The 64767-nt window shown below is 38.5% G+C and overlaps 5 protein-coding genes, 1 long non-coding RNA gene and 1 other non-coding gene across 7 annotated transcripts; 4 read left to right on the top strand and 3 right to left on the bottom strand.

The window, feature by feature from the left end:
• Positions 1 to 5323: 5323 nt before the first annotated feature.
• Positions 5324 to 6718, top strand: LOC140179973 (uncharacterized). The gene has a single exon (XM_072220343.1). It carries the CDS (start codon positions 5324 to 5326, stop codon positions 6716 to 6718), a length of 1395 nt encoding a protein of 464 aa, XP_072076444.1.
• Positions 6719 to 7047: 329 nt separating this feature from the next.
• Positions 7048 to 7494, top strand: LOC140179972 (secreted RxLR effector protein 78-like). The gene has a single exon (XM_072220342.1). The coding sequence runs from the start codon at positions 7048 to 7050 to the stop codon at positions 7492 to 7494; it is 447 nt and encodes a 148-aa protein (XP_072076443.1).
• Positions 7495 to 20159: 12665 nt separating this feature from the next.
• Positions 20160 to 23143, bottom strand: LOC112758487 (uncharacterized). Its single transcript, XR_011873780.1, has 5 exons — positions 22953 to 23143; positions 22284 to 22328; positions 21935 to 22154; positions 20826 to 21844; positions 20160 to 20702 (listed from the first exon to the last, which is right to left on the bottom strand). It is a non-coding gene; the product is annotated as an uncharacterized lncRNA (long non-coding RNA).
• A 7022-nt stretch (positions 23144 to 30165) lies between these two features.
• Positions 30166 to 35293, bottom strand: LOC140179971 (uncharacterized). The gene is made up of 5 exons (XM_072220341.1): positions 34891 to 35293; positions 33020 to 34806; positions 32411 to 32758; positions 31636 to 31977; positions 30166 to 31401 (listed from the first exon to the last, which is right to left on the bottom strand). The coding sequence occupies exons 1-5, from the start codon at positions 35291 to 35293 to the stop codon at positions 30166 to 30168; spliced, it is 4116 nt and encodes a 1371-aa protein (XP_072076442.1).
• A 5686-nt stretch (positions 35294 to 40979) lies between these two features.
• Positions 40980 to 41846, top strand: LOC112756589 (uncharacterized). Its single transcript, XM_025805209.1, has one exon. The coding sequence runs from the start codon at positions 40980 to 40982 to the stop codon at positions 41844 to 41846; it is 867 nt and encodes a 288-aa protein (XP_025660994.1).
• A 12574-nt stretch (positions 41847 to 54420) lies between these two features.
• Positions 54421 to 54528, top strand: LOC112760864 (small nucleolar RNA R71). Its single transcript, XR_003181282.1, has one exon. It is a non-coding gene; the product is annotated as a small nucleolar RNA R71 (small nucleolar RNA).
• An 8857-nt stretch (positions 54529 to 63385) lies between these two features.
• On the bottom strand, positions 63386 to 64351 carry LOC112756587 (uncharacterized). Its single transcript, XM_025805206.1, has one exon. The coding sequence runs from the start codon at positions 64349 to 64351 to the stop codon at positions 63386 to 63388; it is 966 nt and encodes a 321-aa protein (XP_025660991.1).
• Between the last annotated feature and the right edge of the window lie 416 nt (positions 64352 to 64767).

Here is a 64767-nt window from a genome sequence, read left to right as displayed (position 1 = left end):
AGCTGCATTCTTCATTTCCAACCTTTTTTGCACAGTGGTCTCTTTTCACACAGTGGTCTCTCATCGTCTCCCTGTCTCTCTCACACACATTGTGTAAGCTGCATTTTTCATTTCCAACCATTTTTTGCAGTGGTCTCTCATCGTCTCCCTCTTTCACACACACTGTGTAAGCTGTATTCTTCATTTCCAACTATTTTTTCGCAGAGTGGTCCCTCGTCGTCTCCTTCACTCTCTCACACACACTGTGTAAGCTGCATTTTTCATTTCCAACCATTTTTCGCACAGTGGTCTCTTATTGTCTCCCACTCTCTTACACACACTTTGTAAGCTGCATTCTTCATCTCCAACCATGTTTTGCACCCTCTTTCTCTCACATACATTCTGTAAGCTGCATTCTTCATTTTCAACCATTTTTTGGGCAATAGTCTCTCATCGTCTCCCTCTCTCTCTCTCACACATACTGTGTAAGCTGCATTTTTTATTTCCAACCATTTTTCGCACAGTGGTCTCTCATAGTCTCTCTTTCTCTCGTGTACACACTGTGTAAGGTACATTTTTCATTTCGAACCATTTTTCGCGCAGTGGTCTTTCATCGTCTCTCTTTCACCTACACACTATGTAAGCTGCATTCTTCATTTACAACTATTTTTTTTTTTTGCACAGTGGTCTCTCATCCTCTCCCTCTCTCTCAACACACGATGTGTAAGTTGCATTCTTCATTTTCAACTATTTTTCGAACAGTGGTCTCTCATTATCTCCCTCACACACACACACACACACACACACACACACACACACACACACACACACACATACACACACACACACACACACACACTGTGTAAGATGCATTTTTTATTTCCAACCATTTTTTGCACAGTGGTCTCTTATCGTCTCCCTCTCTCTCTCTCACACACTGTGTAAGCTGCATTCTTCATTTCCAACAATTTTTCGCACAGTGGTCTCTTTTCACATAGTGGTCTCTCATCATCTCCTTCTCTCACACACACACATACACTGTGTAAGCTGCATTTTTTATTTCCAACCATTTTTCGCAGTGTGGTCTCTCGTCGTCTACCTCTCTCTCACACACACTGTGTAAGCTGCATTTTTCATTTCCAACCATTTTTCGCACAGTGGTCTCTTATCGTCTCACTCTCTCTCTCTCTCACACATTGTGTAAGCTGCAATCTTCATTTCTAACTATTTTTTGCACCCTCTCTCTCACACACACTGTGTAAGCTGCATTTTTCATTTTCAACAATTTTTTGATCAATGGTCTCTCATCGTCTCCCTCTCTCTCTCTTTCTCTCTTACACACACTGTGTAAGTTGCATTTTTCATTTCCAACTATTTTTTGCACAGTGGTCTCTCATCGTCTCCCTTTCTCTCACACACACACTGTGTAAGCTGTATTCTTCATTTCCAACCATTTTTCATACAGTAGTCTCTCATTGTCTCCCTCTCTCACACACACACAATGTGTAAGCTCCATTTTTCATTTCGAACCATTTTTTGCACAGTGATCTCTCATCGTCTCTCTCATACACACGGTGTAAGTTGCATTCTTCATTTTCAATCATTTTTCGTACAGTGGTCTCTCATCGTCTCCCTTTCTCTCTCTCACACACACACTGTGTAAGCTGCATTTTTCATTTCCAACCATTTTTTGCACAGTGGTCTCTCATCCTCTCCCTCTCTCTCTCTCTCACACACACCGTGTAAGCCGCATTCTTCATTTCCAACTATTTTTCGCACAGTGGTCTCTAATCGTCACCCTCTCTCTGTCTCTCTCACACACACACCGTGTAAGTTGTATTTTTTATTTTCAACCATTTTTCGCACAACGGTCTCTCATCGTCTCCCTCTCTTTCTCACACACACACACTGTGTAAGCTGTATTTTTTATTTCTAAAGATTAATAAAGTGAGTGACTATGAAACTGACGTTTTTTATTGTACAATGCATAAATTTAAAAAATATTTTCTTATTATTAAAATTTGATAATTTTATGAATGACTATATCTTTTTAAAAAGTAAAAAAATTTAGAGCTTTGATTTTTTTTACATTTTCTAAATTATTTATTTAAATATTGTCAAAAAAATTTATATTTGATAGATAACTCATTTACTAAATATGAAGTTTTTTTATTACTTAAAAAAATATAATATTTATGAATTATTTTTGTTGTATTTTTAAATTTTTTAAAGACTGTTTTGTTGATAATATTTTTGAAAATATATTTTAGAGTAAAATTATTAACATCATATTATATTTTTTACTTCAATCAATATTTTTTATATGATACAATATTATTTTTTTAAATAATTTATTTTGGCATAAGGATAAGAACTAAAACTATTTTTTTTCCTTTGATTCCAGGATCAATCTGAAAATGAAGTAGTTCATTCATCTCTCGAATCGTCACATCACTCTTATCACACAGCAACCTCAAACCAACTACCGATATGTTAAAATTTTTTAGAATATTAGAACGGATTAGTTTAAGGTCTGGTTCGTCAGTCAGTTTGATCTAGTTTTAACAACTGTATTCTAAGGCATATCATCACAAATATAGATAATTTTTTATATCCACACCATAGTCACTCTCTAAAAGATATTAAATATTTTTAGTGGTAAATATTAATTTATTTCGTAAATACGAAAGAGAATAGTAATAGTCCTTTCCTTTCTAAATACCATGGAATAACACTTTTAATTTCTTTTTTCAATTTTAGTTTTAATTTATTATTGCTTTTCTGTATTTTAAGTTAATTAGTTTGGTCATATTTATTTGAAAGTACCAAAAATAAGAATAAGAACTAAAACTATTATATTTTTTATTTCATTTGATTTCAGGATGATGTAGTTTATTTATCTTCTATTATCATTAGATTATCATAAGTTCATAATTTGGATGCCAGATATTGTTCTATTATTGAAGATTGCTACAGTAACTTTTTAGAAGGAATACTTACTATAACTATCCAACTTTTATATTTAAACTAGAACAGGGATTTTAGAAGGAATACTTACTATAACTATCCAACTTTTATATTTTAAACTAGAACAGGGATCTGTGTTACGTACGGGCATGAATAAAATAACCACATGCAATTATTCTCTATGCAAAGCTAATTGATGAATATAAATGATATAGCTTTAAATAAAAAAATTATATTCTATGGCATAACAATCACTGAATCATATAGTGCCTGAATTACTTTCACCATTAAAATATAAAGAGTATGGAATCATAAAACATTATTAAAAACCTGTCTGAAGATAACAAAGTATAATATTACTTCCTAGACAGTCTTTTCTTGGATTTAATTTTAGACAGAGCAAATGTAATAATAAATTAAATAGTATTTACATTATTTGTTAGATTAACAATAGTTTATTAAGGAGATGATATATCATATATAATACAATAATAAAAAGAATAATATATTCATAAACAAATATATGCAACCATGAAACACATAATGTAAGTTATGTTCATAGTTAATTACTATAATAGAAAGAAAATTGTAAAAAAAAAATAGAAACTAAAAAATTTATCACAAAATAAACAAGGGTCACTCTCCGGTACAGATGCAAGTTGATACAGATATATAGAAATTTTTTTTGCTTCACTACCAGATCGACACGTGGCTTTGGCAAATGCAAGTTGGTACAGGTGTTGGCAGGGCTTGTCGGGTGTGGATGGTAGCTATGGTTGAGCCAAGGCTGTCTATGTAAATTTTAGCTGTTGGACATCTGGAGTGGGCTTTGGCAGCAATAAATTAGATATCCCAACAGATGAATTGGACCTCAAATATTTTACATTTTGTTAACGGGATAGAAAAAATAATTAAAAATCCATGTTTCACAGTAACAATAGAGCCTCAATACTTTTGTTGAGGGAAACATGCTTAGATCTTTTCTGAGGGTCAGAGTGGAGATAAACATTCAAGCACCATTAAAAACTGGATTTTGGTTTAAAAGGAATGATGGAAGCCATTCATGGGCTGAATTCAAATACGAAAAACTGTGTGATTATTGTTATAAGTGTGGGAGGATTGGACATGACAAAAGAGCATGTGAGGAGGAGCTACTGAGATCATTAGTAAACCCAGAAATCCCTAGATATGGGCCTGAACTCACAACTCCAGGGCTGAGATCAATAGAGAATGAGGCAAGAAAGGCAGGGATAAGGAGGAGGAAGGAGGAACAGAACAACTGGGTGGAGGAGCTATGGGAGGCGCGTGAAAGAAGCTGACAAGGTAGGGAGTGGCTGAAAAGACAAGCACAGAAAGACAGAGGGGAGTCAGGCCTAAGAAGTGTGAGAAGCTCTCAAGCTAGTGCCTCTGCCAAATCTTGGGACAGATTAGCAAATCCACAAGAACAAATGGGGGAGAGACAAGTGGCAATACAAGAAGTGCAAGATCAAGATAAAGGGGCTGATGATTATGGAGTGAACGGTGAGAAGCACAATAATATCTTTGGTTCAAAAGATGATGGGACAGCAAATCACAAAAAAGGAAAGAAGGAAGAGGCTACCCCACAAAACCAGCAGGCCAGTGAGTCAGTATCAATGGGAAACGTGAAGGAGGCCAAAGGAAAAGAAAAGGCAGAATACAATGTGGAGGATAGCAGCAGGATTCCTAGGAAGCATAATGAAAAAAGTGGGCCAAGCATAAGAAGAACAGTCATTACAAAAAGAGGAGCATGGGCTTTCACTAACCAGAGGCCCAATAGAAATGGACAACAGGTTAAAAGTGGGCCAATTGAAGAAGAAAGGAACCTTACCATTAGAGAATTATTGAAGGAGTTCAACAAGAACATGGCTGAAGAAAAAAGGAAGAAAATCACAGAAGAAGAAGTAGAAGAGGAGGTCCACAATAGAAACAAAATGGACATAGATGGATTAATGAGACAATACAAAATAAATGAAAGAGAGTCAGAACAGAGAGGCAAGCAGATAGTTACAGAGAGCGAAGGAGGCTTCTATTATGTAGAACTAGAAGAAGAAGAGAAAATAGAGCAGAAAAACAGCAAAGCAATAGTAGTGGCCAGAGAATATGAAACAGAACTTGTTCAAAGAATGGAGGAAAAATTACAGCTTAAAAGAGGAAGAGAAGAGAACCCACTGGAGCAGACTGCAGGATTTGGGATGGAAGAAGAGGAAGCCAAGCAGATGTGGAGGGCCAATAAGAAGAACAAATGGAGCAGAAAAGCAACAGAAGGAGGAGCTCATGGGGAAGGACCACAGATCAGACATGACTTAGAAGACTCAATGGCTGAGGAGGCGAGCCTACACATGCCCCCAACTCAACCATGAGCATAATAAGCTGGAACTGCCGCGGGGTAGCGGCTCCCGCGACAGTTTCTGAACTGCACAGCATGTGCAAGCAACTGAAGCCTGCAATAGTGTTTCTAATGGAGACTAGAGCTAGAGAAAGTACTATTAAGAAGTTAAAAAGAAGATTACATTTTGAGCATGTATTTCACATAGAACCCCGGGGGCTGTCCGGAGGGCTATGCCTTTTATGGAATGAAATATATAATATTAATATTTACTTCTGGAGTGATAACCATATAAAAGCCCGTATTGATGACAGAAAAGGAAAAATATGGGAGTGCAATTTCATATACGGAAACCCATGTTTTGGAAGGAGAAAAGAGCAATGGAGAGCTATCACAGTGAACAACAACAACAAAGGGGAACCACAACTATTCATTGGGGATTTCAATGACATTTTAAGCCAAGAAGAGAAAATAGGCCTACATCCAAAGCCACAAAGTCGGGTAAGGGAATTCAGGAAGTTTGTAGATATGAACTATCTTATGGACTTAGATATTAAAGGAGGAAGATTCACATGGTTCGGAAATCCGAGGAATGGATTTATCACAAGGGAGAGGATAGATAGGGCATTAGTCAATTGGGAATGGAGAGTCTTATATCAACAGGCATCACTCAAAGCTTTGCCGGCTATTAGTTCTGATCATTGCCCATTAGTGTTGGACATAAATCAGGTTCAAAAGATAGAGAAGAGCTTCAAATTTGAGGCATTTTGGACCGATCATGAGGAGTGCGAGAATATAGTAAGAAAGGGATGGGAAAAGGAAGACGTCCAAGGATGCGCCTGGAAAGGAATTACAACAAGAATGAAAAATTGCAAAGAGGAGCTTAGGAAGTGGAGCAGGAGGACAATAAAACGAGCAAACAAAGAAATTCACAAGCTGAAGGAGGAACTCAAGAAGCTACAAGATTCAGATTTAACACAAGAGAAGCAAGAGAGAACACAGCAGATAAAAGAGAATATAGCTGCATTATGGAAACAGGAGGAAAAATATTGGGGGCAAAGAGCCAGGTTGAAGTGGCTGAAATGGGGAGACAAGAACACAGCTTTTTTCCATGCCACAACCATTCAAAGAAGAGGAAGGAACCGAATCGAAAAGCTTAGAAATGAGGCGGGCTCATGGATAGAGGATAGAAAAGAAATTATGAAGCTCATCGAGGAACGATTTGACGCGTTGTTTACATCAAGCAACAACAGGAATTGTGAATCAGTCATAAGAAATATTCCAGTAAGAGTCACGGAAAGCATGAATAGGGAGCTGATCTCAGAGGTCACAGAAGAGGAAATCCGGAAAGCAGTTTTTAGCATGGGCAGCCTCAAGGCTCCTGGACCAGATGGCCTGAATGGACTATTTTATCAAAAACACTAGGAGATAATCAAGAAGGAAGTATGTGCAGTAGTCAGGGAATTTTTTTGGAATGGGTTCTTGCCAGAAGAGATTAGCGAAACCATAGTAGTCTAATTCCAAAGGTCAAGGATCTGGAAGATCTCAATCAATTAAGGCCAATAAGTTGCTGCAACTTTATTTACAAAATCATAACTAGGGTCATAGTGTTGAGGCTGAAAGGGCTCCTCCAGGAGATAGTGTCCCCAACCCAGAGTGCTTTTGTGGGAGGAAGACTCATACAAGATAATGTTGTTATTGTTCAAGAAGTTTATCATAGCCTAAACAAAAAAGGAAGAGAGGGATCGCAAAATATGGCAATCAAGTTGGACATGAACAAGGCATATGACAGGCTTGAATGGAATTTCCTTGAAAAGGTGCTCATAAAACTCGGGTTCGCTGAAAAATGGGTTGAGTTGGTAATGAAATGTGTAAGGAGTGCAAGTTATAGGGTAAAGGTTAATGGAGAGCTATCGAAGAGGATCAAGCCTCAGAGGGGCCTTAGACAAGGGGATCCATTATCCCCATACCTTTTCATTTTAGCAGCTGAGGTATTCACGATCCTAATGCAGGACGCAAAGGTGAAAGGCAATATAACAGGTCTTAAAATAGCCCCAACAGCTCCAGCACTTACTCACTTGTTGTTTGCAGACGATTGTATCATATTCGCGAAAGCGAATGAGGAGGAGATATTTCAGATTATAACCGTGCTAAATAAATACACAGAGGCATCCAGACAAAGGATCAATATGAACAAGTGACAAACCCCAATTTGACGGTTTATCTTGTATTGAATTTAGGGGATTTTATCACCTTTTACCCACATTTATTCAATGAAATAGCATGGTTTTATAACTTCTCCCTTAATTGTGCTTAAGAGTGAAAACATGCTTTTTAGGACTCAAAACAGCTAAATTTAATTCACCTTGATTCTATTAGATGCCTTGATATGTTTGTTAAGTGATTTAAGGTTTAGGAGGCAAAGATTGGATCAAGGGAATGAAGAAAGAAAGCATGAAAAGTTGGAGAACTCATGAAGAAATGGAAGAACCGGAAAGCTGTCAAGCCGACCTCTTCGCACTTAATCGGCCATAACTTGAGCTACAGAGGTCCAAATGATGCGGTTCCAGTTGGGTTGAAAAGCTAACATCCGGGGCTTCGAAACGATATAAGATTTTCTATGGTTGAACCGCGCATGGTGACGCGTACGCGCATAGTACGTGCACGCGCCGTTGCTGCCACCTGGTTCACTTAAAACAAAATGTGGCCAGCGATTTTAGAAGCCTTGTGGGTCCAATCCAACTCATTTCTGATGCTATTTAAGCCAAGGATTAAAGGGGAATCAAGATACTTTTCATACTTTAGAAGTTAGTTACCATTAGTTTAGTTTTTAGCTTAGTTTAGTAGTGAGAGTTAGTTTCTAGAGAGAGAAGCTCTCACTTCTCTCTAGAATTAGGATTAGGTTTAGTTCAATAACCTTAGATCTAGATTTTAATTCATGCTTTCATCTCCTTCTACCTCTCAATTCCTTGTTGTTACATTCATTCTTCTTCTATTCTTTTGTTGTAATTTCCTTTATGTTGTTCTTATGTTTTGTTGTAGATCTACTTTTGCTCCTTCTATTTTCTTTCAATTCAATTAGAGGTAATTCATAATAATGGTGTTCCTTTTGATTGTGGTTGTTAATTCCTTGCCATAATTGTTGTTAGATTCTATTTTTGTTATCAATTTACTTTGCTTTTCTTTTATGCCTTCCAAGTGTTTGATGAAATGCTTGGTTGGATTTTAGTATAGATTTTGTTCCTCTTGGCTATGGTAGAGTAATTAGTGACGCTTGAGTTATCTAATGTCTTTGTTGATTGATAATTAGAGGTTGCTAATTGATTTAGATACCACTAAAGCTAGTCTTTCCCTTGGGAGTTGGCTAGGACTTGTGGAATCAAGTTGATTCATCCACTTGACTTTCCTCCATTATTAGAGGTTAACTAAGTGGTAGCAATGGACAATTGTGGTCACAATTGAGGAGGATAACTAGGATAGGACTTCTAATTCTCACAACCTCGCCAAGTACTTTTTAGTTGTTAGTTTATTTTCATTGTCATTTACATTTCATGTCTCTTATCCCAAAACCCCAAAATACAATCCATAACCAATAACAAGACACTTCATTGTAATTCCTAGGGAGAACGACCCGAGGTTTAAATACTTCGGTTTATAGAATTTAGGGGTTTGTTACTTGTGACAAACAAATTTTTGCATGAAAGGATTATTGTTGGTTTAGAAGCTATACTTTACAACGAGATTTCATTTGTGAATTTCTAAACCGTCAAAAATCCGATCGTCAACAAGTCAGGCATTTCCTTTGGAAGCCAAGTATCGATACAAACGAAGGTAAATATAGAAGAGATTTTAGGAATGAAAACATGGGACACGCCAGGAAAATACTTGAGGTTACCATCAATGTGGGGAAGATCTCACAACAAGGCTCTAGCATGGATTGAAGAGAAGATCATGAATAAACTAGAAGGATGGAAGGAAAAGTTGCTGAATCAAGCATGCAAAGAAACACTAATAAAGGCTGTAATTCAGGCAATGCCATCATATATCATGAACGTCTTAAAGTTCCCTAAGAGTTTTTGCAGGAGAATTTGTGCAAAGGTAGCAAGATTCTGGTGGGCAGCATCGGGGAAGGAACGGGGCATCCATTGGAAGAGATGGGACAACATTACTGAGAGTAAGAGAGATGGGGGACTGGGGTTCAAGGACCTGGAAAAGCAAAATACTGCCTACCTTGCAAAACAAGCATGGAGGGCATTGAAGAACCCGAATGCAATCTGGGTACAAATCCTGAAATCGATTTACTTTCCGGGCAGCAACTTTTGGACAGCGAAGGGTAGAAAGGGCGCGTCATGGGTCTGGAAAAGCATACTACATGGAAGAGAGCTACTAAAGGAAAACGCAAAATAGAGCATAGGAGACGGTTCCAACGTCAGCATTTGGAAAGATAATTGGATTGCTGGAAGGAGCGGGCCTCTGAATACAAACAGCACAGATGATGCGAGGGTAAAGGATCTCATTGTAAGTGGGGAAGGGTGGAATAAAAGGAAGATTGAAAGCAAATTCTCCCAAGAAATCTGCAAAGAGATTCTCAGCACCCCAGTCAGTGTAATGAACAGAGAGGATAACCTGTATTGGCCATGGAGGGAAGATGGAAACTACTCAATAAGAACCGGATATTATGCTGCAAGGAGAGTTGGGCAGGGCATGAAATTTGGAAATCCATCAACAAGTGAAGATAAAAAAGAGATATGGAAGGAGGTGTGGAGAATGGAAGTCCCACAGAAGATTAGAATGTTTCTATGGAAAGCATGTCATGATATATTACCAGTAGGCTCTAACTTATACAAAAGAAAAATGGCATCAGATCCAATCTGTCAAATATGTTTAAAAAGTTCAGAGACAGTAGAACATGCACTATTACTATGCGATTGGGCCAGGGCAACATGGTTCGGAGCGGAATGCCAATGGACCCCAACAAATGAGACAGTTACCTCAATCGGGAATTGGATGGTCGAATGCATAAAGAAATTGAGAGCAGGTGGTGGAGGGGACCAGGAGAGGAGAATCAGCAAACTAGGATTTCTCATGTGGGAGATATGGAAAACGAGGAACAACAAGCTATTTCAACAACAGGAGGTAAATCCTAGATGGACAATTTGTAGGGCAACAGCACTAGAGGCAACATACTGGAAACTAGCAGATAAACAGCAGACACAGAAAACAGAAGTAAATAGGAGCAAAACTAACCTGCTGAAATGGAGACCTCCCCCTGAGAACTGGTTGAAAGCAAATGTTGACGCAGCCTTCAAGAAGGATACTGGAAGAGGTGCAATATCTGTGGTAATCAGAGATAATAAGGGGAGGATCATATTAGGTTTCTCAGGAAAAATTCAGACCAAATCAAGTATTGTTGCAGAAGCTCAGGCTATAAGGCAAGCATTGATCATAGTGAACAATCTACAAATAGGCAGAACTCTAATAGAATCTGACAATTTAAAGCTAGTTCAAGCAATTAAATCTAACACAGCTTTAGGTGAGGCGTTGGCCATAATCCAAGACATTCATATTTTAATGGAAAGCCTACCTGAGAAGGGAATAACTTGGACCCCCAGGAACGGAAATCGGCTAGCTCATGCAGTGGCCAAAGCAGCAGAAACAGACACATTACAAGCAAATTGGAGCATCAAACCACCTGTAGACATACAAAGCATCATTACAAGAGAGGCTCAGATGTGAAACAACAATTACAAAAGAACAAAAAGAAGATTGTAATAAGGCAGATTGGAGGTGCTCGAACCAGGCAACGAGAGAGGAAGGTTACGGATTCATCCAGATCATCAATGATTTGAGACAGAAGATCAGCATGCAACCCAAGACGATTCTAGTTCACAGATGGTGCTGCGGGATTCGGAGGCAGAGGGGGGCAGTGTGGTTTCAGGGGCTGCGAGCTATGGAGGTCGCAGAATCCAAGTCCTTGGTACGATGGGCTGCGAACTACGGAGGCTGCAGAATCCGAGTTCTGGGCAAGGGAGAAAGTGGGTCGGAGAGGGCTCTCCCTGCTCCGAACCTTTGTCAGGAAGAAGGTGGGACGAATCTGTGCTAGACGGCGAGGGAAGGCGATGTTGGGGAGGCACGGGTACTGCTGAGGAAACTAGGTGGTGGGGGAACCCGTCGTCGTCCTTAATGCGGTGGCGCCAGCACCATGCATGGGTCGCCAGCTAGGTGCAGAGAAGACCCTCCATAATCTTCTTACTCTCGCGGCAAAGAAGACAGGAAAGGCTTGAACCAGGTCACAATACAGGAAAGGCAGTTTTATCCAGATCCTAAATGATCTGAGACAGAAGATTTGCATGCAACCCGAGGCGATGCTGTTGCAGAGTGGGCGCTGCGGGATCGAGAGGCAGAGGAGAACCAGGGCGGATTCAGCGGCGGCGACCTATGAAAGCCACGGATGCCAAGTTCTGGGCAAAGGGAGGGTAGTGTCGCTGATATCCAGACTGAGGCTTCGAAGGAAATTTGGCGTGGGATTCTCTCACTGCTCTGAATTGTGAGGGGTAGTAGTGTATTCGAGTTTGGCTAGATGGGGTAGGAGGGCGCTGTCGAGAGATCCGGCTACGACTTCGGTGACAAGACAGATTGACGGCGGCCAAGTTTTCGAAAGTGCTCAGTGTTCTCCCTCCGGCGGCGTTAGCAACCATGCAGGGGTCAGATTAGTTCGCCGGCTAGCTGAAGAGGAAGTACCAAGGCGCAGCACAGGCTGATTCGAATCTCTCACTCTGGCGGCAAGGGTGACATACACCCATGGATAACGGGTCGGTTCGGAGGCATGTATCTCTGTTCTGGACCCGGGCTTTCTGTTGACCCGGGTCCCCGTCCAAAAAAAAAAAAAAAAAAAGAAGGAAAGAAACCCATTTTGTTAATGCTTTGGGCAATTTATTTAACTTGAAAATATCTTTTTTGTCTAAGTTGACTTCAAGTTAATTTAGGTAGATATATATTAAAATTGTATCATTGGATAATGAAAAATGATACCATTGACCAAAAAAAAAATGATACTATACTAATAAGATAAGTCTTATTAATTTGTTTCGTTGAAAAAAAATAAAAATAATATATTGCCTAGAATTATCACTGAATATATTTTTAAAATTGAATTGTATGTAAAATAATTTTTTTGAACAAAAAAAAGTCTTTAAATGCATAGAACAGTAAATAGGACCTTTTTAATACTATTATAAACTAATTTTTTTTTTTGGTGATTATTATAAACAGAAAATTATATAGTACAGATCTAAATTTGTACAGATTTAAAGATTTGCTTACTTAAACCACACTTTCTAAAGCCACACTTTTCACTTAAAACCGTAGCTCTTCACAAAGAAAAGCGTCACCTAATGGAAAAAAGTAAATTAGAAGATTTAAGAGAAGAAATAATTAAGTTATCAAAATTAATAGATCAAAAATTAATGATTTTAACTAATGTTAACTGTAATGACACCGAATTCTTAAAATCAATACAAAATGATTTTTCTCAAAATCTTTATTTTACTATAAGCTTTATTGAAGGACTTCAAAAACCTGAAAAAACTTATTTTTCACACGGAATTTCTAAGAAATGTTATCATGGAAATGATTCCCCACATCTTTATCATACTTTTAACCCACAATTAAATTCTATAGTAGATATGCTTGAAGAAATACTAGTATCCATAAAATTTCAAAGAAATAAGGAAAAAGAAAATCCAAAAGAAGAAAAATTTCAAAATATAATCAACATAACAGATTTAAAAGTAAAACCACCACTAAAATTATGAATATTGAAGAAAAATTAGAAGAAGTTACAATACTTTTTAAACAATTAAAAATGGCTCAAGAAAATAATATTATGGAACAGGGTTTTCAGGTAGAAGAAGAATTAGTAAATTCTGAAAATATAGAAAATGAAGAACACATCCTAGATTATTCAAGTGACAAAGAACCAGCAATTCCAATACAAGTAAAAAATGAAGCTGGAACATCTAGGGATAATCAATCTCAATTTAAATGGGAAACAGGTTTTGATAATTATGCTTTTAAAAAAGGGTTTATAAATAAAGATTCAAAATATACAAAAATACCATCAAAATACGTTCCTAAAATCCAGGAAATGGAAGGAGAAAGAATGCTCGATTTAGACTGTAAAACGAATGAAAAAGAAATTTTCGAAAACTGGTTGAATTCCTTCTTATTAGAAGCCTTTACTAATCCAAAACTTAATGAATTATCTGGAAGAGACATTTGGAATTACATAGGGTTTCATACTAAAGGAGCTATAAGAGATTATATGACATCAATAGAAAACCAAATAATAGAAGAATTAGCAACAAAAACAACAGCTTATGATAAGATATTATATATAATGATGATTCTATATAAAAAAATTTTTGGAAAAAAATATTATAGATCATAAACAAGAAGTCTATAATAAAGAATATCAAGAAGCAAAAAACTATTTAGCTAACATTCACATATATGATCTATGTAATGTGGAGTCTTATATATGTGAATATAGAATACATTATTACAAATTAAAAGAAGAAGATAAAAATCATTATCTTAGTATGTATATAACAAAACTTCCATATCCTGCTAACGAATTTATTATGGGAAGATTTATAAGAGAAATAAATAGAGGAACAATTGAAAATAATTTTGGTGGAGCAACCTCTGCAATAAGAGAGGAAATAAAAGAACGTTGTATGCAAGAAGCAACTCAAAAAAGATTTGCAAATATAATTAGAATTTGCTGTCAGGATAATGAAGAGATACCTCAAAAATATGGTCTTAATAAAAATTTTCAAAGAAAAAGAAAATATCAATTTAGAAAAAGAAAATACTATCCAAATTGGAGAAAAAAGAGGTATTTTAGAAAAAGAAATAACAATAAAAATAAGAGACAAAAAAGTGATTATTGCCCAAATAAAAAAGAAAATTGTAAGTGTTGGTATTGCCAAGAAGAAGGACACTATGCAAATGAATGTCCGAAAAAGAAGGATAAAAAGGATCTTACTAAACAAATAGAAATTGCTAAGTCTTGTTTCATGGAACCTTTAGAAGAATCTGATGATAACTTAGACTATATTTTTGAATATGTCTCGGAAACAGACTCAGAGACTGAGTAATAATGCTACATTTATTACTATAAAAATAACAGAAAAATTTATAAATGCTTTCATAGATTCTGGAGCAACACAATGCTTTGCTAGTTCAAATATAAAACTTGATTGGAAAAAATTAAAGAAACCATTAAGAGTTAGAATAGCTGACAAATCAATACATAAAATTGACCAAAAAGCAGAGATGGTTGAAATCTTTATTCAAAATTATAGGTTCATTGTTCCATCTATATACATGTTAGATTCTGGAATGGATTTTATCATAGGAAATAACTTTTTAAAGCTATATCATCCATTCATTCAAGAACTAACATATATAGTTTTAAAAGCTCCACACGATTCTTCAATAAATCAAAAATCAAAACGTATAAAAATACCAACTACTACTATAGATAAGATCTTAAAATTTAAAATATTTTCTATATTAGAGACATGTTATTTAAATTTATACTTTCAAATAAATATCCCAAAAAATAATCTTGAAATAAAGATAGAAGAACTTTTGGATGAAATTTGTGCTGAAAATCCTTTAGATATTAAAAATACAAATAACGAATTAGTAAGCATTAAATTAAAAGATCTGACAAAAGAGATAAATGTTCCAAATAAAATCTCTTATTCCGCAAGAGATAGAGAAGAGTTTTCATTAGAATGTAGAGATCTTTTGGAAAAAGGAATTATAAGATTAAGTAAAAGTCCTCATGCGGCTCCAGCTTTTTATGTCGAAAACAATAATGAAATTAAAAGGGGAAAACGAAGAATGGTTATTAACTATAAGAAGATGAATGAAGCAACTATTGGTGATGCTCATAAACTTCCAAGAAAAGATTCTATTTTAGAAAAAATCAAAGGAGCAACTTGGTTTTCATCTCTTGATGCAAAATCAGGATATTGGCAACTTCGTTTAGACGAAGAAACAAAGAAATTAACTGCTTTTACTTGTCCAACAAAAGAATCAACAAGTGTGTTGCTCTATGAATGGAATGTATTGCCATTCGGATTAAAACAAGCCCCAGGTATTTATCAAAGATTTATGGAAGAAAATCTAAAAGAGTTAAATGAATTTGTTTTAGTGTACATTGATGATATACTAATTTTTACAAAACAGGATAGAGAAGATCATCTTCAAAAATTATTAATAGTTTTAGAAAGATGTAAAGAAAAAGGATTAGTTCTTAGCAAAACAAGAAATAGAGTTTCTTGGATTAATTCTATCCACTCAAGGAAAGCTAAAACTTCAGCCAAATGTCCTAGAAAAGGTAAATTTATTTCCTAATAAAATAGAAGATAGAAAACAATTACAAAGATTTTTAGGGTGTATAAATTATATTTCTGATCAAGGATTCTTAAAGAATATAACAGAATACACTAAAAGCTTATTTCCAAAAATAAGTACTAAAAAAGAATGGAAATGGGATGAAAAAGATAGTATGCAAATTCAAAAGATTAAAGAATTATGTGAAAAACTTCCAGAACTTTATATTCCAGAAGAAAATGACTACTTAATAGTAGAAACAGATGCTTCAGACATAACCTGGTCAGGATGTCTAAAAGCTAAGAAAGCTATAAAAAGTTTGGAGCAAGGAAAAGAATCACTAGATTCTAAAAATTCCCCAAAGGAATTACTTTGCAGGTATATTTCAGGGACTTTTACTCCAACAGAACAGAGATATACCACTCATGAAAAGGAAACTCTAGCAGCAATTAAATCTCTTAAGAAATGGAAAATTGATTTACTACCCAGAGAATTTACATTAAGGACAGATTCAAGCTACCTAACAGGTTTCATACGATATAATTTAAAAGTTGATTATAATCATGGACGACTGGTAAGATGGCAATTATTTTTGTTACAATATCCAATAAAAATTGAATATATTAAGGGTGACAAAAATATTATTGCAGATACATTAACAAGAGAATGGAGTTCGTCTACAACGCATTAGATCAAGAAATTCAGAAATACGAACAAGAACTCGAAAAATGCAAGCATTGTCAGCAAATAAGGACACAGATCCAATCCCTCAAGAAGGCCATCGAAGCAATGAAATCAACACAACAACCAAAACCATCAGAGCTCAGCCAGCTAAGCGTGGTGGACAAATCAGGTGAAGAAAAAATTCCAGAAAATAAAACAATTGCTGAAATTATCAAAAAAATCACCCAAGATAAAAAATATTATGTAATTTATAATGGCCCCATGAAAGGAGTATATGATGCCTGGGAAAAAGCAGCACCATTTACACATCAATCAAGGATAATTCATAAAGGAGGGTTTTTAACACTGGAAGAAGCAAAGGAATCTTTCAGGGAATATGAAGCTCTTCATCCAGAGCAAACCCTAAAAAGAGTAGATAAAGCTCCAATTCAAACCCAGAGAACAGGGATAATAAGAAACATTCCTACAAGGGCTGAAATCAAAGAAAAGAAAAGGGTCTGTAGATCAAATCTCAGAGAAACCCTTAATATAGTCCTGAACTGGACTGAAGAAAAAAGAGCAATTTTGGGATATTATCCTATTGCCAAAGAACAGCTAACAAAGCTGGTTATATTTCCAGATGCATCCCCATCGGACACCTATCAGTTTTTCCAGTATGGATTAATTGATACAATTTTAATTTTTAATGATCTAAAGATTATTAGTGAGTTTCCTGCAGGATTCGTTGATGCAGTGAAGAGATTTAAAAATATGATTGACAACGTAAATCCAAGGGATATATCCCTAAAATTTACGAACAGTCAACCTATTTTTAATGAAGAAGAAGAATGCTTGGTTCCAGCACACCAAGTAATATTCATGTTCGTCTTCCCAGGAAATTTTCAACCAATTGATCAAGTTCAAGATTTAACAATCTACGGTCATGAAGGAAGGCTAGCCAGCACACTAGCAAGGGTCTTCGAAAGAACTCAAAAGATAACAAGGGAATCTCACACAAGAATTAATTATAAAAGCAGAAATACTTTGCTTGTGTCTAGTAAAAGGAATGAAATTGAAGAAAGAGAGATGAGACTCTTAGTGGAGTTTGAATCAGCATTCTACAACTTATCTGGACTCTTAGAAAAGCTCCCTGAAGGGATAAAGAGGAATCTCTGCTATTTGATAAAAGACAGAGAAGACCACAAGTGCCAGCTATGCGTCTCAGAGTTATCTGAAGAAAGCAATAATAAAACGGAATCAACCCACATGATAAAGGAAGAAGACAACGCATCTGAAGGTCACATAATGAAAGAGGAAGACAACACATCTGAAGCATCTCTCAACATTATTGCATAATGACGTAAGCGCTTAGGTCATAGACACCAACAATGTAGCTGGTGCAAGATAATAAACAATGACGTAAGCAATGACGTCATAAGAAGGGTAAGGATGGGAATTGTCCATCAGACCCAACCATTATAAATAGGTTGCTTAGGCAATTGTAGAAGGCATCAGAAAATAGAAAGCAGGAGGCTAAGAGTACTCATATGCTAGGAGAGCAAGGAGGAAGCAGCCGAGGCGATTCTATAGTCTGAAGAAGAATTCCCTTAGGGAAAAATAGTTCTAAACTCCCCTCTGGAGTTAGTATCTACAATCTCCCCTCTGGAGATAAAAACCCCTTATGTAAAATATACTAAATAAAGGAAGTTTTTCTCCAGAAAGGTACATCTTCATTCTAGTCTTTCAATTATGAATTATTTAGAAAGTTTAGAATTAACAGAAGAATCTGATTATTATAGATTAACTGCTTTATTAGATAATGAAAAGCAGGCTGTTCTAAAAACAGAATTAAACCTCAAATCAAATGAAAATTTCAATAAACAAAATCTTTTAAAAGAAGTTTTTAATAGAAAAAATATAATATACTATGGAAAAATTCAACTTGAAGCCCCTATAAAAATAAAATCTGCCAATGGAGAACTTGAAATAGCTTTTATAAATAATGAAGAATTGAGTAAACAGATTGAGAAAATTAAGGATCAACAAAAAAGATCTAAAATTGGATGGATTCATATTAGTACTATACAAGTCTTAATCAAATCTACATATATGAAAGGAATTAATTCACCAATAAGTTTAGCAATCTGTGACAAAAGAATTACTGATGACCCAATAGATCAAATAATCGGAATTGTTCATGGAAATTTGGCAAACGTAAATGTTAAATTTAATGCCCATCTTGGATATGCTATACCTTTATCAACTGAAAATCTTGGGAGATCTATAAGTTTGGCTTATAAATTTCATAGAAAGAATCTAATGGAACAAGATGATGAACCATTTTCAATTACATATGCAGTAAATTATGCTTTAACAAATAGCCATCATAGTATAATATTTAAAAACAGAGAAAGAATTTATGTCGATGAATTATTTTAGAAAATTGTAAAAACAGAAATACCAAAATATAAAGCTATTGAAAACTCAGTTCTATTATTAAAAGAACCATCAGAAAAATTGGTTTCATCAAATTTTCAAATAAGAGAATCTAAAATTAATAGCCCTTTAAGTTTATCTAAGTTAAAGATTAAAGAAGAAAATTCTGAAATAAAAGAATTAACAAAAAAGGTCGAAAAATTAAATGAAACCCTAAATACTAAATTATGACAATAAATAAAGAAGAAATATATGTAACTTATCAAGATAAGAAACAAGAGCTCTTTGAAAGAAAAAATCGTTTGAATTATTTGCAATTTTCTGAAATAAATCAAAGCGCATTTGAAGCTCTAAAAACAATTTATGAGAAGTTAAAAAGAGAAGTTGAAGAGTTAGAAAAATTAATAGAATCTCTAGAAAATAGTGATGAAGCGATGATAGAATTTGCAGAAATTCTAAAATAAATAATGAAGCATGCAAAGATTGAAAGACCAGAAAATAAAATAAAAAGAAAAAGAGCGAAAAATTTAAAAAGAAGGAGTATAAAAGGGAATTAAATAATCTTCAAATCGAAATTGATGACCTTATAATAAAAAGGATAGAAATAAGAATAAATATAAACAAGTTGGAGTTAAACTTAAAAAATTTATAAATGCCTGGAAAATCATATTATGACTTAAAAGAATTAAAGCTGTTGAAAGAAAAAATGGAGAATGAGGCTGAAAAATTAAAAAGATATTTAGAAACAACAGAAAGTGTAGAACTAAAAGAAGTTGTTGAAGATTTGAGAAAATATATTCAAGAAAAAGACAAACAGATAAAAAATTTTATAAACAATAATCCATGCAAAAAAGACTATTATAAACTAAAACAAGATTGAAAAACTATAAAAATCAGAATTATAAATGCTAGTAAAAGTAACATTTTCAATTCTATACAAATTATAAACTTATTCGAAGTAAAATATGAAGAGTAAAAATTGGTATCAGAGCCAAGTTAACGATTAAGGGTAACACTTTTTCTTTAAACAACACTTTTAGTGACACGCTTTTCAGCCACAAAAAGACAAAAATTTGTACACCCACATCCGTACACTATAAGGCCCCATTATAAACTAAATTTAATTTCTCAAATGAACACCACTATAATAATAATAATAAAATATATGCAGGTGTAAAGTGTAATATTACTTATATTTGAATTTTATGGATTATAAACTCATTTCAAAGTATAGGTAGTAAATTTATTGTGTTAACTTTTTAAGAATAATATAAAATTTTACAATAAATAAATTCTATTTAATCAAAGAAATAAAGTTATTAAAATCTTTTTTCAATTATTTAATTAATGATAAATCTAAGGAAAAGAAACTAATCGCATTCTGCATAGTAACAACAACAACAAACATAATCATTACTCATTAGTGAATGAAATTATACACGCATAAAACTCAATAGAGCAAAAACCATGGTGGTCGACGATTCTACTTCTGATTGTGTTGAATTGGAGTAGAACATTGAAACCCTCGGCTTCGGCAGCAGGTTCGGCAGCGAAGGTGGAGGCAGTCTTTCTTGGCTTGGTTAACGCAGTCTCTGCAATTTGTGCCGCTTCCTAGACTCGATCCAGACGAAGAAGACCAGATCACGGTGAACCCGATCCGATTCGACTCATCAGAGAAAGACACCGAAACGTCGTCGCTTGGGTTTGTGGTGGTGTTTCTCTCACTAGATGGACCCAAACCGAAGGAGTAGTAGCTTGGTTGATGATGATCAGGCCATATCTCGAACCCTCGGTTGGTGGCGGTGCTGTTGGATGTAGATCTCTTCGTTTTTCAATAGCAATTGGATGTTGTTGTTGTTTTCTTCTTGATCTTCTTCTTTTTGTTTGCTATGATGTGGACCTAGAAAAACGAAGAAGATAACATCCATAGGAAGAAGCTTACAAGATGTATAAGTCCAATTATATTAAACAAGTCCACCACTGATGACCAAAAATATAAAACTAAAACAAAGTCCCAACCCACCTCTCTAAATCTAGTTGAGGATCTGTAACATTTCTTCAACTACTAAGGCAGACAAGGTTTTAGAGCTCTTGCCAAACTTTTCCTGCCTCTAATATATTGCACACTTGTCAACAAATTTTTGCATCTGTATACATAAATATGTACTATATAATTAGCCAATAAATAATTCATCTCATCAAATGTTTATTATTCTATTATAATAATTTATTTGATTCTCTGGATAAAGAGTTAAAAATTATCAATTACATATACACAATTTCATCACATTTATTATTAACATTATGACTATACCTTTTTTATGTTTGAGAAACAACTAAAATATTTTTTTTCCTCTTTTACATCAATTCTAAAATTATTCTTTTAAATTTTAAAATTCGTTTCTCTTAATCTCCAATACCAATCAACTTATTCTTTTCATTTTAACAATGAAATATAAGTTTTGACAGTAAATCACATATCCCAAAAATAAAATAATCGCGAGGCAATGGTACAAATTCTTTCTTTGATTCTTCAAATTTAAAAACAGAATAAACATATAAGTGAAAAATTCTATCAAGAAGAGGACTAAATAAAAAAGAATTAGTTAGTAAACTTAGATTGCCAAACATTTCTTTCAATAGTATCCTAAGAAGATTTAGTACTCCTAAGTATAACAATTAAACCTTATCCAGTTATCCATAAGAATTATAAATATTGTTTGACAAAGTTATAAATTAAATCTCTTTCAAAGTTAAAAATAAATAAAGTTGCGGAGAAATAAAAAGTAATAGAGTTGAGGATTCTAAATTTTTGAATGAAAAAATTACTAAAGAATTTGTTCAAACATAAATGGTAATTACGGAACCCTACTAAACTTCAAATTTTATGATCTTCACACATAAAAGTAAGCAGAAAATTAAGATGATCAAACTATATTGTCAATCAACTCTCAAAACTATATGAAGATTGATGATGAATGAAATTATTTCCTCCCACTCCAAGGCCTCTTCCTTCACCATAGCTGCTACTTCCCTCATTCTCTATAAAAAATAAGAACATTTCAAACTCATTAACAAACAATAACAACTACTGTCAGAATCTATTTCAAATAAATTACAAAGCTCCATCACCTCTTTATCATCATAATCGTCATTTACCACAGATTTTGACTTATTAGAATCTCCACTCTCATTCTAAAACATTAAGAGCTCAACCATAAGATTAGTATGAATCACAAGAGAGAATCAAAATATTGAGTTAAAGCAATTATCAATCCTTTATTGTAGGCCCTTATATCCTCCTCAGATGCTAGTTTGTTCTCTAGCATTTGCTTGATATGAAGTTTTTTTCCTGAAAGATGATAATATAATGAATTAGAGAGTAAATCGTAAAACAACAACAACAAAAATTCGAAATAATTGTTATCCGAAGAAAGAAGAATAATAAAAGAGAATCAGAGAACATGTTTGCTTTGCTCACAGCAAAGAACATGGACTTCCACCTAGCACCACCAGCTTTTCCAACCTAATCAGATTTCAAAGAAACATAAGCTAAGAAGAAAAACGATAACAAAAATAAATAGAGAACAAACAAATTTAATCCGAAGAGCTTGATTACATGGTATAAAAAATAGGAAGAGCTTGATTTTATATATATATCATTGGATTTAATGAGTGCATCAAGAATTCAGAACAAAGAATATCTGTATCGTGTTCTAGTCCTTCGACCCTCCATTCTTGATTATCCTAAACAAAATCCAAATGAAATCTCTTCTTGTTTTAACAATAATCACGTGAAAGAACACAACTTAAACATTATTTGAGAAGAGCAGAAATCAGAGAACGGAACCAAGGAATGAGTCGATCAAAAAGTTGTATAAGCAAAGGAAGCAGAAAAATAGAGAATCGTTGTTCGAGAATTTTAAGACCGAATTATACTGAACCAAATCCACCTGTTATACATAAACCTTCTGGGTGTGAAAATTTCAAAGAGACATGTGAGGGAATCAAAACTATCTGGTATAGGAATCTGTCTCAAAACTAATTCGAACAAAAAAATAAAAATAATAAATAAAGCTCAAAACATACTCCATTAACTATCACCAACTTAAAAGAGAGATCTAAAGAAAAGGAGTTAGTATATATGTACCAATTTGTTTCTTCCGTGGTTGAGCCTTCTGCAGAACTGAAACTCAAGGTTTGGTTCTGTATTTTTGTGCGAAATCAAAAGGAAAAAGAAACTTATGAAATGGAAAGGGATGAAATGGAAAATGAAAAAATGGGAATTGGGAAAGAGCAAGAGTGAGGAGAAGAATTGAAAAAACAAAAGAGAAAAAAAAATTCATCTTTCATAATTTTATAAGAGGTTAAAATGAATATCTTCTTTTCAATTTTAATTTTGAATTCAAAATTTAAATTTTAAATAACTGAAAGTTAGCAGTATAAAACAGATAAAAAATTTATTATATAAGTAGCATTTTCCTTATTAAAAATAGAAAATAATGTGGTCGATGCTATTGGTTGTGGTTTTTTATAAAGTTTATTTAAAAATTTATTTACAAATTATATTCATAACTAATTTTCACATTAAGCTAGCAATCCTATTATGGTTGTTATGTAGACTTCACCCTTAAAAGCCGGCGTTAATGGGCAACACTAAACCCGTTTGGAAAGCTTCAAAAGTATTTTTTTTTTAGCTTTTGATTTATGAAAAGTAGTAGTATTAATGTTTGGTGCAAATTTCAAAACCAAATTGCGGCTTTCTAAGAAGCTATTTAAAAGCTTATAGAGAAGTTTAAAAAAAATGACTTCTCTCATAATACTACTACTTTTTAGTTTTTACTACATTTTTATAAAATAAACACTTTTAGAACTAAAAATCTAAACACAAAATAGCTTATTTATACTTTTAATATAGTCATTTATTGTTTAAGATATTTTATCAAAAAGAACTTAATTGAGTTGTTTACTCAAATTGAACAATCTTACAGTATTCAACATATTTTTTATAATAAAAGTAAATTGAATTAAATAAATTTTTTGTATGATCTCATATTATATATATTTACCAATATATTTTTTTTCATTATTATTTCTCAACATTGCATCAAATAGAAAAAAAATCTTCATATTCTCACCAACATTATAATTGCCTGGGCAAATAAAAAAAATTAATCAAAATTTATTTTATTAGGCTCTTTTAGGATTTGAATCCTTTAAAAATTTTTAATATTTTTCTAGACTATACATAATTTTATCAAAATAATCTTATTTTTCATGGGTATATATAATGGTATAAGATAAATTTCATTTTGAGTAAACTACCATTTGTACCCACGAAAGTTGAAAACGCTGACATATCTACCCATAGAAAAAAGAAATTACCATTTGTACCCATGAAAAATGATTTTTACAAGCAAAATTTTTCAAACCCTAAAAAATTATCTAAAAACCCCAAAATACCCTTATCTTCACCACCACACCACCTCCTTCACCCAAACCCCTTTCTAACCCTAACCCTCTTCACCCAGCCACCACCCCTCTTTTTCTTTCTAACACACTCTCATCATTACTTTCCACTCAATCTCCACCGCTGCTCCAATGGCTCCTTGCCACACCCTCCTCTCTTTCATCCTCACAGTCACAGCAACACTTGCTGCCGCTTCCTCGGAGAAGAAAAGCACCTTCATGGTGCAAGTACACCATGAAGTCAAGTCCTCCATCTTCCCAACCCACAAGCATTGGTACACTCCCCACTAACCACTCCATCATCCTCATCTACTCATCACCTTACCACCACCACCACCACCACCACTAACCCCAAATTGCCTCTGTTTCTGTTCTTGCAACCTCCAGTGTCAGTGTCAGTGACCACCCCTCTTTCTCTCCTTCCCTGTCTCGCTCTTGCCAAACAGAGGACCTTCGCACCCACCCCGCCCCTGCTTTGCCGCCGCTAGCAACCCTAGAGTCGCAATGCCCCTTCTCCTCTTTTCACCGCCGACCACCCTCACCTACCGGGGCTACCTTCTCCTCATCACCGAACCAGTGCCCCTGACGGGCCACCGCGCCAGCCACCACCACCGCGGTCCCCTTTGCAAACCAAATTCGCGGTGAGCTCTCTCTCTCTCTCTTTTTTTCTCTTTCACCATTTTTCTTTTCTTCCATAAAAAGTGAATCCAAATACATGAGACTTCTGTGTTTGATTGTTCGGATTTGATCCTCTCTCCTCACTCTCTTCTCACCTTGGATCTGTATTTTTTTTCGCCTTATTTCTATTAACTTTCTCCATGACACCCTTTTCAATGTTTTGTTCCCTCAAACAGCTTCAGATTCAGCTGAAACCAAGATCCAATTTTGACTCTCACCCATCGTCATCCATTTCAAATTTCTCTCTGGGGTGATTTTGATTCCTCCAAAGGTGAAGATTATGGTGATGAAGGAGTGACAATGAGGTGGTTTGTGGCAGAGGTGGTTTGTGGCAGAGAAATGGAGGTTAGATCGGAGAGTGTTCATGTGATGCGAAGAGAGAGATGGGGATGATGGTAGCAGTGGTAATGATAAGGGTATTTTGGGGTTTTTAGATAATTTTTTAGGGTTTGGATAATTTTGCTTGTAAAAATCATTTTTCATAGATACAAATGGTAATTTCCTTTTTCTATGGGTAGATATGTCAGCGTTTTCAACTTTCGTGGGTACAAATGGTAGTTTACTCTTTCATTTTTATTATGAGTATCTTTACTAATTTTGAATATTTGTAAACAAAGATAATAATTTATCCATAAACAAAAACCAATTGCAACAAATCCATACACATTCTTCAACAACTTTTCCTATTATTTTACACCCACCTACACGCATATTCCCTATTCTATAGCTTCAGTAACCCGCCCTCAATTTTCTTTGTTGGCGCATATTCATTTATCCAAATTGCTACCCATTGCACCACTTCTTGGCACAACTGGTACTTCCTTGAAAATCGAAGCAAGCATAACAACCCTATTTAACATGTATTTTGGTGAACCTCGGATTAGTTTATATATATATATATATATTTTGTACTTGTTATAGTATTTAATTTTAGTTTAGGTTAGTTTATATTTTTTACTTGTTATGATATTTAATTTAATATATTTTTAATTTAATTAAAGGATTGGATTTTATATTAGACTTGATATATATATGTCGAGATGGAGTGCAAGGAAACTACCCCTAAATGCATAACTACTTTGTAACAACCATATCACTCTTAACCTTTTTTTTTTATTATTATTGCATACAGTACCTTGTACCTATTATAGTAGATTTAAGTTATTCTCATTAAGTTGTTTCATTTATTTCATGCATTATATATATGAACATAAAAGGAGTAAACTTGATTTTTGTTTATTTTTATTTAGTCTTGTATTAACTCATGTTAATTTTTTTTTTAAAAGAAAAAATTTAAAATTTAAAAAGTTTATATAATAATTAAATTTAAAAATAAAATCAAATTCAAGTAATTTGATTTGAAGTTTGAATTACTTCCTAAACAGAAACAGCCTAACAAGTAACAACCCTATTTAACATATTTTTTTAAATTTTATATTTATAGGTTTACGATTAGATTTTCTCTCGAATACATTTTTTTTAAGTTAAGAATTAAATTCGAAGTCGCGACTTCTAGGTGAGTATGAAAATATTATACCATTTGAGGTAAAGTGATTTCTTTCTATCCAATTTTTTTTTTATTTTGATTTACTTCATTGTTTTTATTTTAATATTTGGCATTTGTATATATCCTTGATCTAAGATTAGTCCGATCTTATTCTTATTTGATTAATGAAAACAGAAAATAATGTGGCCGATGTTATTGTTTGTAATTTTTTTAAAAAATTATTTAAAAGATTCTTTACAAATTATATACGTAAATTCGTAACTGATTTTCACATTCAACTAATGTGATTGTTATAAAATCAATAAACTCCTCTTGAAAGCATCAACTTTACTTGCTTCAATCATCAGGTGCCTGCCTTCTCCCAACAATCATTGTCACGTGAGAGTGATGGAAAAAATAATCAAATTTCTCTTCCAATGCTTCTTTGCACGACGAGTGAGGTAAGCTATATTTTGTTTCTCTATGGAGTAACACAAAACAACACCAAAAATTTTTCGTTTCTCTCCCTCTAAATTATTTTATATTTAATTGTCAGGAAATCCCAAATACGAAGGTCTTGTTTTGCCCGTCTTCCGGTCGATATAATTACTGACATCTTTGTTAGACTTCCTGATCTTGCCTGGGAAATAGGTCGGCTTCAACTCCTCGAGATCAGCCGAGCTATATGCTATGAGGTTAAACGTCTGCTCCTCTGGGTCCGAGTTCCTTATGTTCGTTGTAGATGTGAGAGTGCGAGCAATACAAAGGGGGTGGAGTGTACCTGCAAAGGCACTCCAATGCTTAAGTCAGTTATGATGTCCAGTTCAGAATTGTTTCTTAAAAAATACACTTTACCTTTCTTTTATAGATATATGTTCGTCCGTTACATTCTAGGTGATAAAATTGATTTCGTAACCGATTTTACCTTTCCGTTTGGGACGTCGGTTATGATAATATTAATGCCACCGAGTTATAGCTCATAAGGGCCGAGCAATAACGGCAAATGGCGAGTTATGGTGATGGACAGTAATAGTTATGAGGCCGAGTTATAGCTCGTATTAATGGTGACCATATCACAGCCCCCAAGCTTAGCCTGAAGAAAGTTTTTTAATGAAGCAGGTTGAGCTTTTATAATGAGTTATAACTCGGTAAAGTGGTTACTGAGTGAGCCCCCAGTTCAACGTACTTCATTAAAGTAACTTCCCATCTGCGCCACGTGGGAAATTGTGTGCGCTTTTTATTCAGGAGAGAGAAGGAGTGGGTGCTTCATTAATGTGTTGATGGTTTCCAATGCCTCTTTCGTCGTTTGGTGTGACTGAGGCAGGTTTGATATTTGGAACGTTTTTGGTTGCGATTAATTTTTTCTGCTGATTGGAATTTTGGGCGTTTTTGATTTTCTGCTTCTTGTCTGGAGGATGAGCAAGAGAGGTATGGTCACGCTTGTGTTCTTCTAATTCGTTTCTTCTCTCATCTTCTTTGTATTTCTTGGTTGCATGTTTGTTTACTGTTTCTGATGGGATTTGAGAAGGAGAAGAAAGGTGAAATAGACTGGTCTTATGACTGGGTTGGGGATGACGTGAGGTCTCGGGTGTCATTGTTCTGTGATGAAGCTGCTGTTAAGGAGGTGGATGCTAGTAGGGTGGTGAGGCAGGATTCTGGGATTGGGGTTGAGTTACTGCCCTGTAGTGTTAATGATAGGGTTTATCACCGGGGCAGTGGTTTTGAATTTTTCTATATGCACAGCTGCGTTCTTGAGGAGTTGAGAGTTAGATTACCTTTCACTGATTTCGAATGTCAGGTCTTGAGGCAGTTAAACTGCGCTCCGTCGCAGCTTCATCCAAATGGGTGGGCGTTTCTCCGTTCGTTTGAAATTTTAATGGAGTTTCTGGAAGTTGTGCCTTCTGTTGATCTTTTCTTTTCTTTATTTCAAGCCAAAGGGGTGTGGAAAGGTGGTTGGATAAACTTCAATAGCACCCCTGGTTTTGGCATTTTCAAATTGTACAAATCTTCTTTTAAAGATTTTAAAGAGATGTATTTAAAGGTTAGGGCTTTGGAAAAAGATTTTCCATTTTTCGTGGATGAAAATCTGGCTGAGAGGTTCCCGTTGTATTGGTGCTCGGAACCTCAGAATATCCTCGGTCCTGAGGTTATCTCCCCGAGGAATGTTTGTGTGATTGAGTTTCTTGTTGAAAATATCGGTCGGGGAGACCTGATTTCAATGTATGAGCTTCTGAAGTGGGAAGAGGATAAAGATGCTGTAGTAGCCTATTTGGGTTAGTTATAGGGTTTTTCCTAAGGTGTTTATTGCTTCTTGTCGTATTTCTGATGTGTTTGTTGTTTTCGCAGGTGGTAAATATCCTGGTGTTTCAGTTGCGTCTCTGAGGACGCGCTTCAAGAATAAGAATCTGGAGAAGGAGGTATCGTCGTCTAATGCTGAGAAAGTTGCTGGTGTTGGTGAGGTTACTCAGCCTCGTCAAGGTCGGAGGAAGGTGATTGCGAAGAAGAGAAAGAAGTCCGACCTTGTTGATTTGTCAGATGATTCTGATGATAAGGAAATAGGGGTTCCTCTGGAAGAGATACAGGCCTTTATGGGCAATCAAAAAAGGCTTCATAAAATTTCGGAACAAAGTGAGGCATTTTCGGTGTGGGGAAAGGAGTATCCGTATATGGCTGTGGTGGACGAGTATTGCCAGTCGTCGGCTGATGTTACTCTTGCAAAGGAAGTCGGGGACATGGCTATTGGGAAGTATATGCAGGTAATGACTTTTAATGGTTTTTCCTTACTCTTCCTCTGGGAGTCTTATGGATTGTGGTGTTATTTCTTTCTTCAAGTTGTTGGCCTTCGTCTTGCAAGTCTTGGGCGTAGCCAAGAGTTGAAAAATAAGAGGGTTGTTGCAGAGAAAGGAGAGGTTTCTGTTTTGAAGGAGGAGTTAGTGAAGAGTAAGAGTGTTGCTGCTGAGCTTCAAGGCCGTTTGACTGAGACCGAGAAGTTGTTGAAGGAGACTAAAGAAAGTTATGCTAGAGATGTGGAAGATTTGAAGAAAAGGAAAGTGATTTGGTGAACATACAAACTCGTTTGATTGAGGTTACTGCTCAATTTAAGGAGATGGAGAAGAAAAAGGCGGATGAGATATTAGATTCGTTTGTTGAAGGTTTTGAAAGGGTGAGGTTGCAGGTTAAGTTTTTGGTTCCAGATGCCGATCTCTCTGGCATGGATCCTGGAAAGATAGTTCGAGATGGTCAACTGATCGAAGATGATGGCGATGCAGAAGATGAAGCCGATAATGTTTAATGTGTTTTGTTAGAAACGTATTTGAATTTATTTTGCATATGTGATAGTTGGTTTGTTTTGTTTGAACTTTGTTGAATTTGACTTGTTTGAATTTTGAATGTGGTGCTTTTTATAAAAGCTGTTTGTTATTCGTCGGAAAGTGTTCCGAGCTTATTGGTATTTTTGTTGGTGTTGTTATCTGATAATGGCAGGTTGTAGCTTAGACGTGTATTGGGCTTTGTCTGAGCTGTATTGATAGAATTATATTTGATTGACAATATTAGTTGTATAGTTATCTGATAAAGAAGATAATATTTGTCTCCTACATATTCGGAGTTTTTATGAACCTTTTGAATACAAAGGTGCAGGTAGGCTAGCCTCGTTAAAACCTCTCCAAGCAAAACCCTTTGGGATAAAATCTTGGTAGTAGGAAAAAGAGTACAAGCCTGTCCCTGTCTTTTAACTATAAAATTTCTTTAAGGAGGACACATTCCATGTATTAGGCATGAGTTTACCATCTAGTGATTCTAGCTTGTATGCTCCTTGACCGAGTACTTTTGATATTCGGTATGGGCCGTCCCAATTGGCTACGAGCTTTCCATGTGTTGGTGGTTTCCGAGCAGTTTCGGTTTTGCGGAGGACTAAGTCTCCTTTGACGAATGATCTGCTTCTGACTGACTTGTTGTACTGTCGAGCAATTGCTTGCTGTGCTGCGCGTTGCTTCAAGGCGGCGATGTCTCTGATTTCTTCGATGATGTCTAGCTCGGATCTCCGAGCTTCGTCTTGGTTGTTGATGCAAGTTCGGATTGAGTTCTGGGAGATCTCCAGGGGGATCATGGCTTCCGATCCGTATACCAGCCTGAATGGCGTTTCTTTTGTTGATGTTTGTGGGGTGGTGTTGTATCCCCAAAGGACTTCAGGTATTAGTTCGGCCCAGAGTCCTTTGGCGTCATCTAGTTTCTTCTTTAGTGCATGCAGGATGACCTTATTTGCGGCCTCAGCTAGTCCGTTCGTTTGAGGGTGTTCAACAGAGGCGAAGTGTTGGTTTATTTTGAGATTCTGCAAGAAAGATTGAAACTTTTGGTCGGCAAACTGGCGACCGTTGTCAGTTGTGATATGTTGAGGTATGCCGAAACGGCAAATAATGTTTTTCCAAATGAAGGAAATCATTTGTTGAGATGTTATTCTTGCTAAAGGTTGGGCTTCCACCCATTTAGAGAAATAATCAATGCCGACAATAAGAAATTTTACCTGGCCCGGTGCCGTAGGGAACGGCCCGAGTATATCCAAACTCCATTGGTTAAATGGCCAGCTGATTTCTGAATGATGCATTTGCTCGGCAGGTATGTGTATCAGTGGTGCGTGTCTTTGGCAATTCTGGCATGACCTGATTTTTTGTTGGCTGTCCTGTTTCAACGTCGGCCAGAAGAATCCAGCTCGGAGGATCTTTGATGCTAGGCTCTGAGCTCCTGTATGTGTGCCACAGATTCCTTCATGTGTTTCTGCTAATGCTATGTCAGCTTCTGACTTGTTGAGGCATTTGAGTAGGGGGCGAGTATATCCTCGTCGATACAATGTTCCGTTGAGTATTGTGAAGGAAGATGCTTGCCGTCGGAACCTTTTATCGTTCTCTACCCCTTCTGGTATATTACCTATTTGTAAATAGTGTATAAAGTTGTCCCTCCAATCTTTTAGCTGTGTAACACTTAACACATTTGTCAGAGTAACAGTGGGTGATGTTATTGTGAACTGTTGCAGTGTGGATAACTCGGATTGTGTACTGCCGAGTTTAGATAAGATATCTGCCCTTTGATTTTGTTCACGTGGTATATGTTCTATTTCAAATTTGACAAATTTTTTTGATAATTTTTTTACTAATAGCAGGTATTTAGAGAGTAGAGGATCTTTTACTTGAAAAAGGTCGTTTACCTGCTGTACTACTAGCAAATAATCACAATATACCTTGATCGTCGAGATTTGGAGATCTAAACAGAGTCGGAGTCCAGCGAGCAGTGCTTCATACTCGGATTGGTTATTGCTGGCTTTGAAGGCTAAGTGTATTGAGTGTTCAAGTATGAATCCGTCCTCGGCTTCCAGACGAATTCCTGCTCCACAGCCCCCATTATTGGAAGATCCGTCTACATATAAGATCCATTGTTTTGTATGATCTTCCTCGGATGGTGTAGTAAACTCGGCGATGAAATCTGCTAGAAATTGTGACTTGATCGGTCCCCTGGATTGGTATCTGATATCAAATTCAGACAGTTCGATCTGCCCATTTTATGAGTCGTCCTGCGATTTCTGGTTTGTGTAACACTTGTCTCAGTGGGTGATCTGTTCTGACGTAGATAACGTGGCTCTGGAAGTAAGGTCGGAGACGTCTTGCCGAGAATATTAGTGCCAGTGCGAGCTTCTCAATCCTTGGGTAATTGAGTTCGGCATGTTGGAGAGTCTTAATGACAAAGTATATCGGATGCTGGACTTTGTTTCTTTCTGATACAAGGGCCGAACTTATCGCCCAATCAGTAACTGACAGATATAGAAATAAGTTTTCCCCTTGTAGGGGTTTTTGTAAAATTGGCGGTTGTGAGAGAGTTGTTTTTAATTTGGAAAAGGCTCTCTCACAATCGTCGTTCCATTCAAAATTTTTTTTCTTTTTAATTGTTTGGAAAAAAGGAATAGAAGTTGAAGCTAAACAGGGAACAAATCTGGAAAGGGCGGCAAGGCGTCCTGTGAGACGCTGAACTTCTTTTACTGTTTTAGGGCTGGCCATGTCCAGCACTGCTCGGCATTTGTCTGGGTTTGCCTCTATTCCCCTGCATGTTAGTAAAAAACCTAGAAACTTACCCCCTTGAACGGCGAAGGCACATTTCTCGGGGTTGAGGCGCATGTTGTACTGGCGGATCTGGCCGAATATTTCTGTGAGGTCGCTGATGTGATTATGTCCGGTTTTCATTTTGGCGACCATATCATCGACATAAACTTCGATATTCCTGCCGATTTGTTTAGCGAACACTTTATCCATAAGGCGTTGGTAAGTTGCACCTGCGTTCTTTAATCCAAATGGCATAACTTTATAACAATAGTTACCGAAATCAGTGATAAAAGCTGTTTTATCTTGATCAGAGGGGTGCATTAGTATTTGATTATACCCTGAATACGCATCCATAAAACTTAAAGTAGCATAGCCTGATGCATTGTCTACTAAAGAGTCTATGGATGGTAGGGGGTAAGAATCCTTTGGGCATGCTTTGTTTAGATCGGTGAAATCGACGCACATGCGCCACTTACCGTTTTGTTTTCTTACCATTACCACATTGGCTAGCCATGTAGTGAATCTGATCTCCTTGATAAATTCGGCGTTGATGAGCTTTTGTGTTTCTTCTAGTGATGCTCTCCTCTTTTCCTCGCCGAGTTTTCGTTTCTTCTGCTGTACTGGTCGGACTGCCGAGTTTATTGCCAGTTTATGACTGATAATGTGTGGATCGATTCCGGGCATGTCTGATGGTGTCCATGCGAAAAGGTCGGCATGTTCTTGCAGGAAGGTTGTTATTGCCTGCAACTCAGATGCATTGAGTGAGGTACCTACATATGTGAATTTATTAGGGTTATTGTTGAAATACACTTTTTGTAGGTCATCAGAGGGTTTTGGGCGATCGAGGAAATCAGCTCTTGGGTCCAGTTCGGCTAGTGTGTGCTCCTTTTGGTTCAGGCCGACGTTGTTAACTTGTTGCGTGGAGCGGTTTTGGAATTTCATGCTGATGTTGTAACATTGTCGTGCCTCTTTGTGGTCGCCATGAATTGTTCCAACCTGGTTTTCCTGCAGAGGAAACTTTACACAGAGATGAACTGTAGATACAATGGCGCCGAACTTATTTAAAAAAGGTCGGCCGAGAATAATGTTATATGGGTTGAAACAATCGACTACTAAATATTGAATATCATTAGTTTTTGAAAGAGGTTGCTCACCCAGTGTGGTTTGTAACCACACTGATCCGAGTATTGGAACTCGTTCTCCCGAGAAGCCGACCAAGTCTCCTCCTGTTGACTGTAGCACGTTGTCGCTGAGCTTCATCTTTTGAAATGTGGAATAAAACAGAACATCGACACTGCTCCCGGGATCCAAGAGTACTTTTTTCACTAATAGATCCCATATCTGAAGGGTGATTACCACAGGGTCGTCCAAATTTTGTATATTGGAGTTAAAGTCGGCCTGTGTGAAAGTGACTTCTGGTTGTGGGTTAGTGATTGCTACATCTTGTTTCGGTCCTTCTACCGAGCATATTGCTCTGAACGACCTTTTCCTTGCCGAGTTTGTGTATCCCCCACCTGCATATCCTCCTGAAATACAATTGATTATACCTCGTGGTCTTTCGTATTGGCTTGAAGATGCCTTCTCTTTTTCTCGGTGTTGTTCAAAGAGGTCGTTTGTTGTGGAACTGGGGCCGCGTTTTTGGATGTGACCACCGATGTATTTGTCTAGGTGACCTTGTCTTGCTAGTCGTTCTAAGAGATCTTTGGCGACCACACAATCATCGGTATTGTGGCCGTGTTTCTGGTGGAAAGCGCAGTACTTTGACTTGTCCACGTTCTTTGCATCCTGGTATGTGCCGGCCTTTCTTGGAGGCTTAATTAGTTTGGAGTTCAAGATCTCCTTGATTATGTCTTCCCTCTTAGTGTTAAACTGCGTATAAGAATCAAATCGAGGTGTTAGTTTAAAACTTTTCTTAACGATTGAGTTCTTATCTTCTTCACGGAAGTGTGACTTGTCAGACTTCCGAGCTTGTCTGAGCTCCTCGATGTCAATTTGTCCTTTTGCTTTCTCTCGAAATTCTGCTAGGATCTTTGGTTTTGCTACCGCGATCGTCTCCTGGAACTTCCCGGGTCGGAGGCCGCTTTTAATTGCGTGCAGATGGACCTCGGGGTGGAGATCTGGTATGCTGATCGCGACCTTGGTAAAGCGAGTCATATATTCCTTTAAGCTTTCGTTTGGTCCTTGCTTGATAGTGTTCAGGTAATCAGAATCGTGCAAGTATATTGCAGATCCAGCGAAATGTTCTTCAAATAACTTCGCCAACTGATGAAAGCGCGAAATGGAACCTGCAGGCAAAGCACACAACCAATCAAGTGCAGGACCGTCTAAATAATTCAGAAAACAACGACATAAAACTGTATCTGATGCACCATTGACGATCATTATTGATCGGAATTTCTTTAGGAACTTCCTCGGGTCTCCGAGTCCATCATAAGGCGTGAGAGTCAACGGCAGAGTGAACCTCTTCGGTAGTTCGAAGTTCATTACTTCTTCTATAAAGGGGCCTACAGGGTCCTCGGACTCTTCTTTCTCGTCTTCGGGCTGCTGCCCTTCGTGTCGAGCAGTTTCTGAAACATGAGTCGGTTGGGATTGATGTTCCTCGTCTTCCGCCTGTTGGCGATGAGTATCGTTGTGCTCAATCCGAGCATGATTTAGCTCAGCAATTTGAGCAGCCATTATTTGGTTCTCGTCAGCCATTCGCTGATTGGCTTGTTGTAGCTCAGCTACCATTCGCATGAGTTCGGACAGTGAAGGAGGCGGTACATCAGCCATGGATGCGGATGGAAGTGATGGGACCAAAAGAAAAAATATGATTTCCTCGGCCCCACGGTGGGCGCCAATTGATCTTGCCTGGGAAATAGGTCGGCTTCAACTCCTCGAGATCAGCCGAGCTATATGCTATGAGGTTAAACGTCCGCTCCTCTGGATCCGAGTTCCTTATGTTCGTTGTAGATGTGAGAGTGCGAGCAATACAAAGGGGGTGGAGTGTACCTGCAAAGGCACTCCAATGCTTAAGTCAGTTATGATGTCCAGTTCAGAATTGTTTCTTAAAAAATACACTTTACCTTTCTTTTATAGATATATGTTCGTCCGTTACATTCTAGGTGATAAAATTGATTTCGTAATCGATTTTACCTTTCCGTTTGGGACGTCGGTTATGATAATATTAATGCCACCGAGTTATAGCTCATAAGGGCCGAGCAATAACGGCAAATGGCGAGTTATGGTGATGGACAGTAACGGTTATGAGGCCGAGTTATAGCTCGTATTAATGGTGACCATATCAGTTTATATTTTTACCTGTTGTAATATTAGTTTAGGTTAGCTTATGGTTTTACTTGTTATGATATTTAATTTAAGAGGAGTGCTAGGGACCAGCACTTTTGTTAAATTCTGGCTAGTACTTAACCATCAAAATGAAATTGAATGATTCCACACCATTAGATGCAATCTCACACCATTAAAAATATCATTGATGGCTAATTAATGGCTAAAAACCATAAAATCAGCTGGTCTCCTAGACTTTCTCTTAATTTAATTTGATATATTTTTAGTTTTGTTAAAGGATTAGATTTTATATTATGAGTTTATGATTAGATTTTTTTTCCGACCTAAAATGAAATCTACAAATACTACTTATTAACCTATTGTAGTATTTGTGACAAAGTATAAAATGTATAAATAAAATTAAATGAGTTATTTTTTAATGAGATAAAGTGATTTTTTTTATTCGAATTTATTTTATTTTTATTTTGACTTAATTTATTTTTTTATTTTGGTATTTTGAATTGTATATATTCTAGACTTAAGGTTAGTCCAATCTTATTCTCAAGATAGATTTAATTATTGAAAATAGAAAATAATGTCGTGGATGCTATTGTTAGTTTTTTTAAAAAATTTATTTACAAATTATATAAATCCCATTCAGATATTTTTGTTCGGTAGAATTAGGGACGTCAATAGGGCGGGGCGGGAGTGGGAGCGGGGACCTCCCCATCTCCGTCCCGATCCCCGCCATAGGGGGATAATCGTCCCATCTCCATTCTCCGCGTTCTCTGTGTTTTCTGCGGGGCTCCATTTTCCATCTCCCTATGTTGAACATTTATATGAAAATTATAGTGAAAAATTAAAAAAAAAAAACTACAAAACATTATTACAAACATATCTTATCCAAGATTATAAGTCAAGAAATACAAAATAACAAATCATAGTCCATAAGGGGGTAAGCACTGAGTAGGAAGAGTGGCCGGTAGCGACTGGCGAGGGGTATGCTGCTATGGCTGTAATTGTGGAGACAACTATGGGGGATTGGGATTTCGGAGTTTTGAACTTTTTTGGAGAGTTGGGGCTTCGAAACGGCACGAAGTGGAGTAGTAGGAGAGAATGGAAGACATTCAATAAGGTAGGGTTAGGATTTTCAACAGGTGAAATTACTAAAAAGTCCCTATTTAAAAATAATTTCAGGGTATTTAAATAAACTCATCAAGAATTCGGAGAATTGTCGGGGATGGGGCGGGAATCCCCGCTCGGGTCCCCGTGCCTGTCTCGGAGGGATTTTAGTCCCCATCTCCATCTCCACAGAAAAAATTCTCCACCTTCGAGTCCCCATTTGGGGCAGTCCCCGCAAGGATCCCTGCGCTTCGGAGAATTTTGGTACCCCTAGATAGAATCTGTTTTTTTTCATATTACAATTTTTGGTGTGTTTTATTTTTTTTATTTCGTAATAATATAAAAATAGAATAATCGTATATAATATTATAGAATAAAAAATAGTATTTGTATATAAAAAATCAGTTATTATATATTTATATATATATATAATTTAATTTATTATATATTTTATATTTATTCTGCTAGGGAGCCAAAAAGAATCTTGACCATATGTATAATGGCGTGGTTATTTAGTCTAATAAAGATAAATAACAAAAATCACTTCACATATTACCTAAATTCAAAAACTATCATTGAGTTATTTCACATCAAATTTCAAATTTCAAATTTTAAATCCCCAAATTTCAAATTTCAAATTTTAAATTTTAAAAAAATTTAGTTACTTATTTTAAAAAAATAACCATCTGAAATCCTAATTTACTAAAGCATTTCACTCCAATACTCTCTTCTTTTTCAACTGGCGGCCACCCCACCTTCATCAATAATCATCTCATTTCACCATCGCTGCTTGGCTTGTCACACGCCACTCACCCTTAGTAAAAATAACCATCCACCTAATGATACAAATAATCATCTGCATACCTAATGAATTGAACATCTAATATATTTTAATTTTATATAACTAAACCCAATCCAATCAAAATAATCATCTACATAAAAATTAAAATAACCATTCGCATACCTACTAAAATGACCATCCTAAATTGATTGTTAAAATAGAAGAAAAAGATGATAAACAGAAAAAATAACTATGATCATCCAATAATTTAATTTTTATTAATAAAAATGTATAATTTGACACATGAGTTTTATGATTTGATGTAACCATAAAAGTGGAGAAACAAAAAATAAAAAATAAAAAACTTAAACAGATGAGAAGACATGAGTGAGAATAAAAAAAATAAGCAATTGAGTGTTTGATTTGATATTGTCTTTAAACACGCGTGCGTTACATCTACCATATTCACACGGTGAATTCAAATATCGGCGTCGTTGAGCTTTTGGCGGCGTATGCGGGAACCCGTGGCGGCATCGGCTGGAGTCTGCGGCAACGTCAGCGACACGGTTACGTGAGGGGAAGGAAAGGAGTTATATTCGCGGTGAGGCTCTGACGGCAGAGTGGGGCGGCGCTGCTCCGGGAGGGCGGGACATCGCTGACCGCGAAAGGAGGATGGCGCTGCTTCAGGAGGGGGCGGCGGTGCTGAGGTTTTGGTTACTTGGTCGCCAGATGGTTACCGCCGAGTCGCCGACTATGAGGAGAGAGGGGACTATGAGACGCAGAGTGGGTGTAGGTAGCAGATGGAGGGTGAATAAACAAGTGTAATTACCTGTGTCATGCACGTGATAAGATTGAAATTATAATTTTAAATTATTTTTTAAAAATTATTTTGAATTATAATAATTTGATTAATAAAAAAGTAACATGTTATGCATTGTTTATTTTTTTTAATCTAATGTTAATTGGATTAAATCTAAAATAGTTATTAATTGGTTTTAATAATTTACTTTCTTCAATAAATCAGACATATATACTGAATGTGATCATAAATAATATAGAAATAGTTAAATCCACCACCAAATATATTGGCTATTATCACACTATAAAACAAATTAAATATAAAGGTTATTAGCACTTATAAATCTATAAAATCGCACTGTTTTTTATTCGTGCAAGGGTTTACTTATCAAATAAACTTAAAATATGAACAAAAAATATTTATAAAATGGACCTAGCATCACTTGAAAGAATCACGAAAAATAATCAACTTACCTTATTATCCATGAGAACCATTTATATATAAGTTGTCTTGTTCTTGTCAAATTTGGATAGAACTTTCCATATCCTTATATATTAATTTTGTTAAATAATTCTATATATATATATATATATATACTCTAAATCCCACAACTTTTCAGCATAGAAAATTACATGAAATATCTTTACCCTATGAAGATGGGTTTAATGAAAAAGATATACTAACAAAGGCAAAACCAATACATATGAACAAAGAGTATCTAGAATATTTCAAACAGTAAAAGCAAACAGTACTGTCGGCAAATAGTACCCAAACAGTAATCATTTAGGGTCTATAAATACCAAAGGCCTTACTCATTCAAGATCATCAAATACTTGAAAGCTCAAGAATCCTCTCTACTCTTATATATATATATATATATATATATATATATATATATATATATATACACACACGGTAGTTTTTCTTAATATATATACATATACATAAATAATTCAATACATATACATAAATAAAAAATATATGAATTATATTTTGTTAAACTCTATGTTACCGGTTATTAAAAATATTTAAATTACATATATTAATTTTTTTGTTATAATTATTTCGTTTAATATATATGATTATTTTTTATTCTACAATCGTTGAATAATTTTTTATTTTATATATCTATATATATTCCTCAATTCTAACCCCATTCATACGCATATTAACAGTTTTTTTCTTAATAGTGATGTTTTAATTTTTCGTTTTTCTTTTTTTCACGTATCTTTCATTTTTTTTAAAATAGTGATGTTTTAATATTTTTTTAAAATACATTTTTCTTAATAATTACATTACTAATATGAAATATAAAAAGAAAAAAAAGTAATACATATATCCAAGAAAGAAAAGAAACTTAAAAATCAGAAAAAAAGAAATTTTATATTAAAAAATATAAAAATAATAAATTCAAAAAGAATAATCATAATATATAAATTGAGTCAACAATTTAAATTTCTCTAAAACTAATTTAATTAAATACTAATAATAGAAATAAATTACTTAAATAATATTTGTTACGGCCTGGCCCAGACCGTTTGCGAGCTGGCCCAACCTGTTGACCACCCAACCTGAACTGTCGGGCATGAGCAGCTCAACCACCGACCCGGACACGCGTCCTTGACAGCTCTCCACCACAGCTGTATCAGGAAGCTTCGAGGAAGGTGGGTCTCCCTTTGCGGGACCCACTTCTGACACAGTATATATGGGGAGGGTCCTACCCCTCCCCCGAGGTACGACACACATCACTTTATCCCTTTTTCGCCTGCACACTCAAACTGACTAGAGCGTCGGAGTGTCTTTGCAGGTGACACGCCCTCCACACGAAAAGCTCGGGACGTCGGTTACTCCAGTTTCACCCTTCGCGACTTGAATCCAGGCCACACCCCACCGATCGACCCGAAGATCCTTCCGAACCGTCCGGTATCTGACCTACCGAACATTGGCGCCGTCTGTGGGGATTGGCCCAAATGGACATCGTACAAGGTCCAGGAGACCATGGCCACGGAACGGACCCCGAGGGGGCAGCCTCTGTCGCCTCTCCCTGGGAGCGGACGAGGTCCCCTCCCCGACGTATCGAGCGGGCTACACGATCCCAGGAGAGACGCCCCTTTGGGGGAACAGGCAGCAACAGCGCCAGGATGATACAGGAATTGCGCTATATGATGCAAAACCTGGAGTGCCAGCTGGCATATCGAGAGCGCCGTCAACGAACGCCCGAACCAACCGAATGCCATTCTCCCATGGCACGGGGAAGAACTCCTCAGAGAAGTCATTCCCGGCGTACACGTAGCCCACGGTCTGAATCTGAAAGTGCCTGGGAGGAAGAGGAGCGCCCCAAAAGACGTCGGGACCCCGTGATATACACCCGACCTGAAACAAGCGCTATAGAGCGAGATCGTGAAGACGGAAGAGAAAGGCCAAGGAGAATAGAGCGAGAACGAGAAGGCGGAGGATAACGGCCCAAGAGAACACGCCGGCCCGTGATAATGGGCGCGACCCCCTTTCATCGTTCCATCCTCGAGGTCCGGCTACCAAAGCACTTTGATAAGCCGACTGACATGAGGTATGACGGAACCCAAGACCCCCAGGAACACCTGACGACCTTCGAGGCCAGGATAAACCTGGAAGGAGTTGGAGATGAGGTGAGGTGCCACGCTTCCCCGGTCACCTTGGCGGGGCCAGCGATACGGTGGTTCAACAGCCTCCCGCAGGGCTCGGTGGCTAGGTTTTCAGACATCAGCCACGCTTTTCTGGCCCAATTTACAACCAGAATCGCAAAGGTAAAACACCCAATCAATTTGCTCGGGGTAACTCAGAGGTCCGGCGAGCCGACCAAAAAATATCTAGATCGGTTTAACAACGAGTGCTTAGAGATCGACGGGCTAACCGACTCAGTAGCTAGTCTGTGTTTGACGAACGGGCTCCAAAACGAGGACTTTAGAAAGCACCTCACCACGAAGCAGGTGTGGATAATGAAGGAGATCCAAAATGTAGCCAGGGAATACATTAATGATGAAGAAGTCAGTCAAGTCGTGGCTGCCAACAAGCGGCAGCCCTCCTACAATCAACCCCGGCAGCACGGTAGCAGAGAAAGGAAAAAGGAACACACCAGAGATGGTGGTCCGAGCAAGGCACCCAGGCCGTTCCCTCGAGTCAGGAAGTTTACCAATTACACTCCCCTCACTGTCCCCATCATAGAAGTTTATCAACAGATAGCCAAGAAGGGAATATTGTCAAAGCCTCGACCTCTGAAGGACCGAACCGGAGGGAACAAGAGCCTTTATTGTGACTATCATAAGGGCTATGGACACAAGACACAGGACTGCTTCGACCTGAAGGATGCGCTGGAATAAGCAATCCGGGACGGAAAACTAGCCGAATTCTCCCACCTCATCAGGGAGCCGAGGAGACGAGATCGCGATCGTGAAGGAGAAGACAAGACCCGCTCAGTAAAGCGACGTCAAGAGCCGGAGGACAACGACCATGGCCTTACCATAGTGAACGTGGTAACAACAAGGAATGCGGCTCTGAGGTCGAAGTCGGCACACAAGAAAGATTCCAAAGTCCTGGTGGTTTCCTCGTCTTCCATGCGAAGCGCCAAAAGGCTTCCATCCATATCGTTCGGTCCGGAAGACCAATGGTTTGATGAGGTTGCCGAAAACCCTCCCATGGTCATCACGGCCAGAGTGGGAACTGGCCTCATCAAGCGGATCCTTGTGGATAATGGGGCAGACTCGAATATTATGTTCCGCAACGTGTTCGACACCTTGGGCGTACGGGATGCCGACCTAAAGACTCACCAGTACGGTGTTGTAGGGCTAGGCGACCACTTCATCAAGCCGGATGGGATAATCTCCCTGCCGGTCTCCATAGGACAAGGACAGGGGCGAAGATCGATAATGGCTGAGTTCGTAGTCCTACGAGACTCCACGGCCTACAACGTTATTCTAGGGAGGAAAATCATTAACGATCTCAGGGCAGTGATCAGTACGAAGATGCTAGTAATGAAGTTCGTCGCTGATGACGGATCTGTGGGATCCATAAAGGGAGACTTGAAAATGGTAGTCGCTTGCGACAATGGCAGTCTCTCCTTAAGAAAGAAATATAAAGAAGCATCAGGGGTGTTCCTCGCCGACCTGGATGCTAGAGTCAACGACAAGCCCAGACCCGAACTGGAGGGGAACCTGGAAAAGTTTAGGGTCGGGGACATAGAGGAAAAGTTCACATTCGTGAACAGAAACCTCCCACATGAATTGAAAGAACCTCTAGTGAAAATGATCAGGGCCAATGGTGATCTGTTTGCTTGGACACCAGCCGACATGCCGGGGATAGACCCCAACTAATGTCACATTATTTGGTCGTCAGGCCGGAGGCCAGACCGGTGGCTCAAAGGAGAAGGAAGATGTCACAGAAAAGAGCAGAGGAGGTGGCCAGGCAGACAGCCAGCCTCCTCGAAGCGGGATTTATCCGAGAACTAGACTACTCAACCTGGCTGTCGAATGTAGTTCTGGTAAGAAAGCACAATGGGAGATGGAGGATGTGTGTGGATTACTTCGATCTCAACAAAGCATGTCCCAAGGATTGCTACCCTCTACCCAATATTGATGCGCTCGTCGACGCGGCGGCGGGATACCGGTATCTGAGCTTTATGGATGCTTATTCCGGCTACAATTAGATACCGATGCACCGGCCAGACGAAGAGAAAACAGCATTCATAACGCCGTGAGGGATCTATTGCTACAAGGTAATTCCGTTTGGCCTGAAGAACGCGGGGGCCACATACCAAAGGTTGATGAACAAGATATTCAGCGACCTCATAGGCAAGACGGTGGAAGTCTACGTGGATGATATCCTTGCAAAGACCACCCGGCCTGAGGACCTCCTAATCGACGTGAGAAATGTGTCCGCGGCCCTCCGACAACACGGCATGAGGCTCAACCCACTCAAGTGTGCCTTTGCCATGGAGGCTGGAAAGTTCTTAGGATTTATGATAACCCAGAGGGGGTGGAAGCCAACCCTGAAAAGTGTCAAGCGATACTCCAAATGAAAAGCCCGTGCAGTGTCAAAGACGTTCAGAGGCTAGCAGGAAGGCTCATCGCACTATCACACTTCCTCGGAGCATCGGCAGCGAAAGCCCTGCCTTTCTTCAACTTGATGAGAAAGGGGATAGCGTTCGAATGGACCCCGGCGTGCGAGGAAGCATTCAATCATTTCAAAGAGATCCTTGCAACACCACCTGTACTCGGGAAGCCCGAGGTCGGAGAACCACTCTACCTGTACCTAGCCATAACGGAGGAAGCGCTGGCAGCGGTTCTGGTGCGGGAAGAAGGAAATGCTCAACAACCAATTTTCTTTGTGAGTAGAGCACTGCAAGGAGCGGAACTGAGATACAGCAAATTAGAGAAGCTGGCACTGGCACTCCTGACCTCTTCCCGTAGACTACGACAATACTTCCAAGGCCACCAGGTGGTCGTGAGAACGGACCAGGGAATTCGTCAGGTGCTCCAAAAACCTGACCTAGCGGGAAGAATGATGACTTGGGCCATTGAACTGTCTCAGTATGACTTGCGATATGAGCCCCGACATGCAATTAAGGCGCAAGCAATGGTAGACTTCCTGGTGGAAGTAACGGGGGATCCAACCGAGGAAACGGGCACACGCTGGAGGCTTCATGTGGACGGGGCCTCCAACCAAACGTCCGGAGGTGCTGGGATCATTCTGGAAAGCCCTGCAGGGGTCATATATGAACAATCAATCAAGTTTGAGTTACCCGTATCGAACAACCAAGTGGTGTACGAGGCCCTCTTGGGCGGCTTAATCCTAGCTTGGGAAGTCGGGGCTACGAGGCTGGAAGTGTGTAGTGACTCGCAGGTCATTACCTCGCAAGTGAATAGAAGCTACCAAACCAGAGACCCGCTGTTGCAAAAGTACTTGGAGAGGGTTAAAGAGTTGAGCAAACAATTCGAGGAGGTCACGATCCAGCACGTTCTGAGGGAGAGGAACACACGGGCAGACCTCCTATCCAAGCTAGCGAGCACGAAACCGGGATTCGGCAACCGTACTCTCATTCAAGGCATGATAAAAGAACCAGCAGTCACCCTTCACATGACAAAGATAGGCCCCTCTTGGATGGACCCCATCACTGATTTCCTGGAAAACGGCAAACTCCCTGACGACGAGAAGGCAGCTAAAGCGTTGAGAAGGGAGGCGGCCAAATATTTGATCATACAAGGTCAACTGTTTAAAAAGGGACTCAGCCAGCCCTTACTGAAGTGCCTGCATCCCGACCAAACGGACTACGTACTCAGAGAGGTCCGCGAGGGGTGCTGTGGTCACCACATCGGGGGCAAAGCCCTAGCGAGAAAGCTCATCCGACCTGGGTATTACTGGCCATCGATGATGAAAGACTCCAAGGAATTCGTGAAGAAATGTGTCAGGTGCTAAGAGAACGCCAACTTCCACAAAGCGCCGGCTTCCGAGCTGAGCCTACTGACGTCTACCCGACCTTTCGCTCAATAGGGAGTCGACCTCTTAGGGCCCTTCCTGGTCGGCCCAGGACAAGTTAAATATCTCATAGTTACCATTGACTACTATACCAAATGGATAGAGGCTGAACCACTAGCCAGCATATCCTCATCCAATTGCAGGAAGTTCATGTGGAGACAGGTGATAACTCGTTTCGACATCCCGGAGGTCGTCATTTCGGATAATGGGACGCAATTCACTGACAAGAAGTTTACGGAATTCCTCACCGGCCTGGGGATAAAACAAAAGTTTTCCTCAGTTGAACATCCCCAGACGAATGGACAAGTGGAGTCTGCAAACAAAGTCATCCTACTAGGCCTCAAGAAGCGCTTAGACAACAAGAAAGGCGCATGGGCCGACGAGCTCGCTTCGGTCCTCTGGTCCTACCGGACAACCGAGCAAAGCTCCACGGGGAAAACCCCCTTTCTCCTAACATACGGGGTCGACGCGGTGATACCTGTGGAAATTGGCGAACCGAGTCCACGACTACTTCTCGCAGGAGTAGACGAAGCAGTGGAAAAGGACCTGGTGGACAAGACCAGAGAGATGACCCACTTGTCAGAAACAGCACTGAAACAAAGAATAGCTCTGCGCTACAACACTAAAGTCCTCAGGAGGGAATTTGAGGAAAGAGACCTTGTCCTGCGACGCAACGACGTCGATTTACCGACCCCAGGAGAAGGAAAGCTGGCGGCAAACTGGGAAGGTCCCTACAGAATCAAAGAAGTGCTTGGCAAAGGCGCCTACAAGCTAGAGAGACTCAACGGCAAAGAAATCCCAAGAACGTGGAATGCAGGTAACCTAAGGAGATTCTATTCGTAACTTGAGCACACCGGCCAAGCGGCCTGATGAGCCAATAGATGCTTACTCTATTCACGCGTTAATTCTTAGCTATTTATCTTTATCAAGTACCTTCCATGTTCACGAATTTGTTTGGCTAACGACTAATTTTTACTTGTCTAAATTCTTTCATCTACTATTTCCCAATACGTATTCCACACAATCGCATTCTTCAACGGCAATCCGGGACCGATCACCCCGGGAGCCAGTCGGATCATAGCCATGACTAACGGCCGCGATAACACGACCAAGACGGTTCCAACCGTTACCAACATAAACGGCAAAACGGACACAAACAATAAGTCCACACCAGAAAAATGGTAACAAAACATAGGTGCTACTAAACAAACAAAATAAAGGCGATAATAAAAGGCCGACCAGGCGACCACTACAAAGTAGCAAAGGTCTCAACAGTTATAACAAGTATCTTACAAAACCACACAAAAACACAAAGTTACAAGAGCTCATTTTCGAGGCATATCAACAATCTTGCCGTCCTGGATTGTTTTGAAGACTCCAATAGCCGACGTATCAAATTCTGGGACCACGATCTTTACCTGGGCCTTGAGAGCCTCTTCGGTCATAAAGATTGCGTTCTTTCCCTGCTCCCTGACCGTCTTATATTTCCTTTTTAACTCTTCCACCTCGGCTCGCGCAGCCTTAGCCGACGAGACGGCCGGGTTGCGCACCTTCTCCACAGCGACCACACGACCTTGCGCGGCGTTAAGCTGGCTCTCTAGAGTCATCTCCCGCTCGGTTAGACGGGAGACGGTGGCGTCGGAGGCATTCATTTTTTCCTTAAAAGACGCAGCCTTCTCCTCGGCATCCTTGCGCCCCCTCTCCGCCGCGGCCAGTTGTTCCTGAAGCTTTTCGACCTGAACTTTGAACTCGTTGTTGGCTTTGGCAGCAGTATCAAGCTTCCTTCGCAACGCCTGCATACCCGACAACTCAAACTCGGCCTTCCGGGCTATCACAGCTCCGCGAAGAAGTGTTTGATACATCCACCTCGCCTGCCCCGCCAAGTCGGTGCCAAGGAAGTGCTCCTCCGTGCCAGGGATCAGCTGGGAGTCAATAAAAGTCCCGGCATCAAAATTTCTTTCCATCACGGTGAAGGTTCCTTCCGGGCTGGCGGAGGCCCTCAGCCTCTTAGGAGTATGAACAGTTTCCACATCGTCATCTTCTTGGCGGGTAGAGGACGAATGACCAACAACGGCCGCCTCTTCGGGAATAGGGGAAGCCTGCGCCGCGGTCGGATTCTTTTCGGACATTGCGGTGTCCTGGGGAGAGGGCACAGCCTGATCCTCCTTCTCCCCGGAAGGGCCCTCCGGTTTCCCGGCATCCTTCTCGTCAGCCTTCTCCTCATCGCTATCCTCCAAGAAGGTCTTGACTAAATTTTCAAGCCCGGTCACCGAAGCAGACATCTCCACTACAGCAGAGAAACAAATACGTTAGTCGTGAAGTCGGGGAGAACAAATTAAACAACAAACAATGCAAAAGCACAAGACAGAACATCTCACAAATATAATTCCTGGCGGACTCCCGTTCACCCATAAGGAGGTGGGGGTTCACGGGGTTCTTTCCAAAAAGAGCAAACAGCACATCGGCAATCTTCTTATTTACAGGGGACATTCCCTTGTAGGTCACCTTAATGAAAGAATTAGACCCCGCCTCAAAGCTCCAATAAGTCGGGATGAGGCGTTCCCCCTCTAACAATAACCAAAAGGGATGGCAACCTTTAACGAGACGAACTTTGAAGAATTTGTCCTTGAACCCATGATAAGAGTCCTCGAACAGGCCAAATATCCTCCGGCCTTGGGCAGACCGGAAGGACAGGAACCCTTTCCTCGCCTTCCCTTGTTTGGAGGGGTTGGTAAGGTTGAAGAAGAAGAGGAAGACATCCACTGACGTCGGCAGCTCGAGATATTCACAAACCATCTCGAAACAGCGGATAGAAGCCCAGCTGTTCGGATGGAGTTGCGATGGCGACACGGATATCCGATTAAGAAGTGACATCTGAAAATCAGAAAATGGTAGGCGAACGCCAACCTGAGTGAACATGGCTCTGTAAAACCAAATCCAGTCGGCGACCCGGGGAGAACGGAAATTAATCTCATACAATCGCTCGTTGGGGGCAGGAACGAAGGTCTCGTAATTGGCCTCCTCATCTGTCCCCCCGCACAGGTACCCGGCTTGTCGAAACTCCGTCAACTCCTCCAGATCCATCTGGTTCGGCGAGTCCTTCACATCTGAGGTCACCTAGGCGCAGGGGTCATAGTTTGCGGCGGAAACAGAAGCCCGGGAGACAACGCGAGGCATACCTACAGTGGGGGTACCACTCCATTAGTCTATGAGGTCGGGAGTCCAGAAAAAACCCAGAAACTATGTCCATCCTATTCAACAGTTAAGATCAAGCATGGCCAAAGCTACACCTATCACGCAAGCCACCTAAAAACCTACCCTGGAATGGTACCCCTCCCCTAACACATCTACCTAGCACTAAAAGGTCATCTAGCAACAAAAACCAAACAAGACAGCAAGAACACAAAGCAAATACAAACAACAAGCGTACAACAACAAAGCAGAAAAGAAAGAGGTCCAATGATTACCTGAATTTGTTGCGAAAACTGAGAAGGATGAAGGGAAGATGCACGAGGATACTGCAACAACGCTCTGAAATTTTTGAAAGAAGAGGGAGATAGCAGGGAGATGGAAGAAACAGGAGTGGAAAGGGGAAAAAAGTTGAGGCAAACTGTTTAAAACTGCCACTCAGGAAGCGCGAAAGACTTGGGGGCAAAATAGTATTTACGCATGGGGTTTTGCAACCCATTATGAGCATTTAATGCTCAGTGCGAAAAACGAAGCGACGAACGGTTGCCTCAACAACCAAGAGACACGCGCGCAGGGGGCATGTCCCTCCCACGGGCGGCCGACCTGACGACGATGAATGGAACATGAAATAACATGCCACTAATAGCTCCCACGACTATCACTGGCGCGTGGGGCACTGGTGCACGAAATTGTGATCTCCAGGCTCGAACAAATCCTGGTAATGGCTCCAGAGCTTGGTGCTCTGATCTTAATTCATAATTGTCACAACTTCGATACAACTAACCAGCAAGTGCACTGGGTCGTCCAAGTAATACCTTACGTGAGTAAGGGTCGAATCCCACGGAGATTGTTGGTATGAAGCAAGCTATGGTCACCTTGTAAATCTCAGTCAGGCAGATATAAAGTGATAATGGTGTTTTCGAATATTATATAAAATAGGGATAGAGATACTTATGTAAATCATTGGTAGGAATTTCAGATAAGCGAATGGAGATGCTTTTCGTCCCTTTGAACCTCTGCTTTCCTGCTATCTTCATCCAGTCAGTCTCACTCCTTTCCATGGCTGGCTTTATGCAAGGGCATCACCGTTGTCAGTGGCTACATCCCCTCCTCTCAGTGAATAATATGCTCACGCACCCTGTCACGGCACGGCTATTCATCTGTCGGTTCTCGATCATGCTGGAATAGGATTCACCCTCCTTTTGCGTCTGTCACTAACGCCCAGCACTCGCGAGTTTGAAGCTCGTCACAGTCATTCAATCATTGAATCCTACTCGGAATACCACAGACAAGGTTTAAACTTTCTGGATTCTCTTGAATGCCGCCATCATTCTAGCTTACACCACGAAGATTCTGGTTAAGAGATCTAAGAGATACTTATTCTAGCTTGATTCATGTAGAACAGAAGTGTTTGTCAGGCACGCGTTCATAAGGGAGAAGGATGATGAGCGTCACACATAATCATCACCTTCATCACGTTCTTGGGTGCGAATGGATATCTTAGAAGCGAAATAAGAAGAATTGAATAGAAAACAGGAGTACTTTGCATTAATCTTTGAGGAACAGCAGAGCTCCACACCTTAATCTATGGAGTGTAGAAACTCTACCGTTAAAAATACATAAGTGATAGGTCCAGGCATGGCCGAGATGGCCAGCCCCCTTGATCTAAGAACAATGCATTCAAAGATGATCCTAAGATCCTAAGATGATCAAAAGATGGTCAAAAAGACGCCTAATACAATAGTAAGAGGTCCTATTTATAATAAACTAGCTACTAGGGTTTACATGAGTAAGTATTTGATGTATAAATCCACTTCCGGGGCCCACTTGGTGTGTGTTTGGGCTGAGCTTAAGTGTTGCACGTGCAGAGGCCATTTGTGGAGTTGAACGCCAGTTTCTGTGCCAGTTTGGGCGTTCAACTCTGGTTTTGGATCCTTATCTGGCGCTGGACACCAGATTTGGGCAGAAGGCTGGCGTTGAACGCCAGTTTACGTCATCAATTCTTGGCCAAAGTATGGACTATTATATATTGCTGGAAAGCCCTGGATGTCTACTTTCCAACGCAGTTAGAAGCGCGCCATTTCGAGTTCTGTAGCTCCAGAAAATCCACTTTGAGTGCAGGGAGGTCAGAATCCAACAGCATCAGCAATCCTTCTTCAACCTCTGAATCTGATTTCTGCTCAAGTCCCTCAATTTCAGCCAGAAAATACCTGAAATCACAGAAAAACACACAAACTCATAGTAAAGTCCAGAAATGTGAATTTAACATAAAATCTATTAAAAACATCCCTAAAAGTAACTAGATCCTACTAAAAACATACTAAAAACAATGTCAAAAAGCGTATAAATTATCCGCTCATCACAACACCAAACTTAAATTGTTGCTTGTCCCCAAGCAACTGAAAATCAAATAGGATAAAAAGAAGAGAATATACTATAAATTCCAAACTATCAATGAAACAGAGCTTCAATCATATGAGCGGGACTTATAGCTTTTTGCCTCTTGAATAGTTTTGGCATCTCACTTTATCCATTGAGGTTCAGAATGATTGGCATCTATAGGAACTTCAGATTTCGAATAGTGTTATTGACTCTCCTAGTTCAGTATGATGATTCTTGAACACAGCTTCTTTATGAGTCTTGGCCGTGGCCCTAAGCACTTTGTTTTCCAGTATTACCACCGGATACATAAATGCCACAGACACATAATTGGGTGAACCTTTTCAGATTGTGACTCAGCTTTGCTAAAGTCCCCAATTAGAGGTGTCCAGGGTTCTTAAGCACACTCTTTTTTTTGCTTTGGACCTTGACTTTAACCGCTCAGTCTCAAGTTTTCACTTGACACCTACACGCCACAAGCACATGGTTAGGGACAGCTTGGTTTAGCCGCTTAGACCAGGATTTTATTCCTTTAGGCCCTCCTATCCACTGATGCTCAAAGCCTTGGGATCCTTTTTATTTCCCTTGCCTTTTGGTTTTAAGGGTTATTGGCTTTTTGCTCTTGCCTCTTGGTTTTAAGAGCTTTGGCTTTTTCTACTTGCTTTTTCTTTTTCTTTCTATATTTTTTTTTCGCCTTTTTTTTTTTTTTGCAAGCTTTGTTCTTTGCTGCTTTTTCTTGCTTCAAGAATCATTTTTATGATTTTTCAGATTATCAAATAACATGTCTCCTAGTCATCATTCTTTCAAGAGCCAACATATTTAACATTCTTAAGCAACAACTTCAAAAGACATATGCACTGTTCAAGCATACATTCAGAAAACAAGAAGCATTGTCACCACATCAATATAATTAAACTAAGTTCAAGGATAAATTCGAAACTCATGTACTTCTTGTTCTTTTGAATTAAAACATTTTTCATTTAAGAGAGGTGATGGATTCATAGGACATTTATAACTTTAAGACATAGTTACTAACTACTAATGATCATGTAATGAGGACACAAACACAGATAAGCACATAACATAGAAAATGAAAAACAGAAGAAATAAGAACAAGGAATGAATCCACCTTAGTAATGGTTGCGTTTCCTTCTTGAGGAACCAATGATGTCCTTGAGCTCTTCTATGTCTCTTCCTTGTCTTTGTTGCTCCTCCTTCATTGCTTTTAGATCTTTTCTGATTTCATGAAGGATGATGGAGTGCTCTTGATGTTCCACCCTTAGTTGCTTCCAATAATTGTGTGGAAGAAAATGTATCCCCTGAGGTATCTCAGGGATCTCTTGATTTGCAGTCAAATGTTCTACCACTGAGCTATAGACCCTTGATGGAAGCTTTTGTCTTCCCTTTCCTCTTTCTAGAGGTTTCTTTGGCCTTAGGTTCCGTCAATGGTTATGGAAAAAACAAAAAAGCTATGCTTTTACCACACCAAACTTAGAATGTTGCTCGCCCTCGAGCAAAAGAAGAAAGAATAGAAGAAGAAGAAGATATGGAGGAGATGGATGGCTGTGTGTATTCGGCCATATGGGTGGGATTGGGTGGGGAAGAGATGTTGAATTTTGAAGGTAAGTGGGTGTAAGGATGTGAGTGGTAAATGGAAAATAGAAGGGATGATCATGAATGGAAAGAGAGATGATGAGGTAGGTGGGGATCCTGTGGGATCCACAGATCCTGAGGTGTCAAGGCATTTACATCCCTGCACCAATTTAGGCATGTAAAATGCCCTTGCACACAACTCTGGGCGTTCAGCGCCAGGTTGGTGCCCATTTTGGGCGTTCAACGCCCCTTTGCTGCCATTTCTGGCGTTGAACACCAGAACCATGCTTGTTCTGGGCGTTCAGCGCCAGGATGCTCCCATTCTGGGCGTTCAGCGCCAGAACTATGCTCTGTTCTGGCGTTTGAACGCCAGACAGATGCTCCTCCAGGGTGTGATTTTTCTTCTGCTGTTTTTGATTCCGTTTTTGATTTTTTTGTTTATTTTGTGACTCCACATGATCATGAACCTAAGAAAACATGAAAAACAATAAAAATAAGAATTAGATAAACATTGGGTTGCCTCCCAACAAGCGCTTCTTTAATGTCAATAGCTTGACAGTGGGCTCTCATGGAGCCTCACAGATGTGCAGAGCTTTGTTGAGACTCTCCAACACCAAACTTAGAGTTTGGATATGGGAGTTCAACACCAAACTTAGAGTTTGGTTGTGGCCTCCCAACACCAAACTTAGAGTTTGATTGTGGGGGCTCTGGTTGACTCTGCTTGGAGAGAAGCTTTTTCTGCTTCCTCTCCATGGTTGCAGAGGGAGATCCTTGAGTTTTAAACACAAGGGAGTTCTCATTCCATTGAAGGAATATTTCACCTCTGTCAACATCAATCACAGCTCTTGTTGTGGCCAGGAAAGGTCTTCCTAGGATGATGGATTCATCCTCTTCCTTTCCAGTATCCAGGACTATGAAATCAGTAGGTATGTAAAGGCCCTCAACCTTTACTAATACATCTTCTACTTGTCCATAAGCTTGTTTTCTTGAGCTGTCTGCCATCTCCAGTGAGATTTTAGCAGCTTGCACCCCATAGATTCCCAGTTTCTCTATTACAGAGAGGGGCATGAGGTTTATTCCTGAACCAAGGTCACACAGAGCCTTAAAGATCATGGTGCCTATGGTACAGGGTATTATGAACTTTCCAAGATCCTGTCTCTTCTGAGGCAATGTCAGTTGATCCAGATCACTTAGTTCATTGATGAACAAGGGAGGTTCAACTTCCCAAGCATCAATGCCAAACAATTTGGCATTCAGCTTCATGATTGTACCAAGAAACTTGGCAGTTTGCTCTTCAGTAACATCCTCATTCTCTTCAGAAGAGGAATACTCATCAGAGCTCATGAAGGGCATAAGGAGGTTCAATGGAATCTCTATGGTCTCTAGATGAGCCTCAGAGTCTTTTGGTTCCTCAGAGGGAAGCTCCTTATTGGTCACTGGACGTCCCAGGAGGTCTTCCTCCTTGGGATTCACGTCCTCTCCTCTCCTCACAGGTTCGGCCATGGCGCTTATGTCAATGGCCTTGCACTCTCCTTTTGGGTTCTCTTCTGTATTGCTTGGGAAAGTACTAGGAGGGATTTCAGTGATCCTTTTACTCAGCTGGCCCACTTGTGCTTCCAGATTTCTAATGGAAGACCTTGTTTCATTCATGAAACTTACAGTGGCCTTAGATAGATCAGAGACTAGATTTGCTAAATTAGAAGCATTTTGTTCAGAGTTCTCTGTCTGTTGCTGAGTGGATGATGGAAAAGGTTTATTATTGTTAAACCTGTTTCTTCCACCATTATTAAAGCCTTGTTGGGGCTTTTGATCCTTCCATGAGAAATTTGGATGATTTCTCCATGTTGAGTTATAGGTGTTTCCATAAGGTTCACCTAAGTAATTTACCTCTGCTATTGCAGGGTTCTCAGGATCATAAGCTTCTTCTTCAGAAGATGCCTCTTGAGTACTGTTGGATGCAGCTTGCATTCCATGCAGACTCTGAGAGATCATATTGACTTGCTGAGTCAATATTTTATTCTGAGCCAATATGGCATTCAGAGTATCAACTTCAAGAACTCCCTTCTTCATAGGCGTCCCATTATTCACAGGATTCCTTTCAGAAGTGTACATGAACTGGTTATTAGCAACCATGTCAATGAGTTCTTGAGCTTCTGCAGGCGTTTTCTTTAGGTGAATGGATCCACCTGCAGAAGTGTCCAGTGACATCTTTGATAGCTCAGATAAACCATCATAGAATATATCCAAGATGGTCCATTCTGAAAGCATGTCAGAAGGACACTTTTTGGTCAACTGTTTGTATCTTTCCCAAGCTTCATAGAGGGATTCACCTTCTTTCTGTCTGAAGGTTTGAACATCAGCTCTAAGCTTGCTCAGCTTTTGAGGAGGAAAGTACTTGGCTAAGAAAGCCGTGACCAGCTTATCCCAAGAGTTCAGGCTGTCTTTGGGTTGAGAATCCAACCATAATCTAGCTCTGTCTCTTACAGCAAAAGGGAAAAGCATGAGCCTGTAGACTTCAGGATCTACTCCATTAGTCTTAACAGTATCACATATCTGCAAGAATTCAGTTAAGAACTGAAAAGGATCTTCAGATGGAAGTCCATGAAACTTGCAGTTCTGCTGCATCAGAGAAACTAGTTGAGGTTTCAGCTCAAAGTTGTTTGCTCCAATGGCAGGAATGGAGATGCTTCTTCCATGTAAATTGGAATTGGGTGCAGTAAAGTCACCAAGCATTCTCCTTGCATTGTTGTTGGGTTCGGCTGCCATCTCCTTTACTTGTTCGAAATTTTCAATCAAGTTGTCTCTGGATTGTTGTAATTTAGCTTCTCTTAATTTCCTTTTCAGAGTCCTTTCAGGTTCTGGATCAGCTTCAACAAGAATGCCTTTTTCTCTGTCCCTGCTCATAAGAAAGAGAAGAGAACAAGAAAAGAAGAGGAATCCTCTATGTCACAGTAAAGAGGTTCCTTATTGTTAGTAGAAGAAAAGAAGAAGAAATTCGAACACAGATAGAGTAGGGGGTTCGAATTTGGTGATGATGTGAGGAAGAGATGTTAGTTAATGAATGAATAAATAGAATAGAATGAGAGAGAAGGAGGGAATTTTCAAAAATTATTTTTGAAAAGGAGTTAGTGATTTTTGAAAATGGTTTTTGAAAAAATGTTAGTAATTTTCGAAAATTAAGATTTAAAAATTAAAATAATTAATAAATTAAAAAGAAATTTTGAAAAAGAGGGGAGATATTTTCGAAAATTAGAGAGAGAGAGTTAGTTAGGTAGTTTTGAAAAAGTTAAGAAACAAACAAAAAGTTAGTTAGTTAGTTGAAACAAATTTGAAAAGATAAGAAGTTGGGAAGTTAGAGAAGATATTTTGAAAAGATATTTTTGAAAAAGATAAGATAAGAAGATATTTTTGAAAAGATATGATAAAATTAGTTTTGAAAAAGATTTGATTTTTAAAATCTCAATTAATGACTTGATTCATAAGAAATCACAAGATATGATTCTAGAACTCAAAGTTTGAATCTTTCTTAACAAGCAAGTAACAAACTTCAAATTTTTGAATCAAAACATTAATTGATTATGTTATTTTCGAAAATTTGATTTAAAAATAAGAAAAACATTTTTGAAAAACATTTTTGGAATTTTCGAAAATAACTAAAAATTTTTGAAAAAGATTTGATTTTTGAAAAAGATTTTGAAAAAGATAAGATTTTCAAATTGAAAATTTGATTTGACTCATAAGAAACAATTTGATTTTAAAATTTTTTGAAAAAGTCAATCCAAATTTTCGAATTTGATGAGAGAAAAAGGGAAAGATATTTTTTTTTTTATTTTTGAATTTTTATGATGCAAGAGAAAAACACTAAAAGGGTGCAATGCATGAAATTTTTAGATCAAAACAATGAATGCATGCATGAATGCTATGAATGTCAAGATGAACACCAAGAACACTATGAAGAACATGATGAACATCAAGAACATATTTTTGAAAAATTTTTAATGCAAAGAGAACATGCAAGACACCAAACTTAGAATTCTTTAATGCTTAGACGCTAAAAAATTCAAGAATGCATATGATAAACATGAAAAGACACAAAACAAAAAATCATCAAGATCAAACAAGAAGACTTACCAAGAACAACTTGAAGATCATGAAGAACACTATGAATGCATGATATTTTCGAAAAATGCAAGATGCATATGCAATTGACACCAAACTTATGATCTGACTCAAGACTCAAACAAGAAACAGAAAAATATTTTTGATTTTTATAATTTTCTAATTTTTTTGTATTTTTTTTTTTCGAAAATTAATTTGAAAAAGGAAAATAAGGATTCCAAAGTTTTTAATATGAATTCCAGGAATCTTGCCATGTTAGTCTAAAGCTTCAGTCCAGGAATTAGACATGGCTCACTAGCCAGCCAAGCTTTCAAAGAAAGCTCCGGTCCAAAACACTAGACATGGCCAATGGCCAACCAAGCTTCAGCAGGTGATCATGGATCAGCAGCAGGTGGATTAGCAACAACTAGCTTGCTCTTGATAGCAAATTGCAAGCCTCAGTCCAAATAAATTTAGACATGGCTTTACAGCCAGCCAGGCTTTACATGCTTCATGAAACACTAGAATTCATTCTTAAAAATCTTGAATAAAATTTTTGAAAACATTTTTATTTTTTTTTCGAAAACAGATGAGAGATTTTTGAAAATATTTTTGAAAAGAAAACGAAAAGAAAGTTACCCAATCTGAGCAACAAGATGAGCCGTCAGTTGTCCAAACTCAAACAATCCCCGGCAACGGCGCCAAAAACTTGGTGCACGAAATTGTGATCTCCAGGCTCGAACAAATCCTGGTAATGGCTCCAGAGCTTGGTGCTCTGATCTTAATTCATAATTGTCACAACTTCGATACAACTAACCAGCAAGTGCACTGGGTCGTCCAAGTAATACCTTACGTGAGTAAGGGTCGAATCCCACGGAGATTGTTGGTATGAAGCAAGCTATGGTCACCTTGTAAATCTCAGTCAGGCAGATATAAAGTGATAATGGTGTTTTCGAATATTATATAAAATAGGGATAGAGATACTTATGTAAATCATTGGTAGGAATTTCAGATAAGCGAATGGAGATGCTTTTCGTCCCTCTGAACCTCTGCTTTCCTGCTATCTTCATCCAGTCAGTCTCACTCCTTTCCATGGCTGGCTTTATGCAAGGGCATCACCGTTGTCAGTGGCTACATCCCCTCCTCTCAGTGAATAATATGCTCACGCACCCTGTCACGGCACGGCTATTCATCTGTCGATTCTCGATCATGCTGGAATAGGATTCACCCTCCTTTTGCGTCTGTCACTAACGCCCAGCACTCGCGAGTTTGAAGCTCGTCACAGTCATTCAATCATTGAATCCTGCTCGGAATACCACAGACAAGGTTTAGACTTTCCGGATTCTCTTGAATGCCGCCATCATTCTAGCTTACACCACGAAGATTCTGGTTAGGAGATCTAAGAGATACTCATTCTAGCTTGATTCATGTAGAACAGAAGTGTTTGTCAGGCACGCGTTCATAAGGGAGAAGGATGATGAGCGTCACACATAATCATCACCTTCATCACGTTCTTGGGTGCGAATGGATATCTTAGAAGCGAAATAAGAAGAATTGAATAGAAAACAGGAGTACTTTGCATTAATCTTTGAGGAACAGCAGAGCTCCACACCTTAATCTATGGAGTGTAGAAACTCTACCGTTAAAAATACATAAGTGATAGGTCCAGGCATGGCCGAGATGGCCAGCCCCCTTGATCTAAGAACAATGCATTCAAAGATGATCCTAAGATCCTAAGATGATCAAAAGATGGTCAAAAAGACGCCTAATACAATAGTAAGAGGTCCTATTTATAATAAACTAGCTACTAGGGTTTACATGAGTAAGTATTTGATGTATAAATCCACTTCCGGGGCCCACTTGGTGTGTGTTTGGGCTGAGCTTAAGTGTTGCACGTGCAGAGGCCATTTGTGGAGTTGAACGCCAGTTTTTGTGCCAGTTTGGGTGTTCAACTCTGGTTTTGGATCCTTATCTGGCGCTGGACGCCAGATTTGGGCAGAAGGCTGGCGTTGAACGCCAGTTTACGTCGTCAATTCTTGGCCAAAGTATGGACTATTATATATTTCTGGAAAGCCCTGGATGTCTACTTTCCAACGCAATTGGAAGCGCGCCATTTCAAGTTCTGTAGCTCCAGAAAATTTACTGAGTGCAGGGAGGTCAGAATCCAACAGCATCAGCAGTCCTTCTTCAACCTCTGAATCTGATTTCTGCTCAAGTCCCTCAATTTCAGCCAGAAAATACCTGAAATCACAGAAAAACACACAAACTCATAGTAAAGTCCAGAAATGTGAATTTAACACAAAATCTATTAAAAACATCCCTAAAAGTAACTAGATCCTACTAAAAACATACTAAAAACAATGTCAAAAAGCGTATAAATTATCTGCTCATCAGGCACTGTTACGACCTAGCCCAAACCCTCCACGGGTCGGCCCGACCCGAGCGCCACCCGACCCGGACAGTCAAGGGTGAGGCGCCCCGCAACCGACCCGGACACGCGTCCCAGACAGCTCACTTACGATTGTGGGAGAACGTCTCGGAAAAAGTGGGCCTGTCCTTGTAGGGCCCACCTCTGACACAGTATATAAGGGGAAGGTTTTACCCTTCCCCCAAGGTACGTCACACATCACTCTCCCCCCTTTTCGCTTGCACATTACTGACTAGAGCGTCAGAGTGTCTTTGCAGATGACACTCCCCCTCTCTACAAGAAATACTCGGGATCCCGCCTACACCAGACCGGCAGTTCATAACGAGACGAGACCCCATTACCAACCAACATACCAACCCGATCCGTCCGGTACCCGACCTACCGAACAATTATTATCAATAATACGTTATTATTATCGCTAGTGTTATTACTATTAGTATTACTATCATTGTTATATCGTCATTATTATTCCTAGTCCATTCGGCGGTGCATTAAAAGAACAAAGAAAAGCAAGAAAAATATTACGAGATTGTACTTGCAATGATATATATATATATATATATATATATATATATATATATATATATATATAATCAAATGCCATAAGGAAACAAAAGCATATTTAAAGCATAAACCGTGGAACATACTAAAGCATGCCACCTGACCATTTTCATCACATTAAACATCATCATCATCTAGCTAAGCTCATTCGCAGGGGCGAAGCTACTTATAAAATAGGGGAAACAGTGACCCCCAAAAGAAAAAAATTTGTTTATAAATATAATAAAAAATAAAAGAATACTTCCTTTTTTTAAAATAATGTCTGGTCTCCCTCTTTTTAAAAAATATATGATTGTTCTTAATTCTCATTTAATGCAGCAAAGAATAATTGAAAAATTGTGTGTTATTTAGGTTATGAACTATATGTTTAGTTAAAAAAATCTTAATTTATATTAAAAATAAAGAATTTGAAAGAGCAGTAACAACAAGCCAATAAATTACTTCTTTTATTTTTTCCTCTTTTTTCAATTAGAAAATAAAACATCATTCTATATTATTATTATTATTACAACTTAAAAAATAATAAGTAGTCTTTATTTTTCATTATCATCTCTCATTCTTCTTTTTTTTATAAGTTATTTTTTTATTTATTTTTTAATAATTTATATATTTATTTATTTATCTAGTTTATAATCTTATAATAATAATTTAGGTTTTAAAAAAAATTGAAGATGATGATCATGTAATTATAATGCTATCCTTGTATTATTTTTAATTTTTTCTCATTATTAATTGTTTGTGACATTGATATTATTGATTTACAAAAAATAAAATAAATTGAGTTTAGTCAAGTTGCATAAAGTTTATTTTATTATCTATGTAAATTCTCAATAATAGATGACTTTGAATCAAGGAAAAAACGTTGAGCTCAATTGTCTATGTAAATTATAAATTTTAACTTATTTCAACTCTAATAATATTATTATTAATTTTTTCATTGCATAAGTTATGGTTGTGATTTAAATTATTTACATGAAGTATAATACATTTTTAAAATAATTTTGCAGAAAACGTTTAAAAAGAAATTAAATAGTATTTAAAAATTCTAAAAGCAAGTATGTAACAACCTATATTTATAATATTTAAAATTAATTTTGAGATATTTGTGTTTAATTATTTTAATATACGATATGTTCAGTTATCTTATAAAAAGTTAATTCTAAGTCTAAGTTATTATTTTTAATTAAAATAAAAAAACTAAAAAAATATTGTCCCCCTACTAAATATTGTCTAGCTTCGCCCCTGCTCATTCGGTGAGCAATAGAGAGAAAGAGTGACCGAGAGAGAAAGAGAGAATCGTAACCCCCATCGAAGAGCAGAGAGTAGTGATTGAAAAGATATTGAGTGTTGTTGGGTCTTAGTGCTAAGTGTTTAGTGAGGACAACGATACATAACGCTTACTTGACACAATAGAGACGGTTCAGTGAGGACGGTGATACGTAACGCTCACTGGAGGCCGTGAGTTTTATGTGTGAATGATTGTGCGAAGATGCCTGTGTGTATGGAATGGCTTCCAGAAAAAGTGACACATACTTTAGCTGGAGAATCAGCGCCTGCAAGAAGTAAAAATTTGTAGAGGTTATGTCGCTGGAATGCCTTATCTGACTTGCGAATCGGATTGCGTCGGGTGCGGGTCGAAACCGACAAATGAGCTCATTACCTGCGATAGGACTAGACATGAATCATCATTGTTTGCACATTTGCATTTGATTGTGTTTGCTTATCTTGTCTCTCTGTGATTGTGCTGTTTGTCTTATTGCTATTTGTTTGTGTGTTGATCTGTTTCCCGTGCTATTAGTTTGTGTATTGAGGTGACTGAGAACTGAGGTTATGATTGAGATTTGTCTTTAAGTTCGAAAATTTAAAGAAGGTAATTAATTATATAAAGTAATAGTAAAAATTTATTTTCAAAAGGTTAGATAAAAATATAGTTTTATTGAGTAAAGTTAATTATTTGCATTTTATTTCATTACTCTTACGGAATTCTCATTTCCTACTGAAAACGCGTGGTTTGTTCTCACCCCAAAATCTTCCACCCTTTCAATGACACAGGTTCAAAGACTCAGTTTGAAACTGCGGGCGATTATTAGTCTTATTTGAGTTAAGTTTATATGTTGAGTCGCTTTTCTAGAATTTCCTCGCCTTTGTTAGTTAAGATTTTATTTTATACAGAGGGATAGGAGTTGTATCTGAGTTTCATTTGAATTCTTTTGTATGATATTTATTATTCTTACGAACTATGTGACTAGTATTGCTTGGAGATCTTTGATATATGATTTTAATTAATAGAAACAAAACTTTTCAGCTTTTTCTTAAAAATTGAAACAGGAAATCGAACTAAAGGCTTAGTATTAAATATACGAAAAACAGGTCAGTAACGCCTCACTTTTGGTACGATCATGACGTACTGAAAGTTAGGGTGTTACATTCTAGTCCTTAGACACGTATAGATTAGAGTCATTCTCGTAACGACAACCATAACTGAAACAACATTGTAAGTTTGAACATTTAGAATTCGTGTAAATTCAGACCATTCCCTTGTTCTTTGAAAACCTTCTGTATCCCTGATAGAGTTGAATCGCAATTCCTCTTATGGAAAAAGAGTTACGAATGTGGCTTTGATGTGTTGGAGACCAAAATCTGGAAGTCACTATTTATATTTGAGTGTGACACCCATTAAATCCGAAAGGTCAAATAAAATAGTATCTCTGTTTTTATTCTCATTTAATTTTAAATCAAAAGTAATAATGACTTATTTAATTCAGCATTTATGATAATAAATGAGATGACCGTTATATAAGTCATTTAATGTAAAATAGCTTAATTTACAATTATAATTAATATATGTATTGCCCATAAATAGATTAGAAAATAATAATTTCGTAACAAAATAATCATTCAATTTGAATTACAATTAATTGATTGATAGAAATTATAATAAATTGAATTTAATGAGTTAAAAGAAATAAATAAAAAACACCATCAGAAACATGCCACGACAGTTTTATCATTAAGTGCAAAAATTTAATTTTTATATAATAGAATAGATATTTACAGGGGCAATTTACGCATCTAAATTGTTTGACCCTCAATATTACGCAAATACATTGTTTTCAAATTCAATACGCAAATGCATTGTTTCACTATTTTATGTAAACCGCTACTGGCAGTAGCGGTTTACAGGTGTGCATAAACCGCTACAACCAGCCGCGGTTTATGTGTGTGAGTGTGTGAGTGTAAACTGCTGCTGCCAGCAGCGGTTTACGTGCGTGTGTGTGTGAGTGTAAACCGCTACTGGCAGTAGCGGTTTACGTGTGTGTGTGTGTGAGTGTAAACCGCTACTGCCAGTAGCGGTTTACGTGTGCTGCTTTGCCTATATAAACCGTGGTTGTAGCCGCAGATTATGCATTTAGATGGTTTGTGAAGTTTTTTAGAGAGAGAAAATTCTAGAGAGATGTCAGAGCAAGTTGTGAGCGGGTCCGAGGTATCTCAGCGGCGACTTCTGGCGAGTTATCATGGCAGGCAGGACCCTGTACCGACTGAACGGTGTTGCGCATATTGCCGGTTCTATTGGGGACGAGGTTAGTTAACATTTATTTTTTTCTAGGCTTTGCATATGTTAGTCAGCAAATGGTAGGTTAAGTAGACGAATTAGAATTTATAGAATATTCCCTCTAGTTTGAAATTAGGCTTCGCATGCTAGGATGTTAGTTCACTGGTTAGGGAAAGGGATAGTTGACGTTAGTGAATTATTTTAGTTTGGTTAGGGTATTTGTATGATATGAAGTTTTAAATTTTAAAGCTTTATAATATTTTAACATTTCTGGCTGTTATTTATTAAAGTATGTGTGTTGTTATTTTTCCTATCGTGACTAGGGAATTTTTTTTTATTTAGGCGAATTTGTTGATGGTTTAATATATTTATTCCGGTTAGTTATGGCAAATTTTTTAAGGATAGGAGAATTTAATTGGACTCTGTATATCTTTGTTGTTATGTGTAGCTCACTAGGTGTATATACAGTGTGAGACAGCAACAGAATATGCCCTTGCATGATAGGATCATCCCGTATTTAGAGAGGGCTGGATTGTACCATTTGGCCAGGCTAAACAACCAATGGTTCTGGTTGGATGAGCCACTGGTTAGTGCGTTCGTTGAGAGGTGGTGTCCTGAGACGCATACGTTCCACATGCCTTTCGGAGAATACAAAATGCCCGATAAGCATGTGGAGGTTGCCAACCACTATCGGGAGACTCTAGTGCAGCCTTGATGCCGTTGTGTCTATTGGATATCACGAGAATACCTTCCTGTGGAGTGACATGCCTTCTAAGGTTCGAAAGAAAGTACGACCAAGACTCTGCATTCTCCCCCTCCACGAGTGCAAATGCAACAGGCAAAATATTCGAGTTACCATCCTGAGCGATCGCCAACAACAATGTCCCGCCATACTTGCCATAGAGGTGTGTTCCGTCGATGCTTACGAGCGGCTTACAGTGGCGGAATGCCTCAATACACGGAGGGAATGTCCAAAACATCCGATGAAAGTAGACTCTATCTTCATCAACTTGGTCACCCACCCTAACCGGGGACGTCTTTAGTAGAGCAACGGAACCTTCCATCGTGCATGTGACCCCAAGGATCCACCGAGGCAGATCAGCATATGACTCCTCCCAATCGCCATATATTTGCGCTACTGCCTTCTGCTTCGCCAACCACACCTTCCGATAACTAGGCCGGAATCCATAAGTCGCCTCCGTTGCCTCTTGCAACACCTTGATCGACACTGACACATCAGCTCGAACCAACGGATAGATTCTCGCACAGATGACATGATAATCAAGCTGCTTGTGGTCGCTTGATATCGATGTGGCCATACACGTGTGCGGATCGTTGTACCTCCTAACTTCCCATGTGCTCTTCCTTTTCCGCATGACTATCCGAATCAACCACGTGCACCCGTTACCAAACTCCTTGCATCTCCCTTGGTATTTCAGATTGTCGGACTCCATAACCTTGTACTCAACTCCACGCCGAATACTGTAATCTTTTACACTCAACACGACTTCCTCTTTACTCTGGAAAGATTGGCCAATCTGAAATTCAGTCATAGGTGTCCCATCATGCATCCCCTGCCCATCGAATGTTGCATCTACATTCTGCTGTTAGCCGACGGCTTCCAAGTTCAAAGAAGAGAGGTGGGGAGGGTACTCTTGTGTTTCAGAACTGAAACCTCCATGGGCTGAATGTCCACCTCTTGGAATATCATCATCACTATCCCCACCAATATCGACAGGCTCCTCATCTGAATCATCGTCAAACAGTGCATTCTCAACTCGATCCGGTCCGGCATCGCATTCAAAATCAGGAACAACAGGACCAATATATGCATGAACAGCCCCAGCACGTTCGGGCTCTGCATTCGGAACGGTCACTGCTACCACAGGCATCGATGTTGATGCACCACCAGCTGGGGTCGACTGAGGATTAGGTGTCGATGCTCCAGAGCTATCCACACCATCTTCCA

This window comes from Arachis hypogaea, chromosome 16 (assembly GCF_003086295.3).
Source record: "Arachis hypogaea cultivar Tifrunner chromosome 16, arahy.Tifrunner.gnm2.J5K5, whole genome shotgun sequence".
NCBI classification, from domain to species: domain Eukaryota; kingdom Viridiplantae; phylum Streptophyta; class Magnoliopsida; order Fabales; family Fabaceae; genus Arachis; species Arachis hypogaea.
The sequence above is the reverse complement of the archived record's forward strand: the minus strand, read 5'-3'. Positions and strand labels throughout refer to the sequence as shown.

Bases quoted from the DNA above. Each gene is read 5' to 3' on its own strand.
- LOC140179971 (XM_072220341.1), bottom strand. From the start codon at position 35,293: ATGGCTGATGTACCGCCTCCTTCACTGTCCGAACTCATGCGAATGGTA. The intron at 32,759-33,019 runs GTAATGGTAAGA...TTTGGATTAAAG, and splicing joins CTACATGGCTAGCCAATGTG to AACGCAGGTGCAACTTACCA. The intron at 31,978-32,410 runs GTTCCCTGTTTA...TAAAATGGGCAG, and splicing joins TTGCCGCCCTTTCCAGATTT to ATCGAACTGTCTGAATTTGA.
- LOC112756587 (XM_025805206.1), bottom strand. From the start codon at position 64,351: ATGACTGAATTTCAGATTGGCCAATCTTTCCAGAGTAAAGAGGAAGTC.
- LOC140179973 (XM_072220343.1), top strand. From the start codon at position 5,324: ATGAGCATAATAAGCTGGAACTGCCGCGGGGTAGCGGCTCCCGCGACA.
- LOC140179972 (XM_072220342.1), top strand. From the start codon at position 7,048: ATGGCAATCAAGTTGGACATGAACAAGGCATATGACAGGCTTGAATGG.
- LOC112756589 (XM_025805209.1), top strand. From the start codon at position 40,980: ATGGGCGCGACCCCCTTTCATCGTTCCATCCTCGAGGTCCGGCTACCA.